The sequence below is a fragment of the Thunnus maccoyii genome, chromosome 20 (assembly GCF_910596095.1).
Source record: "Thunnus maccoyii chromosome 20, fThuMac1.1, whole genome shotgun sequence".
In the NCBI taxonomy this organism is placed as follows: domain Eukaryota; kingdom Metazoa; phylum Chordata; class Actinopteri; order Scombriformes; family Scombridae; genus Thunnus; species Thunnus maccoyii.
Genome location: NC_056552.1, coordinates 2,158,077 through 2,230,165, shown reverse-complemented (window position 1 = coordinate 2,230,165; position 72,089 = coordinate 2,158,077). Strand labels below are relative to the sequence as shown.

At 39.6% G+C, this 72,089-nt stretch overlaps 3 protein-coding genes and 1 long non-coding RNA gene across 16 annotated transcripts in view; 3 read left to right on the top strand and 1 right to left on the bottom strand.

The window, feature by feature from the left end:
- The window catches only part of stxbp4 (syntaxin binding protein 4), a 56,698-nt gene extending 47,284 nt beyond the window's left edge, over positions 1–9,414 (top strand). For all 9 annotated transcript variants that reach the window (XM_042396932.1, XM_042396933.1, XM_042396935.1 and 6 more), the window contains exons 17-21: positions 1,042–1,221; positions 3,460–3,576; positions 4,253–4,302; positions 8,288–8,424; positions 8,603–9,414. In XM_042396932.1, the coding sequence (XP_042252866.1) occupies positions 1,042–1,221; positions 3,460–3,576; positions 4,253–4,302; positions 8,288–8,424; positions 8,603–8,616 (498 nt within the window). In that variant the 3' untranslated portion in view covers positions 8,617–9,414. The remainder of the gene's footprint in view (positions 1–1,041; positions 1,222–3,459; positions 3,577–4,252; positions 4,303–8,287; positions 8,425–8,602) is intronic.
- Positions 9,415–22,452: 13,038 nt separating this feature from the next.
- Positions 22,453–27,131, top strand: LOC121887130. Its single transcript, XR_006092916.1, has 3 exons — positions 22,453–22,918; positions 24,419–24,532; positions 26,817–27,131. It is a non-coding gene; the product is annotated as an uncharacterized LOC121887130 (long non-coding RNA).
- A 564-nt stretch (positions 27,132–27,695) lies between these two features.
- hlfb (HLF transcription factor, PAR bZIP family member b) lies at positions 27,696–45,293 on the top strand. 5 transcript variants are annotated; one of them, XM_042397714.1, is made up of 5 exons: positions 27,696–27,724; positions 32,275–32,400; positions 34,244–34,585; positions 42,538–42,752; positions 44,824–45,293. In XM_042397714.1, the coding sequence occupies exons 2-5, from the start codon at positions 32,283–32,285 to the stop codon at positions 45,040–45,042; spliced, it is 894 nt and encodes a 297-aa protein (XP_042253648.1). In that variant the 5' UTR covers positions 27,696–27,724; positions 32,275–32,282; the 3' UTR covers positions 45,043–45,293. The 5 variants fall into 5 exon arrangements, with proteins under 5 accessions (XP_042253648.1, XP_042253646.1, XP_042253645.1 ...); XM_042397712.1 differs by lacking the exon at positions 27,696–27,724 and adding an exon at positions 28,646–29,271; XM_042397711.1 differs by lacking the exon at positions 27,696–27,724 and adding an exon at positions 30,177–30,307.
- A 19,435-nt stretch (positions 45,294–64,728) lies between these two features.
- si:ch73-256g18.2 (small integral membrane protein 36) lies at positions 64,729–66,488 on the bottom strand. Its single transcript, XM_042398060.1, has 2 exons — positions 65,681–66,488; positions 64,729–64,741 (listed from the first exon to the last, which is right to left on the bottom strand). Exons 1-2 carry the CDS (start codon positions 65,980–65,982, stop codon positions 64,729–64,731), a joined length of 315 nt encoding a protein of 104 aa, XP_042253994.1. The 5' UTR covers positions 65,983–66,488.
- Positions 66,489–72,089: the final 5,601 nt, after the last annotated feature.

Genomic DNA, 72,089 nt, shown 5'->3' with positions numbered 1-72,089 from the left:
GTCACAGCCGACCGAAGCTCCTGTTTCACCAACGCACCAGTTTATCATCATAATATTCACCCAAACCAGTACAAATAACACAGTATGTGTTTGGTATGGCACCAGTATTCTGGAAACTGCAAAATCATTGGATATTAAATATATATTATATAATATAATGTTAGATATTATATTAAGTTGAAGATATGTTGTTGTTATAATCGTATATAAAACCTCCAAATTGGGGACCAAATTTATAGTAGAATTATTTATATATATATAAAAAAAGTCCTTGACACAATCCCAAATTAGACAACGGTGCCCTAAACCAAAAAAAACTGTCCATTGACCCCAAAATTGGGAATTTATTACCAGACAAACACCTAATAATAAGGCGTTTCCCTTGTTACTGTTCTCTCGATGTTGTGAACCTAAAGAAACCTAAAGAAAAACTGTACAACTAAATAAATAACAGTCAATACGCAGCAGACAGTGTAGAGCTAAACTGATGAAGAGCGGGAGCAGTTCCAGTGCAGCTGGCCGGTGTGTCGTGCAAAAGTATGAAGGAGTATGAAAGCATGGAGAGTCCTTGTGCGAGTGCATTCAGTCTGCTTTGTGTTATGTCCCTGGACCCCAAACTAACTAGATTGTAAAATGAACTTTTCTGGTCACACACACACAAAAAAAGGATTTTTAACAGTTTGTTCCATACTGGAATGAATGAAAAACACATTCTGCAGGATCAACAAGCAACAAACGTATCGCTCTCTCCTGTTTTGTATTCCTGAGCTTCAGTCGCTGCTTTCTGAATGTTGTAACCTTATCAGAGGTAGAAATATGCTGAGTGGTGACAGGCTCGGCCGGGTCCTGCTGGGGGGATGTGACTGCTGATGCAGCGAAACGTCCCTCAGGCTCTCTTAACTCAGCCCGACACCGAGGATTCAAAATCATGACACGAGCAACTTGAAAGATTTATGAGTGTTAAGAAGCTTTCAGCGTTGATACTCTGCTGAGTAATCTGCTCACTTGTTGAATCTCTTCTCTTCTCTCTTATCACGGCAGGATGTAAAACTGGGAGCGGAGGAGAGTCGGGCTCTGAGGACTCGGATCCAGCTGGCCGAGGCGGCCCAGAAGCAGGCGAGGGGGATGGAGATGGACTACGAGGAGGTGATCCACCTGCTGGAGGCCGAGATTGCCGAGCTGAAGACTCAGAGAGTGGAGCAGCCGGCGCCCGCCAATAAGGTGACCAGATGTGTTTTTATAAAGCGCTGTTTGGTTCATTTCAGTTCACATCATCATCGTCATCACCAGAAACACAACAGCTATGTTTCATCCCGAGGTGGATTAACACAACTCTCATTCCTGTATGGTAAATATGAAGCTACAGCTGTTAGCTTAGCTTAGCATAAAGACTGGAAACAAAGGGAAACAGCTAGCCGAACTCTTATCAAAGATGAAATTCACCCCCACCAGCACCTCTAAAGCTCACTAATTTACCTAAAGTCACTGCCTAAGGCCAAGAAATAGACCATAACCACACTTACAACCACACTTTACCTGATATTCATGGTTCCCAGAGGATGAATCAGACTGACTTTTCATGTAGCGCCACCATGAGGTCAATATTTTAGATACTTTACAGATACTTTGGTTTATGACACTTGACTGCTGGTTTAACACACAGCCGTCCTTTAAACACTCAATAATTTCATTGCAGGTTCCAGTTTTGTGTTTTGAGTTTATTTGGAATTAATAAGATCGAGCCTTAATAACTAGCTTGTGGATTTGGTGGCTACATGAAGAAGTTATTATTGTTTCAAATACATATTAAAGTAGTTTAAAGTTGATTTTATATTGTTTTATCTTAATTCTTTTAAGCATTTAAGCAACTTCATAGTGTCATGTTGGTTTGAGATATCGGATCGAGGGCGTCGCTGTCGGTTAAAAGACGATATTAATGATTCTGTCATTTCTTTTGCTTTTTTAAATAGTGAAACTTGAAGTTCAGGAGTCGGTTGAAGCAGCAGCTGTTAATAAGCTCAAACTGAGCCTCACAGCACTAAATTAAAACTAGCTGTTACGTACAATATACCTCAAATTATAAACCAATAGCGTCAGAGTTAGCTTAGCATAATCTCACTGTAATCTGCTTGAATATTACAAATCTAAAACACACATTTCTGCAGGTGTGTAGATGTAAATAAAACACAGCTACATTCACAGAGGATTGGCTGTTCACTTTATTTTAGTTTTTGCTCCTAAAACTGTTATTTTTGGAAGTTATGTTACAGCTCGTGATGCTACAGTCACTTCCTGTTTACATAGCTAGAAGCTTCCTATTGGATGTTTCCTAGCAACTGGTTTAAACATTACTAAAGTGTTTACTAGCTAAGACATCTCTTAAGTTTTAATGATGCAACCTGATGTAATAAATGACAGTTTGAAACTAGCTAATCGTCACTTAGAGTGATTGATTTATGATCAATCATTCTCATACAGTCCCTTAATCAGCATTGGCGGATTATTAGATTTGGTTTGTTTGTTTTGTAGAGTGATGATTTCCCAGCATCCCTCTCTGGCTCCGCTCCTCTTCCTCTCCTCCACGTTTTGCTTTCTTCCTCCATCATCAGCGGTGAAATATGGGTCAGAGTTTTGTTCTGTCTTAGCTGCTTCGCTCTCTGACGTCGCTCTTCACCGGCCGGTTATTTTTATAGAAATCTGGCCGGCAACCTGCGGGTCAGCGGCAGCGGCGGCGGGGGGGGGGGGGGGGGGGGGGGGGGGGGCGTCGAGGGCTAGGCTGCAGACAGAAAGATGTCTCTCTCTGCTGCGCTGTAAATATTATGACCCGGTGAAAATAAAGCGCTGACTCAGGTGTTTTCCAGACTGCAGAAAATATTACATCAGCATCATAAAACACACGATTAAACAGTGCTGTACTATAAAAGGAAATGTTTTATTTCCTCTGTTAATCTGCTGATTATTTACTCGATTAATAGTTGAAAATGTCCATCACAATAAAGTGTCTTGTTTCGTCCGACCAACTGTCCAAAACCCTGAAAGTTCAGTGACTTTGCAGCTTTACGGAGCTTTATAGTGAGTTTCAGCTCATTGTTTATCTGTCCGGCAGTAAAATCTGTGTTACTTTACTGTTCTGCTTCACTCTCAGCATCTCATAGCATCGTTTTCTGAGGAAAAGCTGTAAAAAGCCGCTGTTCACTACCTGCTCAACACCAAACAGACACAGTTAGCTGTAGACTAGCTGGTGAACATAGTTAAAGAGCCAGATATTCCCCTCAGGAGTTGGTAGAGAACAAAAACAGACTCAATTTGAAGCTGAAAGTGTTCAGTAACTTATATTTCAAACATAAAATATATGTAATTTTATGTTAAACGTAACCTGAACCACAGAGATCTGAGAGAAAAGAAAAACCTCTGGACACCAGTGAAGAAGAGTGCGTTTGTTTTGTTATTTCATCCCAGGAGGAAACAGACGAGCTGAAGAAGAGAGTGGCCGTCCTGGAGTGTCAGCTACGGAAGAGCGAAGCCGCCAAAAAGGGTTTTGAGATTTCAACGGGGAAACTGCTGAGTTTTGTGGAGGTAAAAGCTCAAACCAGACGTCTGATCTGAACTTTTATTCTATATTTTTCTTACTGTGAATGAATCTCATGTGCAGACTGAGAGTGTGAGAAGGCAGGAAGTGTTGAGAGACGGACTAACAAGCCCACAGCGTCTGATACCGACGCATAAGGCACCTTTATGAGACGCATCAGGCTTTCAACTAACTTCAACTACCTTGTAAACCCATCTGCGTCATTACTAGACTCAATGAGACCGATGACGTCTACATGAAGGTGACACTTAGATGGGAAAAGTGGTCTTTGCTGCAGGAGACCGCTGTTAACCTCCCGCTCTCTTTGTCGTGGTGTTTACTGTTGCCATGACGATGTTTCAAATGATAATTTTAACCCAAACCAAGTGTTTTTTTTGTGCCTAAACCTAACCAGACCACAGCAGTCACCCTGAGGGTGTAATAAAGCTTCAGATGGGTTTACAGAGGTGACGAAGCGTCGGTATTTGAGCAGGAAGTCTATTTTTTTTTGTCTTTTGTTTACCTGAGAGGACGAGGTCTGGTGTTTGTGTAAGAATCCTTGGTGCAGCTGGATTCCTCTTAAAATAGTCACAAAGAACAACAGAGAAATAATAATAAATAATAAAATAAAAGCAGTTCAGACTTGTTTTTGCTTTTGCTTGTTTTGTCTCGATGTGTCTGCAGAACGTTCAAGAATTCCTGCTGGAAGGACACGGACCGCCGAAGAGCTACAGGTAGAGAGAGAGAGAGTGTGTGTGTGTGTGTGTGTGTGTGTGTGTGTGTGTGTGTGTGTGCATGAAAACACATAAGTACTACACACACAGATACACACAAGCAATATTTAGCTCCTCTAACTTAAGACTCAGATTCAGAGAGCCACTAATTGACAGCCTGCTGATTGGCGGCTATGCTAATGAGTCAGATTAATGAAGATGAGCAGATAAGCTGGTTGCCCTTAGCAACCACCAGCATCTTACTGTTTGGGGATTTATATCAGTGTGTGTGTGTGTACTTGTTTGTTGATTTGTGTGTCATTTGTACATCGTGTATGTGTGTGTGTGTCTGTGGGTGTTTGTGTTACTCACACTGTTTGTCTCCATAACTTAAATTATTAAAGTTTAGGGCCCCATAATGAAAGCTGAAGTTTTATAGATGACATCAAATCTTTTCTATGACCTCGTAGCATCTTATAAACCCACCAGATGAATAATGCAGGTAAACATCATGATTACGTCGTTCTGAGCAGAACAGATTTGTGAAGCGGCTCACTGTTTACTGTGTGTGGAAAAGGTCTCAATTACATTTATCTTCTCGTAGTAACACAGGGGAGATGTTTATGTTTATGAGTCATTTTTTGCCAGATGAGTATTAACGTAAGCTGCTGTCACTCTGTGAGTCCTAACTTCCTGTTGGGAATTATGACAAAGATACAACCCTGAAATAAAGAAAGAAAGAAATAAAGAAACAAAACATATTAACAACAGTTTTTCCATCACACGGCACAGCAGGTAAAAGAAGTTGTTTACCTGTTGGAGAAGTAAGAGCCTGTTGTCTGCAGCTCTTCGTCCAACATCATCATCACTGTGGCTGTTTCTGCTTGTACTCTTCCTCCCTGCACTGAACAAACAGCTCAATATGTCTCCACGTCTTATTGTAGCTCCGCTAACGAAGCTCCAGCTAACTCGTGTGGTTATAACCAAAGTTATTCCCCGCTGCGAGGTTGTCATGGAGACGTATATCATCACATGTTGGCTCGGAGCGGCTAAAGTTGACCAACCCGGACTAACGGGAAAACCCCTAAATGTGATGTCTCCTCTGTACTGATGGAAACACAAGTGTGTGTGTGTTTGAGTTAGCGTAGCATGTAGCATAATCTGACTGTAAACATGAACACTACACACATTTCTACAGATACGCAGATTAACTTGAGTCCCCAGAAGATAAATTATTACAGTTTTAGGGTGAAGACTTGGTTTATTGTTAGGGTTCATCTGGACGGAAACACAACGGTGTGTGTGTCATATGAGGTCACTTGTGCAGCGTGTGTGTTACCTTATGTGAACAGTACGTGATAGTGTGTGTATACAGTGGTGTGTGTGTGTGTGTGTGTGTGTGTGTGTGTGTGTGTGTGTGAGAGACCCCGACTACCTTTATGGTAGTCACATAATGAGAGATCCTGCAGAGAGCCGAGCCCATTAGTCCAGGTTACACACACACACACTCTTAGTGGTCCACCTTGACCCACTTCAGTCCAGGTAGGACAGCAGTTATCACCTGTTAATGGACGCCCGCAGAGCGCAGCGGCGAGGCGGCGCGGTGTTACGAAACGTTGCGTCCTGCGGTGAGACTGTGAGGTCAGACTGAGCCGTTATCATCGACTCAGAGACCAGAGACGAGTCAGAAGTCTGCAGGAGACACAAACTCTGGATTTTGTTATTCCAGCAGTAATATCAGAGGACGATCGTAGTCGTGATTTTAAAAAAACGATGTTGATTTGAGGCTGGAAACAGGAAAAGTCTGATGTTTTGCTAACGACCTCCTTCCTTCGTGGACTTTATCGCTCTATAATGACGTCGCCTGATTTCCTCCTTTTGCTCCCGTCATCATCACTGCGTCCACTAGAGGGCGCCGTCACTGCCACAATGTAAATAAACATGTTGCTTTAAGGAAGTCGATGAAACAACCGATTCTGTCGTTTTTCTTTGCGTCGGAGGACGGTTTCAGAATTAAAGAAGGAAGGAAAAGAATAAAAGAAATGAAGGAAGTAAAATAATGATGATATTAGTGTAATCTGAGGGTGGAGGTCTTTCTGTCTGTCTTTGCTTTTGTCCTCCTGACTTCTGTTCTTCCTCATTCTTATCCCAGTCGAACCTTTTCCTCCTTTCTTTCTTCCTTCTTTTTCGCTCGTCCCTCATTTCTTATCTTTCTTTTCTTTATTTTTTATGCATGTTTCCTTCCTTGTTGCATCCTTCCTTTTCTGTTTCCATTCTTTGCTTTCTTCTTCTCTCATTTCTTCTGCCTTTCCTTCATTCCTTATATGTTTCTTTTCTTTCTTTTTTTTCTGCTTTCCTTCTGTCCTTCCTTCACTTTTTACATCATTTTACTTTTGTCTTTCATTTCTGTCCATCCTTCATTCTTCCTATCTGGTCTTTCCTTCTTCCACTCCTTAAACCTTTCCTTCCTTATTTGTCCTTATTTGTTTGTTTCCTTTTTTTCCTTCTGTCCTTCTTTCACTCCTTATATCTTTTTTCTTTTTTGAGCTTCTTTTCTTCCTTTTTCTTTCCCAGTTTTCCTTCCGTCATCCTTTGATGATTTCTTTCTGTCTTTCCTCTCATCTGCCCACGCTTTCTTTCTCATTCTTTCTTTTTAGTCCTTCCATCTTTTCTTCAGTTTTTTAACGTCTTTCTTTGTTTTATTTTCTTCTTCTTTCTGTTTATCCTTGTTTCACTCCTTCTTTCTTTCTTTATATCATTTCTTTCTTTCATCCCTTCCTATTTTTTTTTTTGAAGAATCTGAAAACCTGAGGACTTGAGGATTTTTTAATTAAATGTTTAAATACTTAATACTTTGGGTAATTAAGTACATTTTCGTAATGCCAGTTGTTTACTTGTATATAGACCAGATTCTTGTTGAGTTTTGTTTTGGTTCGTGAAACGTAACACGGAGTCATCAGCACCTTCCGGCCAGTTGTGTAAGTCTGATTCTGTAAATTAGGTCAATCGGCCGTGTTATTAAGTCACTCAGCTATGACACCTCCCGCCTGCTTTCCTTTTATCTTAGATCAGGTCAGTGGGACACCTCCGCTCGTCTTTCATAACCCAGGGACCCCCTGCTCCTGTTTCCTCTTTTGATTCACCTGTCGATATGTTTCTAGGCCAGTCGTAAGCACAGATGTAATCTGGACAGTCGATCGGTTTCATTGAGGGTTGCAGACATGAGGCGTCCTGTCCTCTGACACAAATAAATGGCTGCCCATTCACTCCCAGGTAGTGACGTTTTTGATCATTACTGTAAATACATTAGTCATCCGGACTGCAGCACCATAATAAAGAAAGAGAACAAGAAAATTTCCCTCCGGAGAGACGGAGCAGGAAATTTCATTGCGGAGTTAATAAGTTCAGGAGCTGTGAAAGAAGAGAGGAAGCTTTGGCTCGAGAAACAAAATAATAAAGTCTGTGTTTTGGAACAAAGATTGTGTTTTCTTCTGGGAGTGAACTGGCGAGTGTGAACATGCTCGGATCTGAGCTGCAACCATGGTGACGTGGTCACTTCAGCAGCTTCAGACTGTGTTTTTTTAGCTCAGTCGATCATTCAAACAAGTGGAGGTGTGAGTTTATTCAACAGGCTGTGACGAACTTTGGTGGTTTTATATAAAGCTTTCGGTACAGAGTGAAGTGTTTCAGTCACTCCTCTCAACCACTAACATGTAATCATCTGCAATCAAAATCATATTTTTTAACATCTCTGTCTCTGAAACTCAGCAGGATTCATTCATAAAATCAAAATTTCATAACAATCCATCAAATTACTGTTGATATATCAGTCTGCATCAGAGTGGTGGATTGATATTACCATCCCTGGAGCCGTGCAGCTTGTGTGGTTGTGAGTAATTGTGGAAACCTGAGGCCAGATCAGTGAGGGCATGGACCTCCATTATGGCTCCATCTGTGGCTTTTTGTAGTTTTTTCACTGCTGACTCATCGTGCTCTCTGTTTGCAGCTCTGGAGACGTTAAAGTCGGAGCGTCGCCTCAAGGCCTCCCTCTTCGCTACAAGAAGAGTCCCTGGACGGCGGCCACGCTCGCCCAGGAGGCGAAGGAGCTCACAAGGACTGTCAGAGCCATCCTGGAGGTCGACTGTAAGTGATTTCTGCTGGGCTCCATGCATGCAGGTCTGCACCACCTCCTCCTCCTCCTCCTCCTCCTCTTCTTCCTCTTGTTTCTGTGCCGCCCTGCATGCGACTCCCGCCGGATGAAGCTGAAACCAAACTAATCCTGCCAACCTGCTGTTGTGAGTGACTGTCCTCCCCGTTTCAGTGCTGACCTTCTAGAGGACCCGACTGTAGGACAACAAAGTCAGCAAGGCTCTGAGACGTCAGCAGGAAGTCGACAGCCGAACGCTCTCTTCCCTGACAACTCCTCATCTCCTTCGTACCTGCTAGCAATGGACTCGTCTTAAATCTGCATGACACACTGTTTTGTTTCTGTGAAGCAGTTCTGAATAGTCAGTAAAAACGGTGGTTTCATTCCAGTGTTTTAACACGCATATGGAAAAGAAACACTTTCTTTTTGGAACTTTTGGAACAAATTTTAGCAAACGCTTGTTAGCCGAGCTTGTAAGTAATGTAGACACTGCTTGTAATTTTAATCTGTTCTACGATCAGACAGTTCATCTATTGAGAAGCAGTTTTCTGAGTTTTACTGTTTAAAGTTTATTAAAATAAGACTAAAGTAATACTTATGTGATATGCGGGTTAATGCGCTGGAGGAAGACCACTGTGAAGCTGATGGACTACATGACCGTTTTGAAGTTTTGCCCATTGGTAACCTCATTATTTACGTGATGAGTAACGGCACCAAAACCACCTGTCCGCCCGCTAAAGATTTAACTTACAGGATGTTAAAAAATTGACTTAGTATTTTCTAAATGTGTAAATGTGTCCCTTCAGCTCTACAAAGCTTTTGAGTCTATTTTTATCATTGTTTTAGATGTTAGCTGGTGACGAAAGAACACCGAAGAGCTAAAGAGCCAGATGTAATTCTCAGGAGCTGGTTGAGACCAAACCAGAGCTAAAAAGTAGGGATGCACAATATTGTTTTTGCCGATATCTGATATGTTGATATTTCCAACTCATTGTGGCCGATTCAGACCTGCTGCTTCTTCCCACTTTAACCTGGATAACAAACCGGGGCTCAGTGCTCTGGTTGGATCCACATGGAGAGCCGGGGATAATGTTAGCTGAGAGGCTAGCGGCTAGCGGAGCGTTAGCCGCAGCATGATCGGAGGGAAGAACAGCCAGCTAGCCTTCGCTAGCCTCTCAGCTAACGTTAACCTCTGCTCTCCACATGGAGCACAGAGCCCCGGTTTGTTATTCAAGTTAAAGTGGGAAGAAGCAGCGGGTCTGACGGGCAGCTTGAGTGAAGTGGAGCCTGCGGAGGAAACACCGGGACCGTCAGGGTGACACAGTCCATCAAGGGAAGCACAGTCAGGCGGCAGAGGAGAAGGCAACATATCGGCCTCTCATAATCGGCAGAATTTGCCGATGCCGATATTTCATTTTAGAGCTTTTATCAGCCGATACCGATGACGTGCCGATAATATCGTGCATCCCTACTAAAAAGATAGAAAATTGGACTTAGACACATCAGGTGGATACAAACAGGACTCCAGTGGGAAGCTAGATGTGACAGTGCGTAGCTGTTTGCTAACGTGTTAGCCACAGCGACTTTTAAATATGTCAGTGTTGTGTTTTCAGCTTGTTCAGTTGCTTGCAAGTGGCCAAAAGAGATACTTAAGAGAATGGCAGTCACCTTCACTTAGCCACCAAGCTACTTACGGCTAAAAGTGTTAGCATTCATTATAAAATATCTAAAATGGTGCCAACACTTGTTACCTCGTAGATAAAGTGTTCAATGGACAAAACTCCCAAAACGTTGGTGTAGTCCTTTAAATTGTACCCAACCTCTGTCTCTGTAGCATCAATAAATACCTTAATTTAACAAACAATATACAACTGAAACGTCACAATATCATATGATTTCCATTTACTGTAGCTAACACTCGCTTCCGGAACGAGTTCATACAGTTAGAGCTAACAGCTTACCGTAGCTTTCTGTCTGTCTCACTACTCTCTGTTATCTGATCAATGTTTAGCTTCGCGTTTGAGTGGCTTAACGCTCGTGTTTGTGCAGTAGATTAGCCAGCGAAACAAAGCTTAGAAGCAGCATCAAACAGTACGGAAGGAGAGAGATCCTGAAAAAAACTCAATTCACCTGCAAACATGAGGTCAGGAGGGACGAAGGCCAACGATGACGGAGCCGCAAAAATTCATGATGATTAAAAAGGGCGGTTCCAGCCTGGTGGGACACTTGAGACGCTTTTATCATGTTTGGAGGTGTTTGCTGTATATCCTTTGTCTTTTTCAGTAAATCATCTGAAACATAAATATCATAAGTTCTTTGTAAAGAGGAGCAGCTGTCTGAAGCTCAAACTGTGTCAAATCTACTTTTCATTTTATTGTTTTATGTCACAGACTAGTTGCTGGAAGAGTCTTCATTTGGTTTGTCAGATATAAGATAACACTTTATGAAACCCTGTGGGGGAAATTCAGGTGTTACAGCAGAGTCTGAATAAATATACTATATAGAATAAAACTAAAAAATATAATAAAATGTAGAATAAAATAAAGAATATGGTTTGATCAACTGGGCTGTGATGGATGTAACGGAAGTACAAGAATGATGAAACTTTTATGGAGAATATGTTGGCGCTTGTTTGAGAAGCAAAAACTCATGAAGAAAAGGTTATTTTTGCATTATTTTGTTCAGAACTTGCATTTAAAACCACTGGTTGGTTGTCAGAAAACCAAACAGACAACAAACAGTGAGGGTGCTGTGAAACATCAATAAAATTATATCAATTGTTGTATTAAAATCTCTTTGCTATTCATCTTTCAAAACTTGGATGTCAAAGTGTTGAACAGATAAGTTTTTAATTTGGGTCCTGCTCTCAGTTGTAGCATCTAATTACAGAATAGTTTTATCTGCAGCAACATAAAGCTGCACAGTATGTAGTTAAGCTAGTTAGCTAGCTTGTTTAGTTAAGCTAAAACATGCTTAAATCGGTCCTTTAAAGGTGCAACAGTGGAACAGATTTGGAAAAAATGGAATATAATATTCATAAGTGTTTTAATTAGTGTATAATCACCTGAAAATAAGAATGTTTGTGTCTTTGTTGCCTTAGAATGAGCCCTTTATATCTACATGGAGAGTGGAGCCCAACCATAGCCCTGGTTGTTGTCAGTGAGTAGTTTAACAGGCCAGGAAGAGTGGAGTATTTCCAGTAAATACACAAAACCAAGATGCAGTTCAGGGACTCTTGTTCGTGGTTTAGAAGGCCTTGAAGATTAACAATTTTAATTGAATACCCGGGAACACTGGGAGGATGGAGTGTTTTCAGAAAATGAATCCAGAAAATGGGCAGTTCAAAAGGCCTTGAAGTGTGAAATGTTTCCATACAAAACACAGAGCCTGTTGTTAGTTCAGGGGATCTGGGGATATGTAGCATATCTTTGCATAATTTACAGTTAAAAACTCCTTATTTATCTTCTACTGGTCCTTTATGCAGCCCCTCAGTTCAGCCTCTGTCTGAAACAGGCCGTTTTAGCTGATTAGAAATGATTATACACTGCTAGAAAATGTTGAAAAAAGTGATATAATAATAAATAATGATGGTTTACCATCATACTTTCATACTGACTGGGAAACAGGTGTTCACTTGAATTCTATGTGGAATCAAAAAGGTCTTAAAAAGTCTTAAATGTAACTTGGTGAATCCTGCAGAAACGCTGTCTGATGTCATCATGAGGAGGAAGTAGAGGTGACTTTGTAAATGAAGCGTTTACAGCAGGCTGAAGCCCTGATGTTTGACTTGCAGGCAGCATTTCTACACATGTTCACCTCAAGTTTTGGAACTCTGACCATGTTTAATATCCGACATCAGAACAGGATATACCGTATCCTAAAATAAAAGATGGTAGTCAATAAGAGCTGGTTCTCCGATAATGGCCAGGGGTGTGGTCAACGTGAAAAAAACAGTGCCTGTTATATAACGTGCATGCCAGTTAAGCATAAATAGTATTTACCTGGATGTAACTCAGTTCTACGAGTACACATGTAGCCCTCAAGCCTCCCGTCACAGAGAGGGGAGGGTGACGGAGGAGACACGATATCGTTTAAATACGGAGGTAACGGCACATATTTTAATCATTTTTTTAGCAACACTACATGAGCATGGGTAACCAGGGTAACCAGGGTAACTTGGCTAAGCCGGTGACCATACATCTATGAGCGTGCTACCAACATGCTACAGCGAAGTGTTGCACTGCTAAAACGTTCCTAGAATTATTGTTCCGCACGTCGAAATGGATTATAGGTAATACAGTAACAAAAGATTAACAGCAAACAGAACAAGACCAGAAAACAAAGAGACTCTTTACTAAAATATGAGCAAATATACTGATCAAACAGAGGGAATTAGAAATAAAGGCCCCTCTCTAATATAAGCCTGCTTCCAGATGTTGAGGTAAATAAAGGCCACTATTAGAGGAAATACAGTATGTACTGTATATCCCCTTTAAAATCTCAGCATAGTTTATTTTTAATGTGTGTATAGAAGCAGTGAAATATTACTGAATGTATTTTTTGTTGTTGTAGGTTGTCACGGGGTTGTATTCAGGCAGCAGGATGTGGGTTTTTGACACAGTCACCTAATTTCCCTCCATCAGAGCGGCGGTGGGAGGATGTGGGCGCAGTTACATAATTAACAGCAGTGATTCAGGATCACAGGCTGCGATCAGAGTCGCCCTCCATCTTTCCCAATGTCCTGTTAGACATGATGAAGAGAAAAACCAATTCACACACACACACACACACACACTCAGAGAGAGAGAGAGAGAGGTAGGTCAATCCCATCCAGGTCTCACAGCTCATGTACATCTGGGGCTCATGTTCATCACGGCGCCGGTTGCCTGGATACGTGTTCTCCTTTAAATTGTAAAGCTTCAGACTGCAGGACACTTTGTCTTCTCCTTATTGCCAGTTTATTCACACACACACACACACACACACACACAGTTTGTCCAGACAGATTGCACAATAAACAAGCAGCATCAGACACATCCAGTTCATTCATCTGTTGTGTGTATGCTGCAACTTGGACACTGTTACCGTGACAACCAGTTACATTCATGCACATATCAAAATACATTTTGAGGCTAATGGTAACAATTTTTCTTCATCAAACACTTTCACAGCCGATGTTTTTTTTTGTAATGTTACACAATCTGAACCTCTGAAGTCACAGCTTTCAGCAGCTTCTACTTATAACCTTTTATTTTATTTTTTATGAATGACTCATCACTTCTAACATTTAGAAACAAGTGGATTCAACCTGCAGATTCTGACCTTTAAAAGGTTTATTTTAGTCTTTTATGCAAAGTAGAAACAGCTTTTTCTCTCAGATCTAAATGAAAAAATACAAATGTTGGAGTAAAAGCTGCAGAGTGCATATCCACAGGGCTTATAAAATAGATGAAAATGATGTTTTAAGGTGATAAATATGATGCAAAACTTCAGAATCACAACGTAATCTCTACATAGATTCAGTCTCCTTTAAATGTGTACATTTATTGCCACAAACTTTCTTTAATTTGCAAAACTAGGATGCAGGTTAGCGAAATAAATATCTTTAAAAGATACAGTATGTGCTTTATAATAGATATTTAAAACAACGCTGGTGAAATATTTGGATATAAGTCTGGTGTTATTCTATTTTTGTCTAATTGTCAACAGAGAAAAGAGGAAATATATAGAATATCACCAAACTTAAGCTTTATTATAGGACAGATAACAATAAAGATTCAATATAAAAAGGAGGTAAGTTTACAGTTTCAAGCCTCTGAGGAGTCAGGAAACATCTATTATATCTCTGCTCCACATTCTTAATTCTGAGCCTTAACTTGTGGCTTTAAAACATCATGTGAGAGGAAATCTGTTGTTTAACCTTCCTGTTTCACCTCCACTTCACCTCAGTCTGTATGAAAGAGCTTTGAAAGAGCTTTTCAGGGTATAAAATTAGGAGGTTTTTGTTCCTGAGTGAAAGTAAACCAAACAATAAATCCTTCAACTGATAAAATAGATTGTTTGTACAGTCGTTGCCTTTCAAAACCGGTCAACTGTCAGAAGGAAACAGGAAGTGAACAGAAGTCTTTCATGTCAAAGTCCAACATTTTGTTGCCTTTTCGTCCACTCTGACCTCCTCCTGTCTCAAAGTAAAATGACCTGGATAATATCAGAGATAAAAACTTAACCATCCATCCACCAGCTGGACTGTAAACTGAATAAACCTTCTGAACTCTGCTGCCTCTGAAGACATAAATAATGCAGAATATTGAACATGGTGTGATTGGTTGGCTGAATGAAACACACTGTCAGTCTGTGATGTGTTTGGCTCGTAGTGATGAACCTACAGAGAATTATCAGTGACTCTGCAGCTTTATAGTGAGTTTCAGCTCATTGTTTGTCTGTCTGGCTGCAACTTTACTGTTCTGGTTCACTCTCAGCGTCTCATAGCATCGTTTTCAGAGAAAAAGCTGTAAAAAGTCACTGAACACTACCTGCTAACAGACACAGTTAGCTGTAGACTAGCTGGTGAACATAGTGGAGCATTATTCATTCATTGATCAATTTAAACAAGACATTATAACACGATTAATTAAATTATACATTTTAAAACTTAAAGTACAAGAAGTTCTGAGTCTTTTCTAAACATGAAACTATATATTTGTGAGGTGTTTTTAAATATCTTCAGAGGCTTCATGCAGCAGTTTTAGCATAACTGACGTTTGATTCTTCTCATTTTCACACTAAAGAATCATGAACTCGTGGTGTATCTGCAGTTAAATTATCGATCAATATTTCATTATATTTCATTTCATTATCAAAACTGTTCAGTTCTCTTCATTCTACATTCAACCAAACTGCACTAATGCAACCAAAACACTTCACCAGCATCTCAGGATCAACTCTGACAGCAGGTAGCATTACAGTATATACTCAAAAAGAACAGCACTCGTCTATCACATGGATTGTGTTACTTAACGTTACTAAGGGCGTCTAACACATCCGTCTAGAAATTTCTTAACTTTGGTCATGACCAAGAAATATGGGTGTTGTTTCCAGTTTGTGGTTCATATTTTTCTCCAGGATACACTTTGTTGTTTTTTTGCAGGATCCAAAAGTATCTTGTTATAACTTTACATTTGAACTCCAAACCCGGTCTCACAATCAAATACAAATAACACTTTCAAACACCAATTTAACGCCACATTTTTAACATTTTCACGTCTCATTTAATGCCGTTGGTTGGGTTTAGGCTCATAAACCACTCGGTTATGGATCATGGTTTGGGTTAAAACAGTTAAATGTGGTTAAAATGACGTGACACTAAGGATGTCTGGTTGGTGGTCTTGAACAGTGCTCTCCTGCTGATTCTGCAACGTTTTGCTAATTATTTAGCCATCCAACCAACACGCCTCCTCCTAATAAGCCAAAAATCACTTCACAATCACAAGACAGTCATATTTTGTATCGCCTGCATGCAATTTGTAAGTATAAATTTGTGTTATTTGTAAGCAGATTGAAGAGAACAGACTCAACAGACGTTCCTCTCTACCTAATAATATCTATATCTAATGATATATCTGTGTTCTCTTCCATTAGTAAAATTAATTTACAGTAATTTGGTGTTATGTTTTGGTTTTTTAACATAAATTTAACACAGTAGTCTGTGAACATGTGGAGGTTTGGAGGTGATGGAGAGTTCATGAGTTTTGAAAGATGAGTTTTGTGTCAAAGCGATGGAAAGTGCTGACTGTGTGAAGAGTTTCGAAAAAGGGAACTCAGTCTTGCAAAATATGTTTCCAACTTATCCTACTTATAGGGACATGTTTCAGATTCGAGACCAGTTAACTGAGGACAGCTTGTGCAACTGGGGACAAAAGCCGTGACCCCAGTTGGGAAGAAGCTGATCTTTGGGTCAGAGGTGAAAGTTACAGTCAGGTTAAATGTGAGTTTGTGCAACATCTCTAAAGTGACCCAAGTAAAAGTGTGTGTGTGTGTGTGTGTGTGTGTGTGATGTTAATCTAGAGTGTGTGCTAGAGTGTGTGCGTGCACGTGGGTTTACGTGTTGAGACGAGTTTATTTAAAAAAACACATTTAATACACCAGAAATCCAAAGTGTTTCACATGATACGAAAGAAACAAGTAAAACAACAGTAAAATACATAAAATTAGATAAAGATGTAATTAAAAGTCATGACAAACAGTTTAGATTTAAACTGGTTTAAACTGGTTTAACTGGGTCTATATGAGATCTTCATGTACCGTCCAGACAGTAAATATTTGGACAGTTACACATTTTTTCAACTCTGTCTCCTAGAAATTATATTAATAAACTAAATCATGACATCACTACATTTATAAATGTCTCTGTGGTCGGAGGTCAGAGGTCAGAGGTCAGGGTGTATGGGGGGCTACGAGGGTTCACATGAGTCCTGTGTGTGTGTTCAGGTTCGGTTCAGGTTGGTGAAAGATGCTTGTTGAGCTTCAATCACTGCAGACTGTTTTCTGTATTAAACAGAGACGATGACCTTTCTCTGACCTGAACCCAGAGCTGCTGGTTCAGTTTCTACTAGCAGAGATTTTACTGGATTATTGGATATTTTGTTGGTAGGTATGATGTCTCTGAGCATTTTGCAACTTAAATACATTAATGAACAACATTTTCTCATTATGTTGACACCGTTCAGCAGCGTTACATTTCCAGCAGAATGTATCTGCGTTTCCAGTTAAGATGTTTATGAACATAATTTCTAGGAGACGAGGTCGTTTGTTTTTGTTCTTCAGGCTTTGTGCTTCAGTACGTTCAGTTTGAAATAAAGTAACAGATAAAACATTAAAGCACCGAGTCTCAGCTTTCATTTGAGTAAGTTTACATCAATAAAGAAAGAACTGTATGAGAGACAAACAGCAGGACTTTTAATACATAGTGAACAAAGTTTAGGGGCCAAAAGTAATTGGACACTTGGCAGCTGTGTTTTAATGTTACAGAGTTCACACATGGATCAGAGATGACTGACAGTTGAGACTGACGATGCTTGTGAAGAAGATTATAATACAGCTGAAAACAAAGCAAAACTCTATCAGAGATGTCAAAGGTTGCAGGTGAACACAAGAAAACAAGAAAATGAGCTGATAGAGTGAGAATCAAAAGACCTTTATGACAGAACAGCAAGTCAACAACGTTCAAGACTGTAGTTTGTTCCAAATGTGAGCAGGAACCACATGAAGACCAGAACCAGAACCAGAACCAGAGAGGAAGATCTGAGATGAACCATTCAGAGATTTAGCAGACAGTGTAGTGATCTGAGAACTGTTTTAATGAGCTTAATTAGTCTTTGATAGTTTAATGTGTTTGTCTTCCTCATGTTGTCAACACAATATAAATATCAATCATTTCATTTTAAGGTAAAGACTTGGTTTCAGTTTCTAGTTATGGTTTGGTTCATCTCCTGGAGATTCATGAGCAATACCTCCTCAATGACCTCCTCATTACATTTTTAAAATGTAAAATTATTTATGTGTGAAGATCTTGTCTTGTCATGTTTTCTCCTCTCGTCTTCTCTTGTCTTGTTTCTTACTTCCATGACTGGAAAGCTGCGTCCCAGATATTCAGGTTTTCCAGGAACCTTCGGATTCCTGTCGGTGACCTGATCGTTACTCAACAGGTCATCGTGTCTTCGTCTTTTGACAGACGTGTTTTCTCCACCTGACACCGTCCTCTTGTCCCTTCGTCCCCTCATGTCAACACTCAGACTGACAGGGTGAAACCCGGTCTGAGCTTCACGGTTTTGTATTCACGCCGACACAAAGCGGCTTCCCGCCTCGGATCCTGTGTCTTTGTTCCATTGTCGTGCTCGTGTACATACATGAAGATTATTGTGATGAGCAGCTTCCTGTGGACAGACGGGATCCGGGTCATGGATGCTGAGAGCGACAATTAGAAGCTCATTTAATACGTTTTAACAACATCTATCATCTTATTACAGTACTTTCGCTCAGGTTATTAGAGATCTAGAGGATTTGTTGGATCCAGAGCTCATATCATAGCATGTCATGTCATGAGGCCCCCGGTCACTGATACAGCGTTCACCACAATCCTTCTTTTCTCCAGACGTGTGAAATGTTTGGTGTCAGTTAACGAGCTGAAGTCCGCAGGGCAGCGTGTGAAACTTTTGCCTCTTTTGTTCCGCTCGCTTGTTCGTACAGTAAGTGGAGAGATCTGTGGAAAAGTACAGTAAAGTCGCTCTGAGAGAGACAGAGGAGAATAAAAACAGGCTGGATGGAAACGAGATATTTGTTGAAAGAGTGTTTGGTGATCTGCTGGCCTGATTATGTCTGTTTGTCTCCCCAGTAAAGATACATGTGATCCAAGCTGGTTCCACGTTAAACATGAGATCTTCTTAAAGGTTTGATGGGTTTTCTTTTTTTCCCCTGCAGGTCTTCCTTACGGCTGGGAGGAGGCTTACACTGCAGACGGAGTCAAATACTACATTAAGTAAGAGGAATCACACGTTTTATAACAAACCATCCCAGTCGCCAGAAGAAAACGTTGAATATCTACGTTTCAACACGTGTACTACGTAGCATATCAACATTTCTACCCGTTGAAAATGATGTTTTATGGTGTGATACCGCTGTGGTTCAGGTCTGGTTAGGTTTAGGCACAAAGACCACTTGGTTAGGTTTAGGGGAAAGATATCTCACTAAAAAAAAGCCGGTTTTCTCGCCTCCTCCTCCAATATAGGTAAGATCAACTCATATAGATCACATGTGAACTACGTCACTTTAGAAATGTTGATATGATACGTTTTGTTGAAATGTTAATATGCTACGTATTTCACATGTTGAAACGTAGATATTCAATGTTTCTGTGGTTTGCAGAACGTTTTATTCTGGCGACCAGGCTGAACAAACACATGATCACGACCAGTTTAACCTGTTAGTGTAAAACTTTATTATTTGCTCCTTATTAGAAATTAAAATATTAAAATGTAGATAAACCCAAAACAAACAAACTTCTCCCTCCTTGTTGTGCAACTTCACCAACAGTTTTCTGTTTGAGGCTGTTTAACTTTATTCAGGAATGTGAGCACAATATATATAAACCGTATCAGGACGCGCTGAAGGAATTAACAATGTTTAGAGGTCGTGATATGTAGCACAACAAGCAACTATTTTATCTTTTGTCGCGACAATCGTGAGGTAAACAGCAGAAACTTGGTGTTCATGTTACACACGTATCCACCAGGAGTTTACGCCTGCATGGATGACGTTGTGTTGCAGCAACAGTGAATGACACAGCTGCGTTTCTTCATGCAGAGCTGATGTCAGTCTGAACGTGACTTTAATGAAATGATGAACAACTGACTGAATGATGAATCTGAAGGTTTCGGTTTGACGGCTTTGATGAACTTTCACAACATTATTAAAAGATTAAAACAAATGTGGACTGAACTTTAATAATGATGTAGAAATGATAATGAGGAGTTCCCTCTACTCACTCATCACTGATTCATTTATCTTAACAGATGAGGATTTAATGTTGTTTTATCCTGAAACAGTTTGCAGAAACATTAATCTTCATCTGTCATCTGTCATGTTAATCTGTAATCAGTTACGATTGTGCGGCTTTTCCACTTTTTTTTTATGTCTGCCTGCAAAACCAGCACCTTCCTAGAAAAGGTGATCCTTTCCCTCAGTTTCTTTTTAAATCCCTTTGCTGCATTAGAATATAAATCACTGCGTGTGTCACGGGAGAACAGTTCTCAGTCGTTGTTCCTGCAGATGTACTGAAGTCTGTTTCAGTGATTTATACCTTCATATGACTTGATTTACATCCTGGAATTAACAACATAACCTTAAATTAAAAACTAATGTAAATAACAGTCAGATTTTTTGTTGTTTCCTGTGTTTTCTTTGACACATTACTCATATTTTCATCCTCGGGTCAACTGGAAAACTTCAGATGTCGTTTTCAGGGCAGTGAAATACTAAACTGAGACATTTGTAAAACTAAGAACCTCCCTGTACTTCTTTCTCATGCTGGTGAAGTAGAAGCATGAGAGCAGTCAGCTGACTGAAGACTGAAACACACCACAGTCACACCACATCTACACACTCTGAGAGAACAGAAACATTCAGTCAGTTCGCTGATCAATAACTTGTTTTTGTTGTGACCCGTGACAGTCACATGACCCAGACGACCTCATGGAGCCTCCCTGTGACGAGCGGCGGCAGCGGTGGCGGCAGCAGTGGCAGCAGCGGCAGCGCCCCGGGGCCGCCTCCACCTCAGGAGACCTCAGAGGTGGAGGGAGAGCGGGAGGGAGAGGCGACGGACCGGAGGCCGAACCCGTCCATCGAGACGGAGATGTAGAAACCCGCAACGAGCAGCAGAGTCCTCCTACCGTCACTGTCATCAGCGTTACCATGGAAACATAATAAATTAAATGTGTACAGAAATGTATCTGTGCAGAGAAAAATGTTCCCAGTACTCTAACAAAGAATTACAGTCATTAAAACGTTTAGTTTAACCTTTAGTAACCTTTCATTCAAACCTACAGAACTTTATTTAAACTTCTGCTGAAGATCCCAAAGTTTCAATAGAAACCAAATAATGTTTGTCAGGATGAAGTTTGTGGAAATGTTTCTTAAATAAAACATCTGCAATACTTCAATTTTTCCAAAAAAAGGTAGCACTTTATTTAGCATTTATAAGCCGCATATAAACAATTAATAAATAGTTTATACATCACTCAATAATCAGAGGTGGGAAGTAATGAAGTACATTTACTGTATACGTACAGTTTTGAGGTACTTATACTTTACTTGAGTATTTCCATGTGATGCTACTTTATACTTACACTCCACTACATTTATTTAACAGCTTTAGTTACTTTTCAGTTTAAAATCTTACGTGAAATAAGACAAACTTCTAAATGACGCTGTTTTATTTAAGATGAAACCAAACTTCACATGAAATCAGTTGTGTCTCCTTGTTCCAGACGTCTGTGAGACGTCCTTCTTTTCTACACAAATAATCATCTCAGACTCTTCTAAAGTCCTGAAGATCAAATAATAACAATAAAATGCTGCTTATGCACTGATTCATCAGTATTAATAATGTACTTTATTAAACATATTTAACAGTAAATGTACCTGCTAATACTTCTGTACTTTTACTTAAGTAGGATTTTAAATGCAGGACTTTTACTAGTAATGGAGTATTTTTAAACTGTGTTATTGGTATTTATTGGTATTTGAAGTAAAGGATCTGAATATTTTTTCCATCGCTGTCTATAATAAAGTTATAAGTTGATATAAGAACATTTTTAAGTTTTGTGAAACCAAAACTCAAATGCTTGACAATATGAAGCCAAGAGATGAGGCTGAAGGGTCCTGTAGAAATCAAGTAAGTCGACCTTGAGTGAAGAATTTTTATGTAACTAGTTGGAAATAATATTTTACTATTCAACATGTCTTTATAAGTTTTGAACACATTTACAAACAGATTATTTGTGTATAAACAGTCTCATACTGTGATATTAATCAGTTACATCATAACTGTTGACAAATAAACACTTTAAATTGTACTTTTATCTGCTTATAACTACATTACAGTGTGTTATAAACCATTTATTAATGTGGTAATAATAGTGTTTATATTCTGCTTATAAATATTATATTTGAAAGCAGAAAACCTTTTGCTGACATTTACTTGATGTTGTTCTCACCTCACACACCTGCTCCGAGTGTTTCTGAATAAATCTGCTGTAACTCGTCTGTGATTGAGTTTCTTTTGCTTTTAGCCACATTAGCTGAACAATGTAAGGTCTGAGGCTGTTAGCACGCTAACATGCTAACATGTTGATGTTTAGCAGGTATAATGTTTACCATGTTTATTGTTTGGTTTAGTGTGTTAGCATGCTAACATGCTAATATGTTGATGTTTAGCAGGTATGATGTTTACCATGTTCATTGTTTGGTTTCGTGTGTTAGCATGCCAACATTTGCTAAAAAGTACAGCTGAGGCTGATGGGAATGTTTTCAGTTGGAGGTATTTAGTCATATATTAAAATATTGGACAAAATAAAACTCATGATGAATATATAGAGATATTTCAGTCTGGACCAAAGTGGTGGACTGTAAACATCACCATCATTGCCAGCTAGCAGGGCTAAACACCACAGAAGAAGAGGACAGAGTTTCAGTCTGTCTGGACTTTTCTCCTTTTCTTTGTCTCTCCTCAGTTTCAGCCTTCAGTCGGTGTGTCGACAGCCTTTCAGAAGAGTCTTTACAGTATATTTTTATTCCCAGAGACAGGAAGTGTTTCTCGGTGGATGGAGTTATTCTCAGAAGGTCTACATTCCTGCGTCTGAATTGTCTTCAAGGCCACAATGGAGCCTGAAGTCCAAACTAACAAGAAGTGTTTTTCCTCTCAGCAGCAGCTCAAAGGTACAAGGACTGAAGAGTAATCAACATCTTTCCCATCTGATGGTGGAAGATAAGATGACGGAGAAGTTTGTTTTCTGCTTTAAACAATTTTAATTATAAAAACACCAAAACTAGAATGTGTAATATTCAAAATGTGGTTATAAAATCAGACTGGTATAACTTCATTATCTGATTTTTGATTCAGCTTGTAACCTTTAAAAGAAAAGTACAGCAAAAACTGATTTAAAGGTATAAAATCATCACCTTCCTAAAATAAATTCAGGTTTCTCAGAAAACACAAAATAATCATCATGGTGTGCATGAACCCCTAGCTGCCACATGCACAACAGGCTACTATAATACCAGTCAAATGATGTTATGATTACTAATATAATGTTCAAGTGAGATTCTCATTAAATAAAAACACAGAAGCAAAGAGGATCCTTATTTGTAATTTTTTAGTTGTACACATAATTTCTAGCTGTTAGATTATAATACGGTATTCAAATCTTTCTTAATTAGATCATGTAATGTGGAGAAAATGAGACAAAAACTGTAAATGAAATATTGTTTAAAAGGCAGAAAAGAGTTAACAGAAAGCCTTTCAGTCTTTGCTAAATGCTAGCTCCATGGACTTAGCTGTTTTACTGACTAAACAGACTGAATAACTACGCGATATGATGATTTAGTCACACTCTTGACATAGGCCATTATTTTAGGAAGGTGACGATATGTAACTTTATGTCTAAAAACGACTGGACCTGTTATGTATTTCGTTGAGTCGTGTACTGACATCAATGTTCAAACCCAGAGAAATCTGTGATTTTACTCCATGGATGTATAAAGAGAACTGGATACGGCGTCGGAGGCGGGGCCTCGTTCATTCTTATGAAAGTTGCTCAGTGGCGCATGAAGCAAAAATAAAAAAATCAACTTCCCGGTATGAAAGTACCCGGATCTTCCACATTGTGCGGCCCATAGAGCGAGCGCACTAGTGACTTTCGCCGGCCGAGTCGGCTGCTTCCGGTTTAACCCTCCGGCTAACTTCAATGGTGATAAAACAATTCAATCATGCGGCTCTTCGAGGCTTCTGAAATGTGATCAGACTGAACGGATTTAATTCTGATAGCGAGACGAGTCATTTCACGGGCAGAAAAACGTATCCGCTGATTTACAGACGTTTCTTTCACAATGTAAGTCTGTGGGGAAAAGTCTTTTTGGGTCAGTGTGCATCACGTGACGTTGTAATTACACGGTTTGAACGCTATGTCAAATTAGCTTCAAAGCCTGGCGCACTTCCTGTATCCAGGTCTCTTTATACATCCATGTTTTAATCAAGGTAACGGTCCTGTTGTATCCCCTCTGCGTCAGCGTTGTCATAAATGTACTTTTTATCCAGTTTTAAGCTTTACAATAAAATTTTTAGACTTTTTTTTTTTAACTATATCTTTTAACTGGATGAAGGATTTTAGTCATTGGACGTCTGGATCTTAAGTTGAAATATGTTTTTTTCGCCCACAGATATTTGTTTAGCAACACTAAAAACTGCAACTTCCTGTTAAATCAGCACCGATCATCTACCTGAACCTCCGTGTTTGCTGCCGGCGTATCAGTCAGCAGATTGTCGGGATGCAGGTGGTCACTTTTTATGTTTTATATGAAGCTGAGAGACGTCAAAAATATTTAAAAAGAAAAGAAAAAACCAATTAGTGAGTGTTTGAGTTTGTCCTCAGCAGTGGTACTGTACCAGATGCTGGTGTTATTATTGGACTATCACATGTTATGTCATAGATCGATACAGAAAACAACTCTCCCGCTGTGTTTCCATTACATGCGGGACTTTAAACCTCTTTGTTCTTCTCCTGACTGTTTGTCCTCAAAAGTAACAGAATAAACGTCTGTAATAATAAGATTATTCTACTGTTTAGCTGCAGGTGAAGACATCATCATCATCGAGGGAATCGTGTATTAAGCGCCGGTGTGTGTGTGTGTGAATGCGTGTGTGTGATGTGAATGGTAGTATTTATAGTGTGTGTGCGAGGGCTGGAGGTGGAAGGGCCGAGCCAATATTCTTCCTGCCCGGGGCTTCGAATATTGAGTTCCCTTCTCGCTAGCAAGTGCAGCTATAAATATCTGCTGCACTTGGAAACACTAATGACACACACACACACACACACACACAAACACCTAAACACAACCCTGCATCAGTCAGACTGTACGTTTTCAGTGATATTGTTTTTACTATCGGATATTTCTGATGATATTTCTTTTTGTTTCAGAGTCACAGATGCGCAAAAAAACATCCGAATTTGTTATAATCACAATTCGCTGAATGACGACAAGTTTTTCTGTCCTTAGATTATGAATCTTTCCTTCAAATTAATAGTTTATGTGCTTTAAATACCACATCAGTCTCTTCCAGGATGCAGAAAATACAGATTTTCTTGGGAGTAAAATTAATTACAAGAAGAAAGAACTCGCAACAAACCACATGTGAAATAACAAAAAGACAAAAACAGTAAAGCAATCCTGCTGAATAAAAGTAATTAATAATAATAATAATAAGTTTATTTAGTATAGCACCTTTCACAGAAATGAAATTCACAAAGTGCTTCACAGGAATAAGAGTTGAAAATAAGACCATAAAAACAAACATAGAGTTCAAATGAACACATGACATCAAACGCACCAATCAGACGACTCAAGACGACACAAAAGCCAATTTAAAAAGATGGATCGTCAGTAGTTTTTTTAATTAAGTTGCTTTGCCAAATGATGAAATGTAAATGTAAAATGGTAATTATTTACTGCAGAGACGCTGTAATAAAATATTGGTCATAATCTTTGTGAGTCAACGAGCTACGACGGAGATAGAAAAACATAAATGAAAGCAGAGACTCGTCACACAAACTTCTTTTTCATTTCACCTCCATCGTGTTTCATGGACGTAATAAGGAGAATATTTTCCCAGTCTGACTGTCCCTCCACCAGATGCCTTCAGGTGTCAGACTGGTCTGAGTGGGACAGATAAGAGAGGTTGCAGATTATATTAAAGGATCACTGCATCGACTCTCGTTTTTCTCGTTTTTTTTAGTTTACATGCAGCTTTAATATGCAGCCGCTCACGTCTTTATCAACAGTGATATATAAAGAAGTTTGATTTGTTCATGTGAGTTCTGGGATGGTTTGTGCATGTTTAAAGGTTATATTTTCTGGTTTTCTGTTTGCTCTGATTCCCTCCTGTGCTCCCCGTGTCTCCTCCAGCCAAACAGCTCCCAGCCTGCCGCCTGGTCCTTGTTGTTGTTTCATTGGTTCAGTTTGTATTGAAGTCCTGGTTCTCAGTTCAGTCTTGTTGGATCCTTTGTTCAGTCTGCTGTGTTTGTTCTGCGTTGATCAGTTCAGTTCAGTTCAGTTTTTCTTTGCTTGCATCAGTGCCTGCTGTCTCCTGCACTGATGAAATGTCAAACCAGCCGCTGTATTCTGTGTTGAGGGTCGTAGCAGCAGTCTCATGTCAGAGTTCAGCGTCCTGTTGTCATTAGTGTCCGAAGCTCCAAATCGGTCTCACAGTGAGATTTAAGACACGAACAAAGATTTCATCACATTTCTCTTCTGATTCTCAACTTTCATCTCAGACAACCAAAAATCACACAGATGAACGAGGCCTGAAGTGGCCGTCGCTCCAACATACACTGTTATATGTTACTGTAACTGGAACAGGATGAATGAGTTCATTAAAAAGGCTTCTGTAACTGGTTTGACTACTGGTTTCTTGCTCTATAATAACGTCATCCTCTGGCCACTAGAGGACGCTGTAACGTGAATGTAAACATATATTTTCTCTTATTTGCATTTTACGAGTTTGTCTAAATGTTTTTTTGCTTTTCTGACACGTTTTGTCTTCATCGTCTCGTGTTAACAGGACGCCCACACAGAAGACAGAGACTCTGCTCTCAGTGGACCAGCCTGAATAAACAGAAGTTGAATGAATGAATATACATTTATACACAGTCTGACCTTCATTGATGCTCTCCATTTATCTGTTTTGCTTGTTCTCGTCTTGTAGAGGACGTCAAACACATTCAGTCAGTTTGAAGGAAGCGACAAAGACTTTTCCCTGTAACGTCTGTTTCTTCCTGATGTGCTGATGTGTGTTGAGTCAACAGCTTTTTATGACGTTTTTATGGGAAAAAAAGGCAGTTTTATCCTGTAGAATATGTTCAAGGCCTCCCAAAACCAGAAGACCTGAAGTATATCCACATACCTTCAGAATAAAACCTTCTTAAATCCAAGTTGTCCCAAGTTCCTCTCAGGCTCTGTGTGTTTATATGTTTTAAGAGAATGACATTTCTATATATATTTAGGGTTAAGACCTCCATTTCTGAATCTAAAGCTACATCTTCTGAGATCTTTGTGTTCATGTTGGTGCGCGCACACACACACACACACACACACACACACACACACACACACACACACACACACGTGCTCTTCGCTTGTGTCTGAACAGTTTACAAACTAGTCAGCGGAGACGTTACACAACCTGTAAAGCCTCTTTTCCTTCATTCAACCTGCAGACTTCGGAGGTCACAGACTGCATCGACAGCTCTCTGTCAGGATTGGATGAGAAACCCAAACAGATCTCAGTCTGTTTCCTGCGAGTCAACATCAGCGGTGACGAGTGTGAGGTGAACAGAAAAACCCCGACATGACAACAGTAACTGTACATGTTGTTTTATTTCAGCTCTTTGTGATGAGAGATCTGATTAATCGCCTTCTTGTTTCTATGACTCTAAATAGGTCTTGGCTCGCCGCGTTGAGTCTTAAGAGGTACCAGGAGGTCAACTCTCTGACTGAGCTCATTCAGCCCAGCTTTGGTTATGTAAATAATAATTTCAACCATGTAATGGTAAAAGACCGTTGCAAGTGCACACACACACGCTCACATCGGGATTACATGACCACGTCGTCGTCATTGTTTTCAGCACGATATAAAGGAAACTGACCCACAAAACAAGAGCTTCTGTGTAATTCAGGTCCTGAGGTATCAACTGTCCAAATGACCTCCTGAGCATGAATTAAAGACAAATCCCGTGTGTTCAGGAGGAAAATCCAATTTCCTCTTCTGGAAGTTTCACAGTAGATCTATTGTGGCTGAGACGCTGATGAATGATTGATGGAAAAACACTTATACATATACATACATATATATACACTGTATTTATTGGGACCAGCGTTAGCTTAAAGCTAATTTACATCTGCAGTCCCTTACAGTTAAAACATATAACAGCATAATAACAGTACAAAGCAAAGACACACAGGACACATTATACATAATACAAAGCTACACACAACAGCACATCACACACACCATCAAAGTCAACTAGAATATAAATCCATCCATCACCATGTTTATTGTTATAAAGGACATGACATCAAAAAACACAAATTTACAGTTTTTTATTTTTGTCTGCTTACAGTAAAACAGACCAATCAGGGGAAAGATGCATAAACTTAGTTTAATACTAGTCTCGGTCTGTTGCATAAATATTAAGACTGGTTTAATCTGAAGTAGGAAAGTTAGCTAAGCCTGAGGTGAGAGCTTTGTTGCTATGGCAACAGTCTGTTGGCAACAGACGGTTAGAAGACACAGAGACGGAGGTATATTGATCGTTTTTTCCAACAAAAAAAGGACGAGAGAGGAGAAAAATTTCGCTGCTCCGTGCTGAAGGAAAAGGAAGAGAGAGAGTCTTCAGGAACAGAAACAACCCGTTAGAGAGATACAATGATCACAAACTGGAGAAACTATCCTGCTGGCTGGAAAACTTTAAACCCTGCAACAGCTACGAGGAGTTTCCTGAACTCTGTGGGTGAAGCTGTCGGACTTCACAAATCCAGGGATTGTCTGCAGGGTCTCCACTGAGCTCAGCAAGATGCTTCCTTTATTGCCGTAGCAGGATTTCCAAATGTGGTTGGAACAAATAATGGTACACATGTAAGGCTGCAGGCCCCTTCTGTGGATGAGCATCTACATGTCAACAGAAAGGGATACAGCAGCATAAATGTTCAAGCAATATGTGACGCCGAACTGTGGCTTGCTGAGCAGGATCAACCCACGACTCCAGGATCCTGCAGCCAGCAGGGACTTATTCTCCTGGGTGACTCTGATGATCCCCTCAAACCCTGGTTCCCTGCTCCTAAACCCAACACATCACAGTGAGGAAATGTACGACCATGCTCACTACAAAACCAGAGATACAGCTGAGCGCATCGTTGGAGTACTGAAGAGGAGGCTCCATTGCCTCCATGGAGATCTTCAGATGTCACCAGCGAGGGATTGCAAATCCATCTGTGCCTGTGTGTCCGTTCATAACATGGTGAGGTCCCAACCAATTCATGTGTTTGGTAGCTGCATCATGATTGAAGAAGTTAATCGAGTGTTCTAGTGAGAAGGATCCTGAGCCTGATGAGCCTGATCATTTACAGCAAGGACGCAGAGAGCTGGAGATGCAGCAAGGAGCCGGTCGCTACGTCCATGTACATACGTATACGTATACGCCTACACACACACACACACTAGCAACAAACACGTTAATCAGTGACTGACAGATTTTACTGATTGATGTTACAATGTTACTATGTGACAAAAAAACACGACAGACGTGACGAAGATGCAACGGAGACGTGAAGATGGAAGAGAGACGTCACATGACAGAGAAGTGATCTAAGTCTGCTGTTATATCATATAAACATTCACTAGAGCAACAGCTGTGGATTCATCCGCCACTGAAAATAGTCCCCAACAAAAAAACACAAACATGAAACTATATGAACCAATGAGCCGACTTCATCCTTCACGGTTAATTATTTATATCCATGTTATTAGACGTCATTGTTGAAGATTTATTTTGTATGTAAAAGAGTCAAATATTAATCAATTTATTAAAAAAATCAGAGCAACTTTAGATCAGAGGATATTTTATCAGCTGGAATGATGAATGTTTGGGACGAACTGTAAACTCATGAGTCAGGTTCTGTTTGGCCCGGTCACCGCTCTGCAGGCGCGGCGAAGCCCTGTCCTACTTTCAGCCTCTCAGAGGTCGTCACAACATCGCCGTGCTTTAGCAACCGCTGTTGCTAAGGAAGTTTTAATGAGAGTGAGGCTGATAGGAGTTCGTCAAAGCTCCCCTCATCTCTTCCTCTTCTCCTCCTTCTGTCCTCTCCCCTCCTTTCATTTATTCTCCTCTTCCTCTCCTCTTCCTCCCCCCTCCTCTCCTATCTCCTCCTCCTTTCTAGCAGGATTTGTTTTTCTCTCAGTTTGGAGCACATGAGGTTCAATGTGACCGGCCTGCAAAGGGGGAGGAGGAGGGGAGGGGAGGAGAGCAGGAGACGGAGGCCTCTCATTGGACAAAAGTAGGTCAAGCCGGCCCACTCATGTGACCCAGCATTCCTCTCTGCAGTGTGTGTGTGCGTGTGTGTGTGTGTGTGTGAGGTTTATTATAATTATCAGGACTTTTTTGCAGTTTAAAGTGAGTTTGGAATCATCATCATGTTAAAAAATAATGAAAATAAAACCACAATAAAAACACTCATAACCTGATATGATGAATGAAATATTATGCAGAAAGGACACATCAGTTTAACGTATTAATGGAAAATTAACTATTTATCAGATTAAATGTTTCATCAAGTAGTATTTAGCTGCCTTTAGTGGGTTGAGGTCATTTTCCACTGAGTTTAAGGATCGTAGCAACACGTCAGAGTTTATATTCTGCACTTTAGACAAACTGAACTCTCGTCGGGTCTTTTATAGGCTGATCTTGACCTGGCTTGTAGGAAATAAGTTCATATTGGATGATTCTGCATTTCAACATTCAGTACAGATGAAGTAATGTCTCCTTGAGATGTAATGAAGTGTACTGTGGTCCAACTTTCATGCAGGAGACTTGAGTTTGTATTTGTTTAAATATTATTAATAACAATGATAATAATAATAAGTATTTGTAGCATCTTTCATGTAAAGATGCAGCTCACAATGTCAAAGTTTGGCCAAAAACTAAAATGAAAATAAACAATAAGGTTAAAAAATGTTTGATCGTAATACAATAAAACATTAAAAATGATACCAGTAAAGTGACCACAAATTAAAATATTAACTGCAGCTGTGAACCTAATCTTAAAGAGCTGCCATGTGCAGATATTATAGGACGCAAGAGTCTGACCTCCGACTCCTGTCCAGGCCTCTGGACGTGCGTCTCGGCATTTGGGGTCAAAGTTCAGTTTGGTTGATCTTTGTAAGTTAAACCGGAGCAGAGCGCCTCGCTGTGGTCCACACCTTCTCTCTCTCTCCTCTGGAAATAAAGGCTCCGCTTTACGCAACGTCACGTTTCTGCTTTAAGGCACCTTCACGCTGTGATTCTGGGCTGTCTGACATGAAAGTTGACAGATTCTGTATGAGAGAAACGTGGTGATCAAAACGATGCTACTAGATCTCACCGTCAGACTCGTCCACCTAACGGACGATTTGGAGTTTTAGAGACAGAGTCAGAAATTTAGGACCAAGTTTTAGTTGCAGTGCAGTTTTTAGAATAAACACAAAAACCAAAACGATGGAGGTGAAATGAGAGAGAAGGTTTTGTGACTTTGCTGATGACGTGTCGTGAAAAAACACTAATGTGACTCCGAATATACAAAAATGGAAATATTTCAACTTTTTAAAACATTTCTGTGCAGCTGATACACTTTTATTGAGTGTTTGATCCACATTTATTCAAAAAAATTCAAAAACCACCATTCAAAAACACTGTTTTCTTCACATTTAATATCTCCATAAACAAACAGCGTGAAAAGAATAAACTCTCTCTGCTGTCTGAGAGCTTCACTCTGGATTAACGACACGTTTATTAATGACTGACGAGGTGTTGATGAATGATCTGTGGTTGGTAAAGAGGCTAATTATGAAAGGTCAGAATATGAACATGTAAGGGTTAAATATGTGTGTGAACAGCAGAGAGAGAGAGAGAGAGAGAGAGAGAGAGAGAGAGGCAGGAGGGGTGTGGAGGCAGAGAGGCGGGTTCTCGGTTTGACGTCAGCAGTCCCGGTGATCGGTCTGTCCGCGTCCTGCAGCCTGCAGCCCGGTCACTGCACGTCCCGGTTTATTCCAGCTCACCGCTTTTAATCTGGGGCTTTTTTATTCTGTTTTATTCTACATTCATCCATGTGAGCTGCACAGGCGAGGACAGCCACCGCAACAGCTGATTTCCTTTTTTTTTTAAATACATATATTAATATATATTTTCTGTTTTTTTTTTTTTCTTTTTTCTTTTTTTGGTCTATTTTTGTGTGTGTTGATTTTTGTTTGATTGGACTCTCAATGCAAGGAGGCGCCATGGAGAAGATGTCCAGACATCACATCCCGTTAAATCCAAGTTTTCTGCCTCCAGCGACGCACGGAGTGTTGAAGTCTCTTCTGGAAAACCCGATGAAGCTGCCGCTGCATCATGAAGGTGAAGTTATCTGCGTTTTAAAGCTGCCAATACAGTCCTGTAACTGCTCATTTATTAGGCTGTGATTTAAAGTCGTGTTAAATACGCGCAGTGAGGAATCTGAGAGCTGTCAGAGCTCCAGACATTAAACCTGGACTGTGGTTGTTTAACTCTTCAGCTTCAGGCGAAAAACTTTTCATACCAGCATGTGTTGAGTTTCCTGCTTTGAGCAGTGGGAATGTTGAACGGTGATAAACACTTCTAGCTACAGATGAGCAGTCATGTGATGTGTGTGACATTCATATGTGAACATGTGTTAAGTGTGTGTGTGTGTGTGTGAAGCAGAAGCAGCATCAGGGGTGCAGTCAGGATTTTAGAAATACTGAGGTGCAAATACCCCACCACCGCCCCCCCCAGCAAAACCCCTCCCACCCAACACAGGTTTAAAAAACCAGCACAAATATATCATTGATTCATCCTTTAGTCTAAGATAAATGTCTAAGATGAGTTGTTTTGTCCAACAGTCCAAAACCCAAAGATAGTTTATATTTATCACATTAGATGAAGAAAAGCATAAAATATTCACACTTGTGAAGCTGGATCGAGAGCATTTTAGGTGTTTTTTTTCCTTAAAAAATGATTTCAAACAATCAGTTATCAAAATAGTTTTCTGTCAATCAAAAACTCATCGTTGAAGCTTTTCTCCACACTTCTTTACATGTATAACAACCTGCTGGAGAGTAATAACTCCCTTTTATTACCGTTTATTTTTATATGGAATAAAAATGTGACTGTTTTTCTTCTAAAAATGGTCAAATTTTATAACCTGACATATCAGATGGTTTGTTACACAGAACCATCGTCCTTAGAAACTGTCTGTCACCGTTTTCTCTTGCGAGGCAGCTGGATTCACAAGATCACGCGAGAATCCTTACAGGACGCTGATTGGTCGGAAACATCGGCGGCTCTTAATTTGAAATCTGACAACATGGATCTCATGATCTTGTGAATCGAGCTGCCTCGCAAACTGACAAATTGTAGGTTTTAGTCTGAAAAGTATCAGAATTCACAAATATGAATGAGGGTGTGACCTTGGTGACCTCAATCAAAAACAGGATTTAAATACAGTCGCCCCCCCCAAAACTAAAAGTTTTTAAGGTTTAAAAGATCCTCTGGCAGCCTTTTCTTGTCACAGCTTATGGCCTCATTGTGGACATGAATTGTGATCATTTTGACTAATTTTAAGGACTTTATTAGAGGTGAAAGAATCTCACAATACTAAAAAAAGACAAAAGTAATTGCTGAAATTGTGAGAAAGTGTGCAGCTCTTTGGTAATTTACTCTGAAGTCTCTGTAGCATGATGATATCTTGACGATGCCGTAGCACAGATTCACTGTAAACAGTCAGCTTTGTGATACGCTGCACCGTGTTTGTTGGGAGCAGGTGGCCAAATCTTACATATTGCGCTGTGGAGATTTCTTCTTAACAAATACAGTCGTGTTATCATGCAGTGTTTCTCAGTGTGTATACCCAGAAACCGAACACACATGCATTTCCCTCCTCATAAAACACTGTTTTTGTCCACCCCATAAAAATACATTCAGGGGGCCAAATATTAGAAACACTTTAGAATTTAATGCACTCCAATAGACCATCAGCACCCACTACAACCTCAATAACAAAAACTGAGAATGTATGTAAAGTAGAATTTATGGCAGAGCTGTTGTATTGGATTGCATTAGATTGCACAGGTGTTGCTCATAAAGTGCTCGTTTAGTAAATGACAAAAAAACTGAAGAAGAAAAAGAGTTTTGATATTTGAGTCTGTACCGACTGAATCTCTTTCTCCGTCCTGCTGTGCAGCTTTCAATAAGGAGCAGGAGAAGGAGAAGAACCTGGAGGAGGAGCGCAGCACCCCCCAGTCAGCCTTTCTGGGCCCCACACTGTGGGACAAGACCCTGCCCTACGACGGAGACACCTTCCAGCTGGAGTACATGGACCTGGAAGAGTTCCTGTCCGAGAACGGCATCCCCTCCAGCCCCGCCCAGCACCAACCACACGCTCCGCCACGCCAGCCGCCAATCATGCCAGCAGCCCCGCCCACGTCAGCACCCTCGGTGATGGACCTCAGCAACCACGCCTCCACCTCTGTACACACGAGCGTCGTCTCACCGAACTGTCTGCACAGCAGCCCGGCAAGAGCAGGTGAGTCAAACACACCAACGCCTCCCACCTCCATCTTAAACTGACTTTCATGTTTTAGCTCCAGTTCGAGACTCATGCTTCAGTTTAACCCCATTTAGTAAATAATCTAACCATTTCTTGAACCACACTGCTATATTTGATAACTTTACTGTTGAGCGCAGTTGTTGTTTTCCATTTTTTCCTCTTTGGGGCAAATAAATAAATAATCTCAGACTTGGTGTCATTCAGTTGGAGAATCTTACCAACCATTCAATATCAGGTATTCTTAAGAAAGTCCTTTAGAGTTGTTTATTTAAGTTTAATATGTACTTAAAGCAGAGTGTCATCAGCATAGCAGTGAACAGAAATTTATTGATAGAAAGAACGGGACCTAGGATTAATCTTTGAGGAATCTTGCAGGAGATGTCAAGTATAGATGATCAGATATTGCCCAGATTGACTGAAAATGATTGAGTGTTGGTAAAGGAAGAGGAAGGGCAGGTAAGGGTTGTACCATTAACATCAACTATATTGTGAAAGCAAGTAACCAGAACATGTTAAGAGTCTTTAAATGACACTGGTGAATCTATTTTAGCTGCAGATAAAGCAGATAATCATCAGCAAAGCAGTGAAAGTATTGAGAAACGAACAGGACCTAGGACGGATCCTTGAGGAACCTCACTAAAGATTGCTCGTATGGAGGATGAGAAATTGCCCAAATTGACTTGAAAGATCTATCACTAAGATAAGAAGTGAACCAGTCTAAGGTTAGATTGTGTTATTAACACCACACATTTACGCCAACAAAACAATTTAAATACAATTAAATAATAAAACAAAACTAAATAGAGAAATAACTGATACAGACAAGGTTATTTAGGGTGATGATAATGTAACATTATTGATTTATTTGATGTCCACTGTAAAAATTGCTTGAAACAGCAAATTTTAAGCTTGTTTGTTCTTTAAAATGTCAAAATTGTTCTTGCAGCCCAAGTTAACACATTTAAATTGCTTGTTTGAAAACCCAAAGATATTCAGTATACTATCATAAAAGTCTAAGAAAAACAGCATTTTGGGGTTATTTTTCTGTCCATTGACTAATCAACTAATTGTTTAATTTACTAATCATTTCAGCTCTGTTTTCAAGAGACTGTTAATAGACTTTAATGCCACACAGAAATGAGTGGAATCCGATGGATGTCTGGAGTTAAAAGAAAAACACATCAATAGATCTAAAAGTCTACAACATGCAAAACAAAGACTACATTTCTCACTCAACAATAGAAGAAGCCACCAGCATAACTCTGAGCAACTGGTTTCCAGTTTCCTTTCTGCTACCAGTCTTGAAAAACAAAAGGAAAGTCATTTGTCTTGTTCAGGATGAGTCGTAGCTGCAGTAGGAGGACAGTCTGTCAGCGGCTTTTGTCTTCTTGAGTGAACAGCAGAGACGGATGAGCAGAAAACAGGCAGTCAGGAGGCGTTCAGGGCTGCAGAGGAGATTTGATCTCTGTGTAGTAAAACCAATCAAGTGCTGAAATATCTCAATCGACCGGCCGTTTAATTTGCAATCAAGCAGCAGGAATCAGTTAAAATGACTTTGAGATGAAACTGTTCGTTGATTAAAATTCTACATCAGTTACTTTTATAGCTTTAAATAACACTGTAGTCATGTCCTCAGTATTTCTTCTGGGAATTTATGGGTTTCAACAACATTCACTTTCTTGCAAAGAGTTAGAGGAAAAGATGACATTTATCTGTCTGCCATGTATAAAGCTACAGCCAGCAGCAGGTTAGCTTAGCTTAGTTTAGCTTAGCTTAGCGTAAAGAGTGGAAAAGGGAGGAAGAGCTAGCACACAAAGCTCACTAAGTTATATCTTTTTTGTAGCATGTGTACGAAAACCAGAGTGTTAAAACAACAAAAACTAGATCTTGGCAGAGCGCACTGACTTCAAGAAGTCTTGTTGTCAAGGTGAGGTTGCCAGGCAACCAGCCAAGAAGAGTTTGGACAACATATAAAAACTTTGGTAGCGCATTATTTTACTGGCTGGTGATTTCAGAGTGATTTACCAATAATTTCCAAGAAATTTCCTGGAAAAATCTCTGTAATTTGGGATTAACTGTAGAGAAAATAGAGACAGTGTTCAGCCGGTACACTTAATTCCAAGTATTTGCTTGCATAATCCGGAGTCTTCTAGTCAGCCATCGTTCGGGTAATTAATCAGTCATCATGACCTCAAGCTGGACGTGAAACGACAACCGATGTGACAGAAAATAAACCCAAATCTGAAGAGTCAGAGCAACAAAATCAGGGTTAAAATTAGAGCTGCGACAATTAGTTGATTAATTGATTAGTTGCCAACTATTGAATTAATCACCAACTATTAATAAACTATAATTATACTAATCATTTAAGTCATTTTTTAAGAAAGAATTTCCAAAGCCTCTTAAATGTGAATATCTTCTGGTTTCTTTAGTCTCTATGACAGTAAACTGAAGGCTCATTACTTGATGTCATGATCCAGAAACAGATCAGTTCATATTAGGTGTAAATGGAGCCGATGTGATTGGTTTCAGTAGTGAAACGTCTCACCAGGCCCTCGATCACCTGGCTGTCAGGTGACTCTTTGATAAAATAAATCTTTTCGGTGAACGTGCGTGCAGAAGCTTCACCGAAACTAAGCAACAGCTCTTAACTCTGCTGAGCGAAGAGTGCAAAGTTCAAATCCTCGAATCCTCATCGTGACCAGAAGGGGCGAGGGGAGAGGAAAACGGTGCAAAGGTGAGATGAGCTCAGGTGTGTTTGGTGAAGCGACCTCTCGGAGTAGTGACACTCGCTCCGCGCCGCGAGGAAAACGTGTACAGATGACGGGGAGTGAGAGAAAGTGTGAGATTCAACACCTCGACAGACATCCTGGCTTCTTAGAGAGAGTGTGTGTGTGTGTGTGTGTGTGTTTGAAGGTGAGGAACTTTAGGCTTTAACTCTTAGACTCGCTCCGTGTTCCTCATGAAAACAAGCCGTCCTCTCACAGCATGCGGAGACATGTGACTCACTGGTGTGTGTGTGTGTGTGTGTGTGTGTCTCTGTGTGCGTGCCTGTCCCTGCATGAGATCAGTGTTTTAAAGAACATAGTGTTCCCTGCAGAAGTAGGTCAGGGGGCGGCAACCCTCACATCAACACACACACACACACACACACACGCACACAAGTTTCCAGCTCTGTGTTTACACTCACATTAACTAATAATCTCTCTCTCTCTCTCTCTCTCACACACACACACACACACAGACACACTAAAGCTAAAATGCATGAGTCAGTCTGGGATACTCCTCCTGGCTCAGAGTTCACTTCGTGTCTTTAGGACGACAGCGGATTTCAGAATTAGCTGCAGGACGTCAACTGATGTCTGTTTTTCAAAAAGTGAGGCTGATATTTTAAAGATTCCCTCCGGATACGTTTTAAAACATATAAAAACACTTTTCTTGAATAATAATTTGTGTGTGAATCTGCGTCTGAATTTTCCTCTTCACTGTTAAGCTCATTCTCAGTGTTAGTGAACAGCAGCTGCATACTGGACCACGATTGGCTCCAAACTAGTTGTGATGTCACAAATCCTGCTCGTAGGTTCGTCCAGCTGTTAAACTGGAGCTCAGAGAAACTTTCCTCTTTCTGCAGATGAATGAAAAAACAAACAAACATCCGACTGAAGGAACAAGAAGAAGACACTCATGTGTCTGAGTGAAGGTGATGATGAGTCTCATTTAATGCAGGATTAACAGGTTGCAGAGAAACACGTCCTCATAAAGGTTCTGTGATGTTGAGATTAAAGGTTAGAAATGTTGACACACATATTTATAAGTACATCTATTTATACTATTATTTATTTTTCAGCCTGCAGAGGAAAATTTAATCATTCAGGACCCGAAAAACTCCAGTTTTCATTATTAATGTGAAGACATCAACACTTGTACTAAAGTAAAGTTGGTTTTCACCTGTAATCGAGTCGTTCACTACTGATTTTGACTTCATTAAAAGGATTCAAACACGTCTTCCATCAAAGGTCATGACATCAAAGTGCAGCTTCAGCTTCAGTAATCTGCTCCTCTGGTGTCTAAATATAGCAGAGTAATCTACAGCATAATCTGGCATATTTGTATTCCCACACGGCCTTGTGACTGTCCAGCAGATAAGGAGGCAGGAACAACCAGGGTTACCCAGAGTTTACCAGATAGTGAAAAACAAACGGACAGAGTGACAGAGAGAGCGAGAGACAGAGAGAGAGAGAGAGAGAGAGAGAGAGGAGGGGGGGGGGGGGGGGGGGGACTTATAAAAACACAAACATCCTCATCCTGCTCGTTAGGTGGAGTCGCTGCTCAACCTGAAATGTTTCCTCCTCCTGTTCACTCGTTCATCTAAGAGTGTGAAATCTCTTCTGATATTTTATATGTTGGTGAAACATTTAATCTGCTCCCAAATATGATGAAAAGAAACTCAGATTATTATTGTTTTAGAATCTCAAACTATCCTGTTTAAAAGTTAAAAAAACACATCCATCAATACATCTTAACGCTCAGGAATGAAAATGTTTGTTTAATCCCAACAGAAATGTAAAAATGAGTTACATGCTGGTGCTGTTTATAGATGAACGCAGGCATGTAAAAGAATCTCACTGTTTGCCAAGAAATATGTCCAAGAGATCCCATAAAAACAGTTATAATTGAAAATATAGTCATCATATGTCATTAAATACAGATTATAATCTACTAAACTTAACTTTTCAGTGAAATTTACTCCAGTTCTTACAGACAGCTCTTTACTATCAGCTGCTCTAACAAGCAACTTTGGAAAAACCAGCAAATAAAAGTCACAAGCCTCCATGAAATGACATTTAACTCCTATAAATCTCCATCAAAGCTCCTGTTAGCTACAGTACAGCCTCCTCGCTGAGTTCCACTTTTACAGCATCATGTGTTATATATATGTACATGATATTTGTATGAAATGATGCGTTTCTTCTGATTACAACGACAGAAATCAGGAGTTTGATGATGGTTTTAATGAGCAGCTCCGTACAAACAGAAGCTACGTTTTAAGACACAAACATCTCTGCTTTCACCGGCGGAGGAAACGTCTTCCCTTCGCTCTGACGCTGCAAAAACAGAGGCGCGAAACACACAAACGAGTCGCTGGATTCGTCTGTAGAGCAGGTTGTCAGATACAGACGCTGGTCTTGGTTTTGGTTTCTGTGCAGACGTGATGTTACCAGACCTGAAGACCTCACTGTGACCTCAGGAAGCTGCACACAGTCACTACACCAACAACAAACAGTTCCAGCATGCAACTCCCTGAGATCGATAAAAAGATTTCAGTGGATGGAGGGCGAAACAGAGGAGAAATGTTTTTAAGTTTAGCCGGCTTGTAGCGCAGATTGTGCTAATATGAAGCTTCAGCGTCCAAATGAGTCAAATCAAGTAGATATCTTTCCCTTTAATCCTAAAACTGAACCCTCAAACAGCCCTCTGAAGGTCCGGCCCAAAATTAGGAACTTAATTAGTCCTCACAAAGATAGATATACATGAACACACACACACACACACACACACACACACACACACACACACCTGCCCCTGACCTCTGCAGGACCAGCTGGAGAGGAAAAACAAATATTCTCTTCCAGGAACTCGGAGGGGAGCCGGTCGCTGCTCTCGGTGCGGTCGGCCTTCGGTCACCTGCACTCGTGACTTCGCGGAGGCGTCGTGCAGAGCGTTCGGTTCATTGATCTTCAGATCTTCATTCAGACCCGATAAATGACGAAGGGACTCGTCAGACTGTCGGTTGTAAAACGAGTTCTCACATTAAAACATTAAAATATCATCTTAAAAACATCTTAACATACAATTAAATTAAAATGTGTTTTCTTTTTTAAAGAAATGTTTGTTTATTACAATATTATTATTATTATTATGTCAAATCTCTGGAGGTCCTGCCAAGAAAGTACAAATAAAGCTCAAAGATTAGAAATGACAAGTAAAAACACGACATAACTGAGCCAAATTCAAGTTTTTTTAGTTTAACTTTTTAAGTTGAAATTAAAACGTATAACATAATTCAAATTAAGTCCAAATAATGATTTTTTAAAGTAAGAGTCAAAACTATCTTTTGTAAGTCAAAATAAGTCAAAATTATTATTTTTTAAGTAAAAATAATGATTTTTAAGTCACAATAAGTAGAAATTATGACCTATTATGTCATAAAACATTAAATAATGAGATACAAAGTCAAAAGTCTGACGTAGGAATTGGAGTTTTAAGTCTAAAATTAAAATTTTAGTCAAAGTTTGAAAGTCAAATTTGAACCTTTTAATTTGAAATTTCAAGTTGAAATGTGCAAGTCAAAGTTAAAATTAAAACTTCATCAAATTATAATTTCCTAAGTCAAAATGAGTCCAAATTATGAGTAATTCAAAATTATTACTTTCTAAGTTGAATTATGAGACAACTCAATAATTTTAACTTACATTAATTTATTTATTTTTTTGGTCATAATTTTTTTTTTTCCGGGCACAAGTTGGCTTCCATACACCGTTCTCACCATCCGCAGCTACTGAGAGTCACAGACGTTTGATACAGTCAGTAAAATGTCTTTAAAGTCGTACAGTTGCAGTCAAACAGACACATTTCTTCTTCATGTGTATCGCTGTTACATCACAGAGGAACCTGAAACTGAAACACTGAGACGTTTATTAAAGATTTAATTGAAAACCGGTTCTGACAGTTGGAGTCATGAGTTAATTAAGACACCCACAGTCAGCGTTACATCACGCCTGACTGTCATTACAGATGCTGAATATAACTGAAACTGGAGTTTTATAGCGTTGGACATGATTTCAGGTGATTCTTGTCGAGCAGTTAGTTTAACTCAGACTCAGACAAACAATATATATTATTATTTATAATATAATATAATGTGATAAAAGAATAACTGATGGTGGAAATATATGTACAGAAAAATATCAGCTCTGCAAAAAGAGAAATGTCTGATATCACAGCTCTCCTTTCATCCCTTACATATGACATGCATTCCCATTTTTCATATTTTCACAATCTGCCCACGGTTTCCGTCTCCTCTGATTGACTCGTTACAGCCCACTCAACGAGCCGCAGCAGAGAGAGAGGAGATGGAGAGTCCATTAGCGGGTCAGGGCTGAAATCCCAACGAGAACATTAAACTCACTTAAAGCCTTTTCGAGCGAGCTGTCAAACAGGAAACGGGAGTCACATTTTCATGGTTAAATAGTTTCACTTCAGTGTCACACAGAGCTGCTAAAAAAAACACTTTTAATTCACCAACTGCAGCTGGTTTAACATCAGGTCTGTCGCCACCTGCTGGCCGCAGCTCGTCACTACACACAGACATGAACTAACAGATCCTGCACAAAAAGTTAAATTACTCTTCAGAAATTCTTAGATCTCCTTCTTCTCCATCAATCAGAAAAACAGAATCTATGAATATGTAAATATTTTATCGAATGCTGAACTCTTAGTTTAAATGACATTACGTGTTCTTGGTCTTTTATTCTCTTTTACTGAATTTGTTTTCTACTTTTTTATCTTCCCTGTTGCTCCTCTCTTGTTGTTGTTGTGTGTAACTCCTATTTTTGTTCTTGTTCATTTATATAAAGCATCCTTGAGCGCCTTTTAAAAGTGCTGTATAAATGAAATGTATTATTATTATTATTATTATTTTTCAGTATTATTCAGCTCTAGCTCAAATGTCACAGTGAAGGAAGGAGACAGTAATCGTTAGCTGCTGCCTTTAATGACAGGAACATTATTTATTGTTGGATCTCTCATGTCTGACGTCCGTTAGTGTCGTTACAACCGTAAAACATCAAACTGGAACCCGACATGATCGTCTGATTTTATTTTGGCGTGCACAGACCGTCCTCACTCCGATGTTTTTGTTCTTCCAGGTCTCCCGACCTCCAGAAACACCCCCAGCCCCATCGACCCAGACTCCATCCAGGTCCCCGTGGGATACGAGCCCGACCCGGCCGACCTGGCGCTGTCCAGCGTGCCGGGCCAGGAGATGTTCGACCCGCGTAAACGCAAGTTCTCGGCCGAGGAGCTGAAACCTCAGCCGATGATCAAGAAAGCTCGCAAAGTCTTCATCCCCGAAGACCTGAAGGTAATTTGGAGTTGGTTCTGATAAAAAAAAACACACCTGAAGCCAGTTTAACTCAATTAATCAATCAGTCAGTCATAAGAAAATCAATCAGTAACTATTTTGGATAATTAATTGATGATTTAAGTCATTTATCAAACACATTTCCAGCTTCTCAGGATGGAGAATTTGCTGCTTTTTCTTCTCTTACAGTAAGATATTTGTCAGAAAAAACAGATGAAATAAAGATTAATTTAAAATAAAATCAAAGGAGGGAAAGTAGAAAGCCTCCAAACTGTAAAAACTGAAAACTAAAACCTTTAAACTGCAGTAGAGAACGTCGGTGTCGAGTTTTGATTGAACCATTAGTGCTGATTACAGTCGACTCGCCGCTCTCCTATTGGCCGGGTCCCGCTCCGGTGGGGCGTGTCCTTTAAGAGGCTTATATCAGCCTGAATGAAGGGAGCGGCGCTGTATGTGACGGCCGTGAGGTCAGGCTGAGAGGATTTGGCTTTTAATTTGTTGAAATAAAAAGTGATTCCGTGCGTGGCCGCGGTCCAGCGGTGAACGGCGGAAAGCTGATCATGAAAACAGCTCTGCATCGATGAGACACCGAGGCTGATAATTCACTAATGGTCACAGTCTCCTAGTAAAAAAAAACAACAACTCTGAACCTTCTCTACGGACACGAGAAGGTGTGACATGTTAAAGCTGCATTATGTGTTGTAGAGGGAGCAGTTGTGAAGCGTTTTTCTCAGGTATAAATGTCCATTTAATGATTTCCTCAACGTCTCTCAACCACAGGAGTCTCCTGCATAATATAAACACACTATAGGTTCATGTTCTGACTGTGAATTAGTACCTTAAAAACACTTTGTTGCTGCAGTTGGGTTGCTGAACTCATCTAAAATTCACCTAAAATATGAAAGTGAACTGATGTTTTATCACGTTTATGTTTTATCAAGGCTAATCTTTAGCTCCAGCTCACTGGTTGGATGTTTTTTACCAAAATGCATCATGGGAGTTGTAGTTGACTTCTCTCTTTTTGTTGGGAAATACACCTACTCTTTTTATTTCTGAGAGTGAGATGACTAGATGGATATCAGTCTCATGTCTGTGTGTTAAAACATCATTAGCCTAGCTTAGCATAAAGACTGGAAGCAGGGGGAAACAGCTAGCATCGGCTCTGCCCAAAAGTCAACACCTCTAAAGCTCACATCCTAACAAACACTTTGCACCTCTTCTATTTAATCTGAACACAAACAGAAATGTAAAACTATGACAGCCATCTTTTCATCTCACACTGAAAAGGAAAGAAGAAAATAATGTTTTCTTCATTTTTCCAAATTGACCTTGAAATGGTTCACAGGATAAGAAAGAAGACAAAAGATACCTCCGCAGCACAAAATAACATATTTTTTTCTGAATTTTCTATAATTGCTGCCTGTTTCTTGTTGATAAGTGGATAGTTTTAAATCTTCAGGCTTCTAAAAACAACTGAAAAGAAAAATCACTCTGTGGTGGAACTACTAACAACTCACTGACACATGCAACAAGCAGAGCTGCAACTAACGTTTATGTTCATTATCCATTAATCTGACGATTATTTTCTCAATTAATTGATTAGAAAATGGTGAAAAATTTCGATCACTGTTCCCCAAATCCCAACATGACGTCCTCAAATGTCTTGTTTTGTCCACAAACCAAAGATATTCAGTTTACTGTCATAAAAGACTAAAGAAACCAGAAAATATTCACATTGAAGAAGCTTGAATCAGAGAATTTGAGCTTTTTTTTTAAAATCTACTAGTTGTTGCAGCTCTAACAACATGTGATGAGTTGCTGCAAGTAACTGATGCATTAGAATATAAATATATAAATATAGAATTACGGCAGCTATTATAAATAAAGTTGAGTAAAGGAGAGTTGAATCAGTTGAATCAGGTTTTCTATGATTTTTTTGTAAAAACGAGGGTACGTATGTGCTTTTGTTGTTGCCTTTCTGGATTCTTCAGATCTTACGAATGAATCACAAAAATGGATTTGTCTTTCTTTGAAGTAATCCCTTTTCTTCTCCTCTCTTGTGTCCTTCGAGCAGGATGACAAATACTGGGCCAGGCGCAGGAAGAACAACATGGCGGCCAAGCGCTCTAGAGACGCACGGCGGCTGAAGGAGAACCAGATCGCCATCCGCGCCAGCTTCCTGGAGAAGGAGAACTCGGCTCTGAGGCAAGAGGTGGCCGACCTGAGGAAAGAGCTCGGACGTACCAAGAACGTCCTGGCAAAGTACGAGGCACAGCACGGGCCGCTGTGAGGACACACACACACATCACATATACATATATATATATACAGTATATATACATGCACACACAAACATACACACTGAAAAATGACGAGCCCGCCCCTTCCTGATCCACCAGCGACCCTCCGCTCACATCCGCAGCACAGAAACAGTCCTGACGGCTCGACTCACGGCAGGTAAAGAGTTTGCTGGAGGTTATATAACGGACCAATCAGATGATTACGTTCTGTTGAGTTAGAACGTAAACATGGAGAAAAAGTTCATGTCAAACATGAATATGCTTCTGCTGCTGCTGCAAATTACATCATTTTGTCAATATTCTGTATTTTTCTTACTGTCAACAAATCCAGTGAATGCAGCCAAACTAACAGTGTGTTAGTGACGTGTTTTTAATAGTTTCTGGACAATAACACAGGTCTACAGCACAGAGGAATAAGATATATCAATAACAGTACAGGTCAGCAGATCAATTCATCATTGGTTTGGCTCTGCAGAAATATAAAATATCACATTTAACAGTGACATCACGTCTATCGTGTGCAGCAGTAAAGATTCACAGAATGTAACCAGATTATTTCCTCTTTCTGAGACAAGAGAATTATCAACAAAACCTTTCGTGTCTTTATAATATGCCTGGCTCATCTGTTTCCATGGCAACAGTCACCCAGCAGCTGCTTAAAGACGGCCGATTTGCTCCTGAGCGGCGGCCGTCGCCTGCCGTGAGTCGAGCCCATTATTCACAGACATGAATCACACACACACACACACACACACACACACACACACACACACCTGTTAGGATGTGAACTCTCCTCATGGACTCCTCTTCGGTTTGACCCAGAAACACTGACCTTTAACCCCCCCCCCCCCTCCCTCCTCCTCCTCCTCCTCCTCACCCAGAGTATGGTAACGGCACTTTAGAACTACAGCTCTTTGTACCGACGCCTTGCTCTCTGCTGAACCCACCGTCACAGACTCCGCCCCCTGCAGGTGTGTTCCCACAATGCACCTGTTCACATGTACATACCTGTACATACCTGCACCGGCCTTCGTTCTGCTCCTAATGACTCTGTATATGAATGTGTACCGCCTCCTGCCGCTTGCCTATTGCTCAATCACCCTCTTTTTGTTTGTTTGTTTGTTTGTTTGTTTTCTATCAGGGCCAGTTCACGCCTTTTTTTGGGGCCCTAAGCAGTATTTGATATTTATGGAAAATGCAAATACAAAAAAGCAAAACAATATCACTCACTGATTTTGATATGGAGCCCCAAAATGCCAAAACGTTTTTATAGCAACCCCAAAATTTTTTGAAATTTGTTATAACCTAAATATGTTAGCATAGCCCAAAATATATTTACTATAAACCCTTAAATTTGCTGTAGCAACATCAGGGAGTGTATGTTTAAATACTTATGACAAAAACAGGAAAGAGAGGAACCCAAAGAGAGTCGACATTTTTTGTTTTCGGGGCCCCCCCCGTTGTGTCTGAGGGGCCCTCAGCAGCCTCGTTGTCTGCTTCTGCCTTAGGCTCTTTGTTCACATACGACCAGGCTAAACGACTGCTTCAGCACATGTACAGTCTCTGCTCAGTTCACACTAACAAGCTGCAGGTTTGACAGAGTTTACGTTCACTCTGCTGCTTTATAATGATGCAGTCGACCTGCGGAGAAAAAACAAAAAGTCTATTTTCAGTGTCACTGAGGTGAGTTCAGACTGCAGGTCTTGTGCTTGTGTGAACTGAGCATTTGTTGATAAATGTGACCCTTCAGTTCGGTGTCTTCAGTGTTTGTAGATGGTTGAACGTCCTCCACTTTTACTGCGTCCATGTGTTTATCTGTATACGTGATACTGTGATGCTCAATGTGATGCTCAATCTGAAAAACTGCTTCCTGTTCAGACATAAAAACAGAGAACACTGTAGAAATCCAAACACTGCAGCCTGAGCTCCATGAGAAAAATCTACTGTGGAAGTGGGAGGTTACAACAACAACAGATCAGGTGTTCGTAATAGTTATAGTTTTTACTTTACAGTGGTTAATTGTTGCTTTTGTAGTTAATTGTGTTGCTTTTCTAACAGAACAGCTGACACTTACACATCCCAGAGTTCCAAAAAAAAGGATTTTTCTTCTTTCAAGATATTATTTTGTGTGAACAAGATATTACTTATGTGATTTGCACAAACAAGATACAACAATAACTTGTGTGCGCAAGATATTTTGTGCAAGATATTCTCTGCAAACGAGATAACTGGTGCACTCAAGATTTTTTACAAGCACGATAATCTGTGCATGTGCAAACAGGATAATAAATTCTCTATCTTGCACAAAGATAACGTCAGCATGCAAGATATCTCTGGTGAACAAGATACTGCTAATCAGTCAGTATCAGCATCTTGTGTACAAGATAATAACTTGTGCATAAAACATATCTTGTGGGAACAAAACAGTATCTTGCAACCTCAAGATGATATCTTAAGTGTTAAAAGATAACTTCCTCTGCAAACACTAACTTGTGCACTCAAGATAATATATTTTGTGTACAAGAAAATAACTTGTGAGTTAATGTGAGTAATCTTCAAATCTGTAATCAGTACATGAAGAGTCACTTCACTACCCGACAGACAGGATATACTGTTAAGAGTCTGCAGAAAAAAACATTTGAACTCTCAGTCTTTCTTAATAAAAAGTTTGAGCAACATCACAGCTTTATTTCACACTAACCGGCCTGTTAAATAGATCATGCATGTAATTTACCTTACAGGGATGAATGTAGGATGAGGAGGGCATGTGCAGGGATTTCTACCGTGACGAGCAGGTTGGCACAAATCAAATAGCAACCAGACGTGTCAGTTGGCATCACAGTTTGTGTCATGCAACCTTATGCTGCCCATATGGCGGCGTTACGACAGTGTCACACAGGCATAACAGAAGCGTGACAGAAAGAGCTGGATCTTTTTGTGTCGTTTTTCTGCCAGTGTTCAGTTCGAGCTGTCCTGAATGACACTGCCTCGTGCTTTCAGAACCCTGCAAACTGTTTATTGAAGTTTGAGTGTAAGCCACTTTGTACGTCGTGTTTAGGGCAAAATGTCAATTAGTTAAAAAGATCATGTCCCGCTGTTTTTGTCTTTGCAAGCTTGTTAGTGAAAGCTGATGATGCTCTGGAAGCAGCTTGTCATGATACAGTGAAGGAAAAACACATTTTTTTTACAACCTGGGTTTTGTAAAATTAATTAATTTCAGTTGAATTGCTGCAGTAAATCTCTGTAACTGTTCACGTCAAGTTTAACTTTGACATGCAAACCTCTGCCATTGACCAATAGAAAGGTGACTTGATTATGAAGGATCGGAGAGCTTATAACCATCCAGTTTTATTGAAAAAGGTCCAGTACAGAGTAAACAGAAAGAAGTTTGGGAAGCTAACGTGACTGACTAGCGTTAGCATGTTAACTGTTAGCTTGTTCTCGCTACATCACAACAAACTTCTAGCACCAAATATTCTGCGTGTTAGTTGACAGTTTTTTAAGACCCAGATTGTCAAAAAAAGAAAAAAAATGTGATTTTCCTTTAACAAATGATTGTTGTTGCTGAAACACGATCTGCTTTTTGTTTTTGAATGTTTTGAAAAGGTTTTTTTTTTATAAGCTACGAAGGTGGTACAGTTTTTCTTAAAACTGAACAGAAAAAGTTCAAAAGATTCAACTTTCTTTGTTTTTCTTTGTTTTCTTTTTAATTTTATCCAATTTAGAAACCAAACTTGTTCCCGTCAGTCCAGTTGGATGGTTCCTTACGGCTTTTAGCATGACTTTCATTTTTCATTTTTCTCTCCGTCATATTTTCCGAAGTGTAGCTCAGCGATGAGTGCGCCCCCCGGTGGCCGAGTGAGACATGAATGTATATTTGAAACACAGTGCGTTGGGTGAGTGGTGTTGTCTTATACTGTGGAATCACTTTAGTACTCTTTACTACAGACCAAAAGAACACAGTATATAAAGGATATATTGATATATTAAAGGTTTTAATGTTTATACAGAGCTATTCTTCTTGTTTTTTTGTACAGTGTTTTCCTACATAGATATTTCCTGTGTATTTTAGAAAGGGTTACATAAATATAAGCACTACAGTATACATATAAATATATTCAGAAATATTACCAAAACGGCGTGCCCGACCAGTCGGGGCGATGCATGGGCATTACGGAAATCCTCCGAGGTTTGCTTCGTGTCCGATCCTTTCCTCCCTGTGTAGTTGAAATACCTCAAACCCTCCAGCTCACCTGTGCAGGTGCCACAACAGCTGATTCAGTTCTTTTGTTGCTTTTCCACCAGGTGCTCTGCTCCTCTACTTTTTAATTTTTAATTCAACGAGGACAAAGTCACGTCCATATAGATGCTTACATATGTATAGTTTCATGGCTGTATTTGGCCTACAGGAATGTAATCACCCAACCTTGACTTATCTTTATTTTTTCCTTTTCCTTTTGTTTGGTGTGATTTATCTCTCTCCTGCAACCTGGTGTTCAGTTCTCTCTGCTTCTTGTTTGATTCTGTGTTCAAAGATATTTTTCCTATATTTGTCCTTAATTATGTTTCTCATGATCAAAATAAATAAAAGAAAAAATGACAAAATAAAAGTTCAAATCCAGTCTGTGTCTCATCTTTCTCCTCGTGTGAATCAAAACGCCGCAGCTTCAAACGATTACGGTGCATTTCAGGGGTTTCAAGGGAATTAGTCATGTTTAGATTAATGAAAAGAGACTTTAATAATTAAGAGATTAATGACGCAGTTTGTGCAGATTTACAGGATTATTAATGTAAGAATACTCAACACATAAATGATATTTGGCTGGTGATCTCCACCTCTAGTTGACAATTAAATGTTCAGTAGTTTATTTGGTGTAATGATGAATCTGTTAATAATTCCTAAAAATAAAGGGTATAGAGAGTTTGGTAGTGTTCATGGCCATTCTGTCTCCTTAAATGTTCAAGTCTGTTTAAAAGTAAGCAGTCAGCAATTAAAAGGTTGTTTAAGGTTGTCTGCAAAAATAATATCAAAATCATAATATGTAAGAATTAAAATCAATGTTGAAAAAGTGTTGTTATGTCTTTTCTCCTTCTATTGATACACCCTTCCAAATCAAGACTAAACTTTTAAGTTAGCTGATTTATTTGCATTAATTATTAAGTAGAAATTAATTTAGATATAACGTTAATTTGAGGATTATGTGGCTCATAGACAACGTTTAGACATTAGAAATCCGAAATATCCCAAAACATAAAAGTGCATCATCACACAAGTAAGAAATTAAATTTAAAATACTTTGAATGTTTGAACAAAACATCTGCACATGCAGACGGGTGACAAATGAAAGGAAAAACCAACATAAAGTGTGTTAGTAAGGTGTTGGACGACCTGAACAGCTTCAAAGCACCTTGTTATTGATTCTACAGTCTCTGAACTCTTCTGGAGGGATGAACGCCGTTCTTCAGAAAGATATTCCCTCATGTGGTGTTGTGATGATGGTGGTGGAGAGCGCTGTCTACCGCGTCAGTCCAAAATCTCCCATAGGTGGGAGTTGGGTTAAGATCTGGTGACGGTGAAGGTCATAGCATATGAGTCACATCATTTTCATACTCATCAAACCATTCAGTGACCCCCTGTGCCCTATTGTCATCCTGGAAGAGACCACTCCCATCAGGATAGAAATGTTTCATCATGAGATAAAAGTGATCACTCACAACAACTTTGTATTGATTAGCAGTGATCCTTCCCTCTGAGGGGACAAGTGGACCCAAACCATGCCAGCAAAATGCCCCCCAAAGCATCACAGAGCCACGAGATCCCCTCACTGTAGGGGTCAAGCATTCAGACCTGGACCTTTCCCTTGGTGAACGCCAAACATGCACTTGACCACAATTTCCAACCCTTTTTAATAATGTCTTTCCCATTGATATAATCTTACTGTTCTTATTGAAACACGATCCAGCTGAACAGTCTTTGTGACTGAAGCTCCCGCCATCTGTTGCTCCAACAATCAACCCTCTTTCAAAGCCACTTAGATCTTTTCCTCTTGCCACCTTGATACAAATCAACTGGACCTGCTCAGTGTTTTTATGCATCCCACAGAGCATGATGGGATGTTAATTGCTTAATTGTACCATGCAGTGCACCTGTGTGGAAGCATCTGCATTTGTTATGTTTCTCCACTTATTTATTCAGGTTTTTTCTGTACTTTGTCCCCCCCTCCCTCCTGTCTGTATCTAAAGTCAGTGATGATTTCCAGTCAAAGCAAGTCCAATGATGACCACCAGGGGGAGGCACCTCCATACCAACTGTTTGACCGCAGCAGGATGACAAAAATCACCTGCATGAATGTATGATGTGTGACATGAAAAAGTGATGGATATATTTATTTAAAACAGAGGCAGAGACTCTGCTCAGGGTGGAAAATAAAACTTCTGTTTCCATGAACCCCTAATAACAAGTGGGACAGAGTGAGTCATCCAATGAAGTTGTGTATATATAAAACTCAGTGTTTCTTTTGACATTTTGATGGGAATATGCTATTCAATAATAATAATTTGATACGTTTTATAAGTTATCTTAAATTATGGGTAAATCTTGTAAGTAAGACTGATTACTGGGCTCAGTTTGTTGTTGTCATGACTGGCTTTATTGCATAGATAGATATATTATAATGGGCTTTAAATGAACTCCTGTGCGGCTCCAGTAAAAACTAAGCAAATCATACTGTGATTATGGTTTCTGATTATGGTTTCCTACAAGAGTACACCTTTATTCAAGATAACTTCATCCACGATTACCATATCAATCTTCTATGTGCAAAGACATGAAATCGCTGGATGATAATTAACAGAATCACTTTATCCTGGATAATCAAACAATGTGAAACACTGTCTGGACTTAAAGCAGAAGGAGCTAGTCCAGACTGTGATGGACTCACATGGTAAGATCAGTCATGATGTTGTACAAATATAATGACAATCAGCTTAACGATTGTGTGTCCATCTCGTCAGAAACATCTAAAAATATCCTCCGGCTCAGTTCAGACAGATCAGTTACTGCCTGAAGATGTGAAACGAATCAACATGAGGTGAAAAGCGTCAAACATCGTGTCCCTGTCCAAATATCTGGCTGCTAAATGTCCAACCAGAGTCTTTATTTTAATCCCAATGTGTACAGAACATGCACGGCTCTTTTGATTCATTCTGTCTCGTGTTTTAGCCTCTAACACCCCACTAAGTTGGAATTGTCATTATGTAAGACCATTTTCTCAAAGTGAAAGGGAACAGATTGGGATATTCTACTAATCCCACAAGTTCAGAGTTTTTAGTGCTGGTTCAAAATTTGTGAGAAGACCATGAAACACTCCCTGTTGTTGTATGAAAATACAACATGACAGTATAAGCCAGTGCTCTGAGTCATGCTCCCCCTCCACGGATTTTCATTTCATGCTGAAAGTAACATCTGCTGTTCACATGATCCTAAAAAGGATTCACTTTTTGTAAGTCAGTTAAAACCTCAACATTTAATTTTTATGACCAAACAAACCACTAGCAAGAACAGAATCATGCTAGTTCTGTGTTTGCTTGACTGTTGATCAAGAAGATAAAGCTAGCTTTAGACTCTGCTGGTTAGAAAGCAGTTTCTTGGTAATAATGAAGTATATCATTTGCATTCACCCGATCTGTACCATTTGATTATGTTCACTTTTTTCTTTGCTTTTCATCAGAACATTATGAACAAGACAAAGAATGGCTGTGTTAAGGCTGTATTCTCTTACTTACAGTCATGTTTGGACCTAATGCTAACATCACCATACTAACATGCTCACAATGACAATGCTGATGTTTAGCAGGTATAAAACTTACTATACTACATGCCCTGACTATATTGGTGCTCTATAGACCCCCAAAAAGTGCAACAGTGGTACCACCAGTCCAGACAAGTCCTCTCAGTCCTCCAAACAAAGAGGCAAGTGGGGGTCAAGGCACCATTCAGTCAGTGTTTGGTGGCCTGACTGTCAATCGAAAACTGACAGTAAGACTTTGAAAATCAAACCAGATGAAAACAATGCAAGTCAATGGAGAAAAAGGAAGGAAAAAACGTTAAGAGGAGAAAACACATGAGCTGTGTCGCTATAACCACATCTGTTGGTGAAGACAAACAACTCCTTTAGCGGCCTAGGTGATCTATAGGCCTGTGCTTTGTGTCGCACCTCTTGTCACCTCATATTTTAGGGTTTTCTAATTAGCTGTAAACACAAAGTACAGCTGAGGCTGATAAGAATGTCATTACTTTTGCAGATATTTGGTCATAAACCAAAGTGTTGGACCAGTTTTGAGCTAATGATAGCATGAAGTGTTGCTAGCTAGACACCTTGAATGTTTTTACCAAATTTCATGTTAATTTCTCCAATATAATATATTAGATTATCTTTTTGAACAAAATGTGTGCATCCTTATTGGCTACAGACATAATTATTGTTATTAAAGAGACTAAACTTCTATTGGAATTATGCACTTTCTTAAAATCCAAGGCATCTGTACATGTATTTATTTCTCGGGGGCGTACTGGGGTTCGGGGTTTTGGTCCGTGGCTCCTGTTGCGTAGAGAAACCTGCCAGGTTCTGTTCAGGAAGTATAAAAACCTCATTCAGAAGCCCATTGACATTTGTAATAACACACAAACGACTGTTCAGTTTTCTTTTTTTATTAATAGATTTGCATTTTTTTGTAGACAGGTTCAATAAAATCTTAATGCACATTTTGAGATTCTGGTCACATTATTGTCTTTACACATTAATCAGTTTAAGAAAGAAAATAATATTAAACAATATGTTCAGGATCATTTGTGTGATTTTTTTCATATGTGATCTTTCAAAATTATTAAAATTAAAAATTAAACTATATTAGAACAAAAGTCCAGGTTGGTGTTGAAAAGAACATACTGTACAGCATCAAAGCATTTTTTTTTTTTATCACATTTTCATTAAAATACTGTTTCCATGGTCCAGAATTAAGTTTCACTCAGTAAACAGCATAAACAGCAGCATATAAATATGATCTAATGTAACATCTGCAACAAACACGCCTCCAGAGGTGAAAACAAGAAGCATAAAGAGTCACATTTATCTGAAAAATTAAGAAATTAAACAGATTTCTCACACCTGATCAAAACAGATTTGGGTCATTTAATGTTTAATTTAATCCTGTATGATGATGTGTGATCACACGTATCTTCATCATGTTTTCTTTATTTGATCTTTTTGTACAGTAACTCATGAATCACCTGACGAGACGAGCATCGGTATTTTCAGCACGTTCCCAAAAACAACAGACATACTGTATATGTACATTTACATAAAAGCAATTTAAACCTTGAGAATAATGTTTGAATCCAGATATACAAACATAATCAAATACAAAATAATATTAACTGAAGGTCCGTTTAGTGGCTTCTCCTGGAACTTCTCATCTCACAACCTTTAGCTCCAGAAAATGTGTATAAGTGAGTTAAAATTCAAGTCATTTGTCAAACTACTGTTGTTCAGTTTCCATAACAATCGATCACATGTCACATGATTATTAACAAGGTTATTTTATCATAACAGCTGCAGCTACAGCTTCCATTTTCTCCAGCTTGTTGTGTCTTTTCAAAGATAAAAACATCAGTGAGACCTGCTGTTGTGGAACAAGTGTCTATATAAAGGAATTTTAAATGTTTTCTGCACCAGAGATACTTTAACACAAAACATCCAGACTCTTATTTTGCTATGATGGCTGTTGTTTCCAATTCGAAAATACAGAAAACTGGCGAGAAAAGACATCACATCTTTTATGCACAACAGTAGTTCTATTTGTGTTTTATTCTGTTTTAAGTGGACAATAATTTTCTGATTTTACAAACTTCAAACTGCTGCTGCTCAGTTGTTTTAGCACTTTTGGAAAACTTTCACAAGAGACTTCTAAGATGACCGTTGAAGGCTGCAAACTGCTATCAGGAGCCATTTGTAGATTCCCTTTAGGTTTAGATGTTTGAGACTCAGCAGGTTGGGATAATTTGGGCGACTCCTTGTACCATTTTGGTGGTTTCCACTGACAAAAGGTTTGGCTTTATTCCAATAAATTGTCCCCACAATGAGCTGAGTTCAGTCAGCTCAGCTCGACACGCAATGACGGAACCGTGTGGACAAAATGTTACTGCACCAAAATCACAGACCACAAGCTGAAATCTACACCATTAGTCCACAAGATCCTTCATGGCCCGTCTCACCCCGCTAACTACCTTTATAACTTCCTCCCCGCTTTTAAAAGTATGCAATGGCTGACATCTTATCTGGTTTGTGGTACTGATAGCGTCCCCATGGGAACGCTTGTTTTATTTATTTATCTATTTATTTATCTATTTATTCTGATGTGATGTTTTTGTTTGTTAGGGTTAAGGTTCTTGTTAGCTCACCCAAACCAAATTCCGCCGAAAACTGATGACCATCAAAACCAAATGTCACCAATCAATGTTCACTTTATTACAACTACATTTAAGCTTTTTTCCTATTCCAGTTATCACTCTGTCAGAGGTCTGTAAACACTTGAGTGAAAACTTTTTATTTATGAATTTATCTGATTAGTCATATAAAGACAATAAATCACAATAAAAAAGGAAGACTGATGCCAAGCACCTTGCAGCTCCATAATCAAATACCTGACGCTCAAAGTGCCACTTTTTACCCAGGAGTCTGGGTTACGTCTGACATCACAGACTGTTCAGTTTTCAGTCTGATTTTTGGGGTTTTCGTTCTGCTTTCTCTGAGCCTCATGTAGGCATCAGATGAGCCGCCGGGTCCCAAAACACGCCAAAATCTCAGCCTGTTGAAAACCTGAAGCTTACGTAAGCCTCCCCACGGACAAAAAAGCAGCACAGGGGAAAACAAATACATAATACATGGTCCTAATACTCTGTGGCAGTCAGCATATAATCCACAAACATGAAATATGGGAGGGGGGGGCGGCGGATAATTGTGCAATTCATATTATGGATGGGAAGCGGCCATTGGTGGCTGTGTGCTGGGTTTTTTTTATGTAAGAGGATTTCTCACAGTGAGGGCCTCTGTGGCACGAGTCCTCTAAAGTCTGGATCATCTGTCAGACGGAGCCAGAGCCAATGAGCAGAGGGGACGGCCTGACGTGGGAGACGAGAGTCTTTTTGGTCGAGGGGGGATTTTGTTGTTTCAGGAAGAGAGATTAAGCCAGTTTGCCTTTTTTTTTCACCGTCACATCTCTGCTGAGGTATTTTTTAAAACATTTTACAGGCAGGATTTTATACCTTTCACCCTCCATATAAAACAAAAATGGGCACAGAAACAATTAATTCCAATTTCTGACAATAAAAAATCAGCCAGAAAGGAAATGAACCTGTCTATACAATGATATTCCTCCATCAAAAGTACTGTACATTGTGATACTGTTGCTTTAATACTTGATTTTGTCAGAGTTTCCAACTCTAAAAATATCTTCCCAGCTGATGATACTACAGGTGTTATGACATAATCAGGGACTTCATCTTTAATTACTCAAATTATGACAAAAATATAACATAAGAATCCAAAAGAGTTTATATTTTCATTTTGTTTAAGGGGCCCTGGTGCAACTTTCTCCCGCTTCTCCCTCCCAAAAAGTCAGACATTAATAAACTGCTTCTCTTATTGAAGATTTAAATTTATATTAAATTATACATCAACCTTTTTTTGCTACAGACTCAATGTTACAATGAAATGACATCACCTGATAAATTTGGGGATTTTTGAATTAACAAAAATTTATAAACACAGCCCACTATATATGATGGACTTTTAGTTGCTTTTAGTAAAGCAACAGACTCCTTAAATTGAGGTGAAAACATGAAAATCACATCACAACATCATCAAAATCATAGTTTGGGTGAAAAGTTTTGAAACGTTTTTCACAACAACAGTGACTCTCAGTCTAAAACAGTCAAGTTTGATTAGCAGCGTGTCTTTATATTCAAGATAATATTGTGTAAAAAGAGACACAATCGTCACCGGTGCTGAATCTTCATAATACTTTGCTATTTTACCTTCACAATTGGAGAAATTTGACTCGTCACAGCAGGAAAAGCTCCAGTGTCACTGTTAACATTGATCATAGCTTCTTTTCCAATTAGCTTAAACGTGACAGGTAGAGAGCTAGCATGTTAAAATGAATGAAATTCAGCCATTAACGCTCTTGAGTTGTTTTGCAGCAGTTGGATGGCATTTTAAAAACAGAACTCAGCTTAAATTAACAGACATGGTTTCCTTGTTTTGGACATTTTAACAGCAACCTCTGACCCTTCTGGTTGTTTTTTTAATGTGGATTCCATCAGCTAACTTGTTGTAGCTAGCTTTAGCAGTGGTTAGTTAGCCTGTTGGCTAATTTTCTAGCTCGCTATAGCAAAAAACAACTTCCTGTGTTAGCTTTTCTCATAAATTCCTCTTGAGGTTTGACCTTATTGGACACTTTCAGCATTTAAACACAATGTTTTCCCACAGTTTTCCTCAGCCTGCGCCAGCTCGCATAGCAAACGTCACATATGTCCAATGAAGAAGAGCAGTGTCAAAGCACTGATGAGGAAATATTGGTTTTAAATGTTGTTTTTTCTCAGGGGAAACATTTTATCATTGTGGACAGACTGTTAACAACTGCAAAATCATGAAAACACCTTTCAAGGTTCAATCAAGTAAAATTTATCATTTAGTTTTTCCCTTAAGGTTTGTGCAGGAAGCGCTTTGTGTCTGAATCACAGAGTAATGTCGGGAGCACTGAGGTCACAAATACCTCCACCAGAAAAACCTTCCTTGTGTATCTGTGTTGAGCAGCTTTGTTACACAGTATTTTCCGACATTATCTGTGTTCACGTCATCTCCCAGCAGATGTTCATGAATGCTGCCGGCTGTGATTACTGACAACATCCTGCTTTCTTTAATCAAGTAATTCTGTTCAATGTAGTGGATTCATTTCCACCACTGTCCAGCAGACTGTAAACCAACTCAGTTCCAGTTACTCATCAGCTCAATGTGACGACGTAGTGACAGATTGAAGCACCTCTGATGTTTCTGCAGGTCCTGAAGAGGCCAAAGAGTTCAAAGTTCGGTGTCTTCAGCGTCCCGGAGGAGAATAATCCCACAGTGAAACGCGGCCTGTTTGATGTCGGTCCTGCTCAGCAGTCTGCGGTGATCGTTTCCTTTCTGAACAGACATGCTGTGTGCTGCAGATGGAAAGAATTCAAGGTGCTTCTGGGATTTGCTGTCTTTTCAACAGGTGTGGCCAAGACCCTGGAAAACATGGAAAAAGATGTGGTGATTTAATTTGGGCAACTTTTGCATGTTTCAATTTGTCTGTTAAATCTGCACACTCTCCATTTTATATTTACTTTCCCTGTTATATGAATGATTTTTTACTTGTTTGTTTTTTGTTTGATAGTTGGCAGGTCAACTGATTGGTGTCGATATCGCCACCATGTGTCCATTTTTAAATCAATGTTAACACACGATAGTGAACATGGTGAACATTATACCTGCTAAACATCAGCTCAAAGTACTGCCGTGTCTAAGCACAGTCTCATAGAGCTGCTACTATGACTGTTTAACTTTAAATACGATCACACTATCAATCAGACCAATAACTGTAAATCTGATGCCTGTTAATTAAAGCATACAAATATAAGTTGACACCATTGGTTCAGTAATGAAACAATAATTTTCTGTATGAGATAAACAGTTGATGTTTGCTGCATTGTCTCAGTAAACAAACATCAGCCTCTTTTAACACCATCCACTAAATCTCTGTTAACACCAACATCTGCTGCTTGCCACATCTGTAAACCCTCACACAGAGGCCACCCAAGGGTTAGTCCCACTGTCCAGCATACGTCAAGGGGATGAGTGACGCACATGCATTCGTCCATCCATTCATTATTTCTCTGTCCAGCAAGGGTTTATGTTGTCAGCTCACTTCGACTGTGTTGGAGGGGGGGGGGGGGGGACAGGCGGGCGGCTCATGCAGAGGATTTACTGGCGGGTTCAGAGCTTCATGCAGCAGGACGAAGAGCTTATAGTCTGAGACCTCGATGTCCAGAGTTTGGGGGGGGAGGGGAGACGACAGAGTCACAGTCTGGTGCTGCTGATGTGTCCACTCTGTATATCAGAGTCTTATACAATTTATAATGGACGGTTCAAACTAGAGCTGCAACTATTAGTCAATTAATCTATTAGTCAATGGACAGAAAATGAATCAGCAACTATTTTGATAATTGAATAATCGTTTTAGTAATTTTTTAAGCAAATATGCAAAACATTTGCTGGTTTTAGCTTCTCCAATGTGATGATTTAAAGCTTTTCTTTGTCATACCTGATAGTAAATTGATAATCTTTTGGGTTTTGGACTGTTCAGACATAGTAAGACCTTTAAAGACTCAACAATCGACTCTGGGAAATTATAACAAGCATTTTCACTATTTTCTGACATTTTATAGATGAAACATTTAATTGATTAATTAAGAAAATAATGGTTAGTTGCCGTTCAAACAGAGCTTCAAAAACTTGTTCAACTGCTAGAGAAAGGACCAGAAGTTCAAACTAAAGTGTGTTTTTGGAAGTCTTCCAAACTGACTCTAAAAGATGCACATATAATATGTAAATATGTGACTCTCTGTGTGACTCTGAGGCAGCGTCTGTCGGTCCACCACTGTCGTCCAGATTGAAACATCTTAACAACTATTGGATGGATTGCAGAGATCAAATATTTTAATTATCCAGTGAAATATCTCGAAATCTATTATATGGACTGACACTAAATTTGCTACCAACATTCATGGTTTCTAGACGATGTAGCTTGATGACAGTTCACCGAGCACCATCTGTACATTGACATCATTCTAATTAGTTTTGCCAGTTATGTTTTGAAGAACACATACTTGCTGCCTGGACTATGTTCAGTGGCAATGTTTTTTGAGTAAAGAAGGTATTATACTTGTTTATTGGATGGTTGGGTGGATGGTGGACCTACAAAGCGCAGGACTCAGTTCGCATCCTGACCCCTGTGCAGTAAGGTTTAAGCAACAAAAGTACTTTGGTCAGTGAAAGGTTGTAGCTTATGATCAAATACCTGCAAATATAAGGACATTCCCATGAGCCTCAGCTGTACCTTGTGTTTAGTGCTAATTATTAAATGTTAGACTTAGAAGTCGACACTTGCCTTACTTTTATTTAGTTGGAGGCTTTGGGACGTATTGATAGCCAAGTTTCCATTCAGATGTAGCATACATTTTAACCAAATTCGAAAATCAATAATGCAAATTAATGCATGTTTCCATCAAATCAAATATTAACAAACAGTTATGCACTTGTATACTCCCAGTTGTTTCTCACTTTAATAATAAAACAAACAAACAAACAAACAAAAAAATGCTATTAGAGAATTTGTACCATGGCTCTTTATGATTGTCTGCCAAGTCACTAAATGTAAATGTAAAATTTGGCGGTAACTCATTTAAAGAGCGGCAGCCGAAGCTCAGACGATGGAAAACATGGTGGAAATATGACATTTCTCCTTATCACTCTACACAGATCTGATGTTTGCAGCTCTTCAGTGACGTTTAGGTCACATGATTCATGTACGTCATCATTTATTCACTAAGTCTACATTGCACACTTGAGAATTACATATTACTAAAACTGGAAGTCATAATCATCGGGACATTTTCAGTGCAACTACTTTTTATATCTGTTTGCATGTCTAGATTGCTTCTTTTAGTTTACAGCAGAGAGCAAAGTTTCCTCGTTTATTGGCTTCCACCAATTAAGTTTAACTTTAGTCAGTCGTTTCAGTGAGAACGCATCTATAACAGCATCCAGAAACCATGATCCAGTCGGCACGACATTGATGTAAAGCTACGTGTAGACAGCTTTACACAAATGTTACACAGAGGTTTAAAATGATTTACAAGAAACATTCCAACCATATTTGAGTCGTGATGTTTCTACTGTGAAAGTAATTATCCTCAAAATGTTATTCAGTACATAAGCAGCTGTGTTGAAGGCAGTAAAAAGTATACATGACATCTGGAACAGTCACATGCTATAAAGCTGATGTATGACAGCCTGTGAATAAATTCTCAAAACTTTGTATCATCTGAACACAATTTTATATTTCAGCTGACAGTTTAATCATTTAAAAGTTGTTTTTTTTTCCAGTGAGGTGCAAGTGAAGTGAAGTGAAGTCAGCATCCCAGTATCCCAAATTTACATTCATATTGGAATCTGTCCTGTCCGTTATGTAATAAGTTGGAAAGTAAAGGTGTAGAAGTAAAAGCAGAGGTTGGTTGGTGGATTTTCATGCATTAGACTGGAGTTCACATCAAATGCAAATAATGTTTTTATTAACTGAAACCACAATCTTAAATCAACCTTAACCAAGTCCTTTAGTTGCCTTATCAAACATAACTCAACCTGTAGTTTATAAACCTTAACGATGATCTTTCTCTTACTTTATGTTCAGAAAGAGAGGATTTTAAAAATGTTGGCATAGGACATAAAAAAGTATTGTCATTGAACATAATCCAGAGTTTTGCAATAGTGACATTCTTGTTTAACAATAAGGTTGAAATAATGTGCTAAACATCTAGAATCAGTTTATTCATTCATTATGTAATTGGTAAGATAGATATGTCCTAATTTAGTTCCAAATTTTGTCAGTTTTATTTATCTAAATTTCTATATCAAGACATTAAAACCAATACATTGAGAAGTTTGGCTTATGTTGTAAGTGAAGAACAGAATTTGTAGAAAAACTTGGGAATATTTCTCAAAGTTGGGTATCAAAAAGTCTATTTTGATATCAGTATCTAAAAGTTTTAAAAGATCAGTCACATCCAGATATTTGCAGCGACTCCAGTGGAGTTTGACAGCATAAAATATTTAAATTATCCAAAACATCGCCAACAAGCATCAAGGTTTAGTGCCAGTCATTCAGGATGAAAGAACGAGGGCTTCTTGAGCTGCAATTTCGCACCGACATTCAACAGAGAGAAACCCATCAAAGAAAAACCGACAGTCTCTAAACCTACAGCAGGAAAAAAGCCCAGGATGCAGAAGACTACATCATAACACTTTTTATTTACTGTTAGCAGATCAGGAACCAACTGCAGCTTAAAACTAATTAATCAGGTTTTGTTTTGCTGTTAATCTGATTAAACACAGGGGACCAATCAGCTGCTCAGACCAGGGCGCTGTCCTTGATTTGTGTTGCACACTGAGACACATATCAGTAATAATTTATTTCCATGCATTTACTAATGCATGATGGATTACAGTTGGGATATACAGACCACTGGCACGACACAGTCTGTACATGTACATATGAATGAGATAAACAGATGCCCTTGACACACAATGAACTGTAATATCTGAACACACAGATGTTCACATGCAGGGGGGTTTAGCAGATGTGGTTTATTTTAGAGAAATATTAATCTCTTCTGGTTGTAACTTCCAGCTTTGGCGTTTACTTTCATGTCTGGGTTTACTCTTGCAGTTATGTTTTATTTTGCCTCTGAAACAACTTTAAGATCCTCATGGGACACTGAAACCAGACTGATAAATGCAAGTGTTTGGACTTTTTGATGTTGTTGTTATGGTTATGGTCACTGTACCGTAACTAAACAAAACAACATTCTGGTAAGCAGATGTGTCAGTTTAACCCAAAACAGCCCACCAATACTCATACACAAACTTTACTCGCTATCCCTACCCCTATCCCCTAAAAGCCCCAAACAATAAGCTAAACCTAATTCTAGCCTTCAACGCATAACTAAGACTAAACCTCAAAATGAAAAAGTTGTAGAAAACCGTATTCTCACAATGCAGGAGTCCCCACAGTGTCATCAAGCAGCCAGATGTGAGTCCCCACAATGTCAGTGTGTTTTCAGGTGTGAGTCCCCACAATGTCGGTGTGTTTTCAGGTGTGAGTCCCCACAATGTTGGTGTGTTTTCAGGTGTGAGTCCCCACAATGTCGGTGTGTTTTCAGGTGTTAGTCCCCACAATGTCGGTGTGTTTTCAGGTGCGAGTCCCCACAATGTCAGTGTGTTTAAGGTGTGAGTCCCCACAATGTCGGTGTGTTTTCAGGTGCGAGTCCCCACAATGTCAGTGTGTTTTGAGGTGTGAGTCCCCACAATGTCGGTGTGTTTTCAGGTGTGAGTCCCCACAATGTTGGTGTGTTTTCAGGTGTGAGTCCCCACAATGTCGGTGTGTTTTCAGGTGTGAGTCCCCACAATGTTGGTGTGTTTTCAGGTGCGAGTCCCCACAATGTCGGTGTGTTTTCAGGTGCGAGTCCCCACAATGTTGGTGTGTTTTCAGGTGTGAGTCCCCACAATGTCGGTGTGTTTTCAGGTGTTAGTCCCCACAATGTTGGTGTGTTTTCAGGTGCGAGTCCCCACAATGTCGGTGTGTTTTGAGGTGTGAGTCCCCACAATGTCGGTGTGTTTTCAGGTGTGAGTCCCCACAATGTCAGTGTGTTTTGAGGTGTGAGTCCCCACAATGTCGGTGTGTTTTCAGGTGTGAGTCCCCACAATGTCGGTGTGTTTTCAGGTGTGAGTCCCCACAATGTCGGTGTGTTTTCAGGTGTGAGTCCCCACAATATTAGCAGGGCATTAAGGTGTGAGTCCCCACAATGTTGGTGTGTTTTCAGGTGTGAGTCCCCACAATGTCGGTGTGTTTTCAGGTGTGAGTCCCCACAATATTAGCAGGGCATTAAGGTGTGAGTCCCCACAATGTCGGTGTGTTTTCAGGTTCGAGTCCCCATAAAGTTAGCAGGGCATTGAGGTGTTAGTCCCCACAATGCAGGAGTCCCTACAGTGTCAGTGGACAGTCAGGTTTGGTTTAGTGTTGAAATGATTATTAAATTAACCGACTAGTTGAGTGACAAATTAATTTTCTTTTTCTTTAATTTATCATTGATATAAAAATTGATCTTCAGGATTTGAACTGTTGGTTGGACTTTTTATAGACATTCAGTACTGTGTTTAAAACTATGTGTGAATGATTGTGTATGATATATACTGTATATATTCTGTCCATAGAGGTCTGTCATCATATGGAAATGCACTGGTGGTATTTTAATGCACATGACAATAAATTAACAAATCCTTGTCGAAAAAGATTAATGGTACAGTGTGTAGAATTTAGTGGCGTCTAGCAGAACGGACTTGACAGAAATGAAATATAATATTCATAAGTATGTTTTAATTAATGAATAATCACCTGAAAATAAGAATCATTGTGTTTTCATTACCTTAGAATGAGCCCTTTGTATCTATATAGGGAGCGGGTCCTCTTCCACGGAGTCCACCATGTCGCACAGCCATGCTTATACAGTAGTCCAGAACGGACAAACCAAACACTGGCTCTAAAGAGGACCTTTTGTGTTTTTTATGAGTTTTTATGAGGCCACCATAGATTTTCCTACACATTTGGAAGGGGAAGGGGAGGGGGAGGGGTGTTAAGTTCGTTGCAATCTGCAATCTCATTGCTAGATGCCACTAAATCCTACAAACTGGTCCTTTAAAAAGAAAAAAAGAAAATACATACATAGAAATTGATAACAAAAATAACTGTTGGTAGCTCTAGCTAGGATCCCTGTGATGGAAACCAGGGGCATCGGCAGCTGCTTAGGGCGAAATTGAATCAAATATTTTCTTTTTTGGGGTCCAAATTAAAGTATTTAAAGATAAGCAGTCTCATTTTACAAATTGTAAGTTTAGGATTTTTTATTTGCACATTGAATGACCTTTGTACTAGCTTGTAACTGCACATAGTTTCACATTTTATTAAGATTAACATTATGATTATCATATTTGATTTGTGTTTTTGCTTACTGTTGCTCTGCATGTCTACAAAAAGGGTTATAATCAGTACTGCTTGGTTGTGTTTTGGTGCCTTGTCTTGCTTGCTGGCTCCATGTACTGAATACTGGATATTGTTGCTGTATTACTGCACTAATGTTTTGCTGTCTGCTTTTGCTCTACATGGATTGTGCTGAGTCTTGAGAATGCTTAATTTGTTGCCGATGTCTTTATGGCATCTTGTTGTGTTCTGTCCGTAACCGTTAACCATCACTTTATCAGTTTCAGAACATCTCGCCAAAGGACTGCAGCTGAAAAACACTGGCACTCTTACGGAAATGTTAATTAATGCATTGTCCTTATAGATAAATCAATGAAAATGAAATGTCTGTTTAGGTTTTATCAGTTTTAAATTGTTTCAGTTGTCCTAAATTCTTGTTAATTATTGCAACACACATTTGCAGGTGGTGGGGGTTGTGGTTGGGGTTCAGGGAGGGGGATGGGTTATTAAATTCTTCTTTGGCCCCCAGAAAGTTTTGGGTTGGCCCTGCTGGCTGCTTACCTCCTGCTGACCTCCTCAGCAGCTCATCGACACCATCCAGGGATGTTAAAAATCAAAAACAAGAGTCCAGGACTAAAAACACTGTACAAAGTGAGACAACAGCACTTCATGTCTCTTCCTCTTCCTCAGACCAGAGTACTCCTCTTCTCCCTCTCCCTCTCTCTCTCCCGCTCCCTCTCTCCTCTGTCCCGGCTCAGGTCCGGCGTCGGCAGCTCGGCGTGGCTCGCCGTGTTGTTGGGCTCGTAGCGAGAAGAGGCGGGCGAGTTCTGCATGACCACCAGGCGTATGGGCGACTGGCTGGGCGGCGCCGGCGTGTTGTCAGGGGCGTACTCCTTGGTGGGGTCTTTGCCCCGGCAGTCGTACAGGATGCAGGAGATGAGGAAGACCAGGAGCAGGATGACATAGCTGGCGACCAGGATGATGAGGTTCAGGGTGACGGGGTCAATCTCCAGGTAGAATTCCATGAAACCCATGGTGACGCTTCATATCGTGCCCGATCCAGAGGCGAAAGAGATGATGGGAGAATCAACAAGAAAGAAAAAAAGAGAGGAAATGTGGGCAGAAGGGGCAGAAAAAAAGACAGTTGAGTGATGAAGGATGAGCGATGGACAGCTGGCTGGAAAGAGAGAACGAGCAAAAGACAGCAGAGGACGACACCAGAGAGATGAAATGAGAGGGATCAACTGAGAGAGAGAAAAAGAGAGAGTGGCAGTGACAGCAGGCCAGGCTGGATATGAAGCTTTGTGCTCTAAAGGACGTTAATCCGCGCTGCTCCTCCAACCTTGAATTTCAGCAACCAATGATTAAAGCTGCTCAGTTTTAATAACTTAAGCCACCATTTTGATTTTGCCAACTACACATACAGTGCAGTCACAAAATGACACTCGAGCAAAATGGAGGACGGGACTTCAGCACACACCTGTCAGCTTGCCATAAGCATCACTTTGGGGATTTTGGGAGTCATGTAATATGTATTAAACAACTGCTTTATTATGTCACTCTGAGTGATTATTTTTACATTTGAAATCAAATTAGATTAAAAGCATACAAGGTCAGAGAACAGGCTGTGTGTTCTCGCTCCAAACATGCTATTTTACGAGTATTGCTGTTAGTACATCCTGTTAATGACATCTAAAGGACTTTTTTTTGCCGAGTTTAGCCTCACAGGCAGAGTGTCCCTTGTTTTAAGTTACCATGAGGGAGTATTAAAATAAAGATCTCCAAATATTTCAACTTTAACCTTGAAATATCATTGCTTTATTCTGAAAATATTACACAGTTCACAGAAAAAAAGAACTATTTCACAGTTGTTTTTATTGAATTTCACAATTTACATACATTTGCAAAAAGAACACCATTGCCACAGCACAACAAACATCCCCTACCCCCTGCTGTCACTCAGTAATATTAAACTGCTTTATAGAGGAATGTACAATATGGTATGCATGTATATCAAAGTGTATACAATGAAAGACCATAGTTAATACAAGGCACTTAGTAAAGCATTTAAGTTATAATGAGAGGTCAAGCAGAAGCAGCACATCCAGGCCTGAAATGTCAAAAACCATATCCAGACATGTGTCAAGGGTCAAAACATGATAATGTCATTGTTTATTCCTCTACTTGTTTGGAGGGTTCGTCCACACTTTAACAAAATTCTTTCCAGAGCCCTTGTAGTGTATATCTGATTTTTTCAAGCCTCTGGTTAGACAACACATCCTTGATCCACTGGGAGATTGAGGGCTGAGCAGCCTCTTCAACCTCCAAAGTATCAGGCGGCGAGCCAGGAGGGTAGTAAAGGCAACGACTTGATGGCCCATTGTCGGTAACTGTTATAATAATTCATTGACATAAGAGGGTTTGGATCAATTTTAAGTGTTAAGACTATAGAGAAAGCTTCAAAAACAGCCTTCCAATACCCCTTCAAGTTAGGGTTATGGTTGCATCCACAGACTTAATTCTGTCACATATAGGGTTAATTTGTGGTATATCTTAGCCAGTTTAGATTCGGGGAGAGATGCACCCGATGAACCATTTTAAATTGAATCAGAGAGTGTCGAGCACACATAGAGGAGGACTGAACTCTCTAACGTCTCTGTCGAATGCCTTCTCTGCATCCATGTGGCGTTCTGAAACAGTTTGGCAAAGAGAGAGTACATGACGTTAAACAAGAGTCGGATATTAAACAAGGAATGTCTATGTTTAACAAAACCTGTCTGGTTTGGGGGATACAATACTGGTCAGAGCGTCCTCCAGATGATGAGTCAGTACTTTGGCTAATATCTTGTAATCAGTGTTTAACAGAGAGATGGGTCTGTAGGATCCGCAGTCTAAGGGATCTTTGTGGGGGAGGGGTTTCCCAGTAATGTTATACATGTCTGGTGTAGGGTGGTTGGGAGGGAGCCTGATATCAGTGAATCCGAGTACATGGCTGCCAAAATGGGGGTTAGCTGTGTAGAGAATGTCACATAGAATTCAGTTGGTAGACCATCTGGACCTGGTGATTGTGGAGTTTGTAGTGATTGCTAATGGATTCTGTTATTTTCTTGTTGTGTGATTGGTTTATCCAAACCAGACACCTGATCTGGGGACAGACGGGATGTGTACATCCTTATATAGGTCCTGCATGGCATTAAAATTGGAGGAGTTACTAGAGGTGTGTAGTTTACTGTAATAATCTTTAAAGATGTTGGTCTGCAGTAACCTTGCCATCCTGAGAGACCACCTCATTAATAATTTGCTTGGCTCAGGGGTCCTTCACTTGTCTGGCCATATTTTTCCCAACTTTCTCACCATGTTCCAGAGTACTTTTGTTCCTGAGCAGAACATTTTCTATGGAGTTTAAGGGAACAAGGTTGTAGTCTGCTTTGAGTTTCAGGCACTCCTTTTATGGGTTTGACGATGGATATTGTGCATATCTGTTATCCAATTCAACTATTTGTTTACCAAGTTTTAATTGTGTTGCATCCAAGTTATTTTCATTACTAGCCACAAAAGATATGATCTGACCTCTTAGATATGACTGTAGTGCCTCTCAGATAGTTGAAACATCATATTAATGTCTAAAAATAAGGGAATTTGTTCTGACGGAAATTTCACAAAATTTTACTTCCTGCTTTTTGGATGTAGGAAACGCCAAGTTCTGAGAGAAAGGATTATATGTAGGAAGCCGATCTGGATGCCACATTACCGAGTCTGGCTGATGATCTGTCCATCTCAGGGTCCAAAAAGACATTAAAATCTCCTCCCATGATGAGCAGGTGTGAATTTAGATAATTTGATGTGACTTTTTTATTGAAATATTATGACTTTTAGTCAAAATATGACTTTTTGCCCATGCATTTTCAACTTCATTCTCAAAATATTACATACAAATTAATTTAATCAATTACTATTTTTGGCTGGACTGCAAAAAAGGGACCAGCCCTATAAACGTGAAAGTCTGTGACTGACTGACTGGGTGATGGAGTTACACCATTGGTTGGCCAAATGCCACCACTTCCTGTATCCGTTTCAAATTAAAAGCCCTCTAGTGTTACATATACATGGTTCAGCCATATACAAGGTTTTGACCTTGTCTTGTTTCCCTAACAGTGGTCCTAATACACTGTTGTAATTTCGTGAGTCTGCAGAGCTTCAAAGCAGCGACAAACCAGACTTTAATGAAATAAATGATGCAATGCTCCACAAATAAAGATAGTAAGCCGAGTGTAAAGCAACAGCGTTATCTAAACAACCATCTGACACAAAGTATTTGATTGTTGTGGGTTCATACACAGCCTGGATGGTGATATTTTACCCATTTTTACAAACTGATCATGAATATCAAGTCCACCTCAGACAAAACATCCTGCCTTTTTAAATCAGCATTCAGTGTCACAAAGTCAAAGGTCCAAATGAGTCAAATCAAGTAGATATCTTTCAACGTTACAGTCTTTTTAGTGCCAAAATCCCTCTTTTTGTTACTATACTTCCACCGCAGCTCAACAGGGAAACACTGTCCGAGGAAACACAAAGAGGGAATTTGATGTAATAAAGACTGTAAATGTGTCAGATATCCACTTGATATGTTTTAAATGACTGTGTGGACACACTGTGGATTTTGGCCTCCATCACTTCCATTGAAAGCACATTTGAAGGATCTTTTAATATCCAGTATGAACAGGAGGAATGATTACAGCGAGGAAAACCTTTTTCACTGCTCATAAGGACACCTGACTGTTGTTTTAAGAAAGATCTGACAGATTGTGAACCCGTCTTTTAATGGTTTTCATATGTGCAGGTCTGGTGCAGCTACAATAAACCTGGTCAGAATGGTCAGTGAGATTTTCCCTTCGCATGAACTGCTAAACACATTATAGTCACATTAAATCCTCAACTAAGGACATTGTAGGTGGACTAAAACCAGCCTTTACCCTGTCGAGTTTAGCAGATCATTAAAAAAAAACATCTTATTAAGCCGATCCATGGGGCTGTGAATATTCTGTGTGTACATTATACCTCACTACAGCATTAAATGTATACAACAATTAAAGCAAATGTCATCATTTTCGTCACTTCCATATTACTGTGAATCATGGGTAAGTTTCTGAGCAAAGGCTGGTGAAGACTTAAGACCACACGTAGGACTCCTCGGTACTTGCACCTGCAATGTGTACGAGTCTGCAAGTCCACTGAAGTCCAGACATTTGGATTCAGCCAAAGTCTCTGAATCAGGTTTTAAATCGACAGAAAAATCTGCACTGAAACCATCATATTACTGGTATCACTGGTACTGATCAATATATGTGATAATATATGTGATAAGATATGCTTCCTTGAAGAACATTTTTGGATATAATTAATCAAATTTAATGCAATATCTGTGTGTTTACATTTGATGCTCCTGTGATCTACCAGACTCAGAGAAATCCAGCTGCTGATACCTGTTGGAAACAAAACATCACCAATTCAGAACAGAAACCTTTGAACAGACGGAGCTGTTGTAGTTCACAGATTCTGAACACCAACAGAAACACAGTACTGAATGTATATATGATGTCATGTGACCTCATCATCCACATTACAGACTGAAGACAGAGCAGGACGAAGCTGCTGTCGGTGACAAAACTTCATGTTGTTTCGATTCGTCCTGCATCTGTTCTGCATTATGCATCAATGCTGCAGTCGCTTCCACAAGCTTCTCGTGTGTCCCGACATCTCTACCAAAGAGATTCTTGTACGACCAAAATGAAGACACAGTTCAACAAGTTCACAGTAAAATCTGGTGCTCTCAGTCTGCGACGTCTGTGTGAGCAGAAAGACTTTAGCATCAGTATGAATGCACCGTCTGTAGACCTCCGTCTGTCTGTAAACCTCTCAACCCTTCTCCTGTCTAAATAAAATGCAGAGAAATGAAAAGAGGATATCCAGTCGCTTCAAAAAATGTTGTAAAATAACAGAATCAGGAAATACCTTTCAAAGCAGGGACACCTAACTACTGTCCTCGACAGCAGATGGTGAGCGCCGGGGGGGAAAAAAAAGGCGGGGTAAAAATAACAGAGCAGGAAAAATATAGCAAAGCGGATATTAGACTTTAGAGAGAGGACACCCAAACAAGCTGAAATGACCTGCTAATGGTATAAGATCAACTTGACCCACTAAACAGTGTGACAGGACAGCGCGGAAAAACTGTTTTCAGAATGCAGATGTGGATGCAAAAACATATTTAGTAGAAAGAAAGATTCTGCAGTCTCATCATTTGCATTTCAAACTCTGCTGTCACCCTTTTCTTTGTCTTGTAGATGAGACTAATTGATTTCTTATTAGGAAACTAGTAACTTCTTATCCTGTGGTTGCAGAAATTGTGTAAATTTTAACCAAATTTCCAGAAAATCTGCCAAAGAAAATGTATTTTAACCGCTTGTTTCCATCCACTGCTGTTGTGTGAATATTAGGAAATAAACAGCTGGTGGAGCTGATTCTGGAGTCGGTGCCATTAAACCACCACAGAAGAAGAAGAGGACACAATGAGATGACGTCATTAAAACGATGGAAAACATGATGGAAATATAACATTTCTGTTTGTTTGATGTATTAATTTCAACTCCAAATAAAACGACCAAATATGTTATTTGATCATGTGACTCCAGAACGACACATAGCAGCGTTTTCTAATCTATTGGCAGTAAACGGCAGGATGACGTCATCTGTCTGTATTTTATAAAACTGTCACATCACTGATAAACAATAATGATGTTTTATGATGTGACAACGCTGGTTAGGTTTAAGGAAAGATGATGTTTTGGGTTGAAATCACTTTGTTAAGGTTAGAGAAACGTGTGTTGTGGGTTAAAGTTACTATTTCCTTAAAGTTAGACCACTGTCGTTGTCATGGATACAGTACTATGTTGTCTTTGGGCGACTGACATTACAACCTGTTGTGTTGTTTTTCTTTGGAGGACAGTTTGAGGAAGGTTACAGTCTCCTCATCATCGTGTCATCATTTATTCACTCAGTCTGTTTATATTTGCTTTTTATTCACACAACTTTTACTTTTACTCAGACAACAACAAACACTTCAAAGCTTTCTTGAATTTCT

Coding starts and splice junctions, on each gene's coding strand:
- hlfb (XM_042397709.1), top strand. CDS start 31,801: ATGACTGACGAGGTGTTGATGAATGATCTGTGGTTGGTAAAGAGGCTA. Junction 32,401..34,243: donor GCTGCCGCTGCATCATGAAG/GTGAAGTTATCT, acceptor CCTGCTGTGCAG/CTTTCAATAAGGAGCAGGAG. Junction 42,753..44,823: donor TCATCCCCGAAGACCTGAAG/GTAATTTGGAGT, acceptor GTGTCCTTCGAG/CAGGATGACAAATACTGGGC.
- si:ch73-256g18.2 (XM_042398060.1), bottom strand. CDS start 65,982: ATGGGTTTCATGGAATTCTACCTGGAGATTGACCCCGTCACCCTGAAC.